Raw genomic sequence first — 69175 nt, forward strand, 5'->3', positions numbered from 1 at the left:
TTTCCAGATGTTGACCCGTCTTGTAACTCCTCTCTGTCTTCCAGATGTTGACCCGTCTTGTAACTTCTCTCTCTGTCTTCCAGATGTTGACCCGTCTTGTAACTCCTCTCTCTTTTCCAGATGTTGACCCGTCTTGTAACTCCTCTCTGTCTTCCAGATGTTGACCCGTCTTGTAACTTCTCTCTCTGTCTTCCAGATGTTGACCCGTCTTGTAACTCCTCTCTGTCTTCCAGATGTTGACCCGTCTTGTAACTCCTCTCTCTTTTCCAGATGTTGACCCGTCTTGTAACTCCTCTCTGTCTTCCAGATGTTGACCCGTCTTGTAACTTCTCTCTCTGTCTTCCAGATGTTGACCCGTCTTGTAACTCCTCTCTGTCTTCCAGATGTTGACCCGTCTTGTAACTCCTCTCTGTCTTCCAGATGTTGACCTGTCTTGTAACGACCTGACCCGGGTCCCAGAGTGCCTGTATTCGCTGGGCAGCCTGAAGAGACTCAACCTGAGCAGTAATCAGATTACTGAGTTGTCTCTCTGCATTGACCAGTGGACTCAGCTGGAGACCCTGAACCTGAGCCGTAACCAGCTCACCTCTGTGCCTGTAAGGACTCAGCGCTCAGTATAAGTCATCAGTTTGGTGAAACAGTCCTTTAAGCAGCTGGACTTTGTGTATGGAGTGATTCGTTAGTTAATGTTTTGTGTCCTCAACCAGTCGGCCATCTGTAAGCTGTCCAAGCTGAAGAAGCTCTACGTCAACTCCAACAAGCTGGACTTTGATGGCGTTCCGCCAGGCGTGGGAAAACTGTCCAGCCTCACAGAGTTCATGGCCGCTAACAACAACCTGGAGCTCATCCCTGAAGGGCTCTGCAGGTGAGCTAGAGTTGACAGGAATGTTTGTCCCTTCTTCAGTTTTATCTCCACTTTGTTTCAGAGACAGATTTCTATAGCTTGTTAGTTACAGCAGTGTTTTCAGACACCATCAGGTCAGTAATACAGTCTGAACATGTGGTTTTATGTCCAGATGTGGAAAGTTGAAGAAGCTGGTGCTGAATAAAAACCGCCTGGTGACGCTCCCTGAGGCCATCCACTTCCTGACAGATTTGGAGGTATAAACAGATAAACTCAGAGTCATGGTTCTTGGTTTGATAAGTCTGCTCTCTGAAACTCACTCAGACTGGTTCATGTCTCCCTCTGTAGATTCTGGATGTTCGTGAGAACCCCAACCTGGTGATGCCTCCTAAACCGGTGGACCGAGGAGCAGAGTGGTACAACATCGACTTCTCCCTGCAGAACCAGCTCCGTCTGGCGGGGGCCTCTCCTGCTACTGTGGCAGCTGCAGGAGGAGGTCTGAGACATAAAGACGTAACACCTAGTCGTGCTCTAAAGACGTCCTGGAGGATTCACGTGTTTGTTTGTGTTCAGGAGCCAGCCCCCGAGATCACCTGGCGAGGAAGATGAGGCTGAGGAGGAGGAAGGACTGTTCTCAGGATGATCAGGCAAAGCAGGTGCTGAAGGGCATGAGTGATGTTGCACAGGAGAAGAAGAACATGGAGGTTAGAAGAAGAAAATGGTGAATCTATACCTATCTATATAAGATATACAAGAAAATCCTCCTTTACATCGAGACATGTGCTAACTTTGCAGGAGAACGGAGACTTGAAATACGGGGATTTAAAAATCCGACGCTGGGACAAGAGTCTAGAGAAACCTCAGCTGGATTACTCTGAGTTCTTCATAGAAGACGTGGGGCAGGTAATGTGACTGTGAATTAAACTAATAACCAGGAGTAGAGGTGTGGGTGACCTCTAATAGATAAACATCAGGAGGGACAGAAACATGGAGGTAGAAAAACAAAGATGAACCAAGATGGAATCTATGTGGACAGAGACGATGGAGATGTTGGAGACATCTTGGACGTCTTCTAAGACTCTAGACATTCAGGACTGGAGGAGGAGATAGTACTTCTTCTTCTTCTTCTTCGCTTTATGTTTCCAGTAGATGTGGTGTTCCACAGCAGCAGAACCAATTCATCAATGACTGATGTTTTGGTTTAAACACATACACTGATCAGTCACAACATTATGACCACTGACAGGAGAAGTCAATAACATCTAAACCATCTTGTGACAGTTCAGTGTTCTGCTGGGAAACTTCTGGACCTGGCATTCATTGGTGTGGATGTTACTTAGACATGTAGCACCCACCTAGACCAGACCAGGCACCCCCACCTAGACCAGACCAGACACCCCACCTAGACCAGACCAGACACCCCACCTAGACCAGACCAGGCACCCCCCCACCCCATAGCAATGACACTCCTTGATGGCAGCAGCCATCCCCAGCAGGATGCAGCCTGACACAGACACACACACAAAAACACATTGTTGGACCTGGCCTCCAAATTCACTAGATCCCAAACTGATCAAGTATCTGTGGGATGATCCACAGAGGCCCCTCCCCCCCCCACTAACAACAGGACACCCTCAGAAGGCCCATGTCCATTCTCTGATGAGTCACCACAAGGGAGACCTACACAATATTAGGAAGGTGGTCATAATGTTGTGGCTGATTAGTGTATAGCTGATACAATCATTTGATTCAGTGATTGATCAGGTTGGGACATATTGTCCATGGACACGTGGCCAGGAAGCAGCTTTAATCTCTGCCCTTCCTTCAGGTTCCTGGCGTAACCGTGTGGCAGATTGAGAACTTTGTCCCGACTCAGGTGGATGAAACGTTCCATGGAAAGTTCTATGAGGCTGACTGCTACATCATCCTCAAGGTAAAGCTGGATAAATGGCAGAGGTCAAACTGCTAGAGGAGCCTCTGTATGTTTTAACAGACATTTTCTTTTCCTCTCCAGACCTTCCTGGACGACAACGAAGCCTTAAACTGGCATATCTATTACTGGATTGGTCAGGAGGCCACACTCGACAAGAAGGCCGGCTCCGCCATCCACGCCGTCAACCTGAGGAACTTCCTGGGAGCCGAGTGCAGGACGATCCGGGAGGAGATGGGAGACGAGAGCGAGGAGTTCAGCGCTGTACGTAACGACATGATTAATGCCTGTGATGCTGAGTGTAGCACGAGGAAGGTGAATGTTGGTCTAAATATATGTGTGCAGGTGTTTAACAATGAGATCGCCTACATCGAGGGAGGAACAGCCAGTGGCTTTTACACTGTGGAAGACACAAACTATGCTGCCAGGTAGTTCTGTGTATTCATTCTATTACAATAAAAATATTTTGTTATTGAAGCTGTAATTCATTAGTCTGTGTTGATCAGGTTGTACAGAGTCTACGGGAAGAAGAACATCAAGCTGGAGTCTGTACCTTTGAAGGCCTCCTCCCTGGACCCACGGTGATCCTCATTATTAGATTCCTCCTGAGTCCTGAAGCTCAGACCTCAGTGTCCTCAACGTCCTGTGTTTGTCTTCCTGACAGCTACGTCTTCCTGCTGGACACAGGGCTGGAGATCTTCATCTGGAGAGGAGCTAACGCTACTCTGAGTGGCACCACGAAGGCCAGGTAAGAATCCATGAAAGCATCGAGCTGCTCGTTGAGTTCTTCAGGGAAGTGATACACGGCTGCATCGTGTGTGTTGTTGCAGGTTATTTTCTGAAAAGATCAATAAGAATGAACGTAAAGGGAAGGCAGAGATTGTGACGCTCATGCAGAACCAGGAGCCGCCATCTTTCTGGGAGGTGCTGGGAGGACAACCAGAGGAGATCAAGAAGCACGTCCCTGATGACTTCTCTCCTGTCAGACCCAAACTCTACAAAGTAAACACAGCTCAACGGTCTCAGCTTTAAGGGCGTGTCAGGAACCAAAGAGTCACTTAGCAGGAACTACTGGGTTTTACAACCTGGACCTTATTTCTGGCATAAAATACGATTGTTTACTCACCCATATAACTTTGGTGTCATTTGGAGTCGTTCGTCAGATATTTAGATCCATGTGTATCCATATAGTGGGAGTGACTGGGGCACCGCAACGCAGCCTCTAAATAACATTATCTGCTGCGAGACGCGTTCATTTCACCAATATTTAGTTATGATGCTCTAGTGCTATAATCTGTTGAGTCCAGAGTTACCTGTTATCTATTCTATATCTGCTCTCTGACCAGCTGTTCCTCTCTCTGCCTCCTCATCCTCCTTTCAACGAGCTCTTCATCCGTATACTCTGCCTCAGAACGGTAACGACGTCCATCATTAACAAAGTCGTCGTCCACAACCTCAGAATCGGAAAAAGTTTCAGTCATGTTGCAAAAAACTAGCAGCAGCAAATTACAGGTAAACAAGCGCTCAGAGATGACATCATCATCCAGGTCAGAGGTCAGTAGGTCAATCTACAGACCCCGGATGATGACAACAGGTAACTCTGGACTCGATGGGGAACAGCACCAGAGTATCATAACTAAATATTGGTGAAATGAACGCGTCTCACAGCAGATAATGTTATTTAGAGGCTGTGTTACGGTCACTCCCACTATATGGATACACATGGATCTAAGAATCTGATGAACGACTCCAAATGACACAAAGTTATATGGGTGAGGAAATGATCGTATTTTTTGCCTGAAATAAGGTCCAGGTTGTAAAAAACCAGTAGTTCCCTTTTAACACAAAGTCCACTTTGTCTGTCCTCTAGGTGGGTCTGGGCCTCGGCTACCTGGAGCTGCCACAGATTAACTACAAGCTCTCGGTGGAGCACAAAGACCACAAAGTCAAACTGGACACGCTGCCAGAGCTCAGACTGGTGCGTTGGTATCCAGATGTTCACAGAGTTGTTCACAGGTAGAAACAGAGGTGGAGTGTGTCCTTCATACCTTCCTCCTGTCCTCAGATCCAGTCTCTGCTCGACACCAAGTGTGTTTACATCCTTGACTGCTGGTCTGATGTCTTCATCTGGATCGGGAGGAAGTCTCCTCGTCTGGTCCGAGCCGCTGCCCTGAAACTGGGTCAGGAGATCTGCTCCATGCTGCACCGGCCCAAACATGCCACGGTCACCCGGAACCTGGAGGGCACTGAGTGTCAGGTGACCCCTGGACACACACTCATAAAATACTTTGACTGACGCTTCAGTGTTAATGTGCTTCATCAACAGTTTAAAAGTCTCCTCTTCCTCAACATCCTCCTCTTCCTCCCCATCCTCAGGTGTTTAAGTCCAAGTTCAAGAACTGGGATGACGTGTTGAAGGTGGACTACACCAGAGCAGCTGAGACTGTTCAACAGAAAGACAACCTGCAGGGGAAGGTTAGTGAACGATTAGTTGTTAGCTGCTAGCTGTTAGCACAGCGTGTTGACGTTTTACTTTGTCTCAGGTGAAGAAGGACGCGGAGCAGAAAGACCAGATGAAAGCCGACCTCACCGCTCTCTTCCTGGCCAGACAGCCGGCCATGCCGCTCTCTGAGGTAACTGCCCACATTCACCTGAGAACAACTCAAACTGTCCTCACTCGTCACTAATCAGTGTCCGTCTCTGTCCAGGCTGAACAGCTGATGGACGAGTGGAACGAGGACCTGGACGGTATGGAGGGATTCGTGTTGGAGGGAAAGAAGTTTGCTCGTCTGCCTGAGGAGGAGTTTGGACACTTCTTCACCCAGGACTGCTACGTCTTCCTCTGCAGGTAGAGGTGTGCCTGTGGACGCTAATGCTAACTCTGGACCATCTGTCAACTCATTCATGTGTTCACTCTTTGAGGTACTGGGTTCCTGTGGAGTACGACGAGGAGGAGAAGGAGAAGGAGAAGGAGAAGAAGGAGGGTGGCAGAGGTGAAGCCGCAGGAGACGAGGAGGAGGACAGGCAGCCAGAGGAGGACTTCCAGTGTGTGGTGTACTTCTGGCAGGGCAGGCAGGCGTCCAACATGGGCTGGCTCACCTTCACCTTCTCCCTGCAGAAGAAGTTTGAGAGTCTGTTCCCTGGAAAGCTGAAGGTATGAGGATCCGACCCCGACCCTGGACCGGATCTTAACTCTCTGCTCACCTGACTCCTCCTCCACCTGTCCCCTGTCTTCTGTGTTCAGGTGGTCCGGATGACGCAGCAACAGGAGAACCTCAAGTTCCTGTCTCACTTCAAAAGGAAGCTGATCATTCACAAAGGGAAGAGGAAGCAGAAGACGGACTCTGCTCAGCCGTCTCTCTACCACATACGCACCAACGGCAGCGCTCTGTGCACCAGGTCTGTCCTCTGTCCTCCTCTTTCTGTCCTTTGTCTTCCACTGTGTCCTCCATATGTTTGACATTCTTTCCACTGTCCATCTCTGTCAGGACCATCCAGATTGGGACAGACTCCAGTAACCTCAACTCAGAGTTCTGCTTCATCCTGAAGGTTTGAGCTTCTAATAATCGTTTAGATCTGTGACTGAGGACGTCCGACGTCTCTGGATCAGTGACTGAGGACATCAGACTAATCAACATGTGTCTTCTGCAGGTTCCCTTTGAGAGCACAGACAATCAGGGCATCGTTTATACCTGGGTGGGCCGAGCGGCCGATCCGGACGAAGCCAAACTGGCCGAGGACATCATGAACAGCATGTTTGACGACACGTACAGCAAACAGGTGAGACTCTTGAGCTGCTGTCACTTCCTGTTCACTTCCTGTTTTATTCCGGTTCACCTGATCCGTCAGAACGTTTTCAGCCTGAGGGACACATGTAAAGACCTGAAGGACGTTTCCAGAATCATTTCATGTAATGATGTCCTCATCAATCAACTGTTATCCTAGGTGATCAATGAGGGGGAGGAGCCAGAGAACTTCTTCTGGGTTGGGATTGGTTCTCAGAAACAGTACGATGAAGATGCAGAATATATGAAACATGCTCGTCTCTTCAGGTCAGTGCTCATCATCATCATCATCATGAGATATACAGCTCAGTCTAAAGACGTCAAGTGTTGTCAGTTCATCGCCTGTTTCTTCCTCTGTGGTGTCAGATGCTCCAATGAGAAGGGTTATTTCTCTGTGTCAGAGAAGTGCTCAGACTTCTGTCAGGACGACCTGGCTGATGACGACATCATGCTGCTGGATAACGGCAGAGAGGTGACCTGAGTTCATCATGACATCTCAACCTGTTGGTCTCGTTCTGCTGCTTCACCTTCTTCTTCTTCTTCTTCTTCTTCAGGTGTACATGTGGGTGGGCACTCAGACCAGCCAGGTGGAGATCAAGCTGAGTCTGAAGGCCTGTCAGGTGAGTGAAGCTCTGTGGTGTCTGTGTCTGTGTCTGTGTCTGTGTTTGTGACGTGTCTTCGTTTCTCTGCAGGTTTACATCCAACACATGCGCTCGAAGGAGGCCGAGCAGCCGAGGAAGCTGCGACTGGTCAGGAAGGGCAACGAGCCTCACTGCTTCACCCGCTGCTTCCACGCCTGGGGGGAGTTCAAGACCCCCCCCTCGTAGGATTCCCATCCACCCGATTCACTGCCATGCTTAATTCTGCTGCGTGTGATTGACTGGAGACTCTGCCACCATGATGCTCAGCAGCTGTTTGACCTGCAGCCAGTCTGCATGTGGCTGATAGAGGGAGTAAATGAGTGTAGTGCTCCTCTCCACAGGAGGCGCTCAATCAGCTGATTATTGGAACAAAGAAAACATCACTGTAAATGTTTCTCTGAGGAATGTTGCTTTATACACAGTATATATATATCTCTATATTTTCATGGTGTGTGTGTGTATGTGTGTGTGTGTGTGTGTGTTGGGCTTTTTCAAAGTCTCATTGTTTCTGCTCTTGAACATTTTCTCTGATCCAGGATCAGTCTGAATGATCAGGATCGGTCTGAATGATGAGTCTGAATGATCAGGATCAGTCTGAGTGATCAGGATCAGGATCAGTCTGAATGATCAGGATCAGGATCAGTCTGAGTGATCAGGATCAGGATCAGTCTGAATGATCAGGATCAGTCTGAATGATGAGTCTGAATGATCAGGATCAGTCTGAGTGATCAGGATCAGGATCAGTCTGAATGATCAGGATCAGGATCAGTCTGAAGGATCAGGATCAGTCTGAATGATGAGTCTGAATGATCAGGATCAGGATCAGTCTGAATGATCAGGATCAGTCTGAATGATCAGGATCAGTCTGAATGATCAGGGTTAGTCTGAATGATCAGGATCAGGATCAGGGTTAGTCTGAATCAGAGGTCAGAGTTAATGTTCCAGATGTGAGACAGATGCTGAAATGTTTAATGCTGCGTTTAACGTGTCAAAAGGTTTCTTTTCTGCTTCTTTCCAAATTTAAAGTCTGATTGTGTTTGGTATTTAAAATCCAACTGGTTTCAGTTTAATCGTATCTATCGCTGACCTTCAGCTTCCTGAATACCTGCTGCAGTGCTTCTTGTGATTATGTGACCTGTGTCGTCTGTAGGCATTGGTCCGAGACGTCTACGCCGAGAATCTTTGACTCTATTTTGAACTGTACGTTCTGCACACGCTCCTGAAGCCACATGCAGACGCTTTATTTATGTATTTTATATAAAAATAAAATTTCACATCACAGCTTGTTTACGGTCTTTATCATCAGCTGTTGATCCTGTACAGGGTCCCAAGAGGCTACACTGATCAATTAGAACCTAGAACCCCCCGATCACCTCTTAGTATCAGCTGCTGGTACCGTCCAGGACAAAGAGAGGGCTCCACTTGTGTTGGCATAATGTCTACAGTTGTGGCTGAGTGGCCTGAGGTGCTGAATTAAGGCTCCAGTCTTTTTAGGGTGTGGGTTTGAATCTCACCGCTGCCAGTAAGATTGAAAAAATAATATATAACAAACACCATTTTACAACCAATGAAGGAGTGGAGCTGATGAGGACCAAAAGTTAAAAACAAATATATTGGTATCTGAATCCGGGGTGGTCAACGCTTCCTGGATGGACGGTCACATGGACAGGACCATGGGTTCAGAAGTAAAATATTGTTCCAGTAAATAACGAGTGAGAACACAACGAACGGTGCCGGTGTCTGTTGGTGGATTCCTTATTAAAACCTGAGGCTGAGAATCTGCTGTAAAATTATTACCTTCTATAAAAACAATCAGATTCATTAGGGCACAATCAGAATCTCACCTGAAAACATTCATCAGCTCAGTAGAAACATGTCTAAATATTACGTGATTAAACATGACAATCGTTGTAGAGAAATAAGATTATTGGTTTTAAAACAAAAAGATGATCTACATACTTGTAGTGTCTCAAGATGTTTGATGTCAGAATGAAAAGAAGGGATGGTTTATGTTAGCTGTTTTATATGTGGTGCTAAAAACTGTTTTTACAATTCTCTCACAGGTTGTTTTGAGTTTCTGGTTAAAGGTTAAGAGAGATAATGCTCCAGTTTCTCCAAGATGTAGACCCCTCTGCACCTGTTTCCTGGGTTTAATGAGTCCAATCAGCCACACCTGTGGAGGGGAGAATAAATGTTTGAAAGAGGCTGAAGGAGATGCGCCGTGTCTCACCTTTTCTTTTTTTAAAAAAAAAGAAATAAATCCACTTTATTGTAACATTAATGGAATATTTTGAATTGAAGTTCACAGTTTTATTCTTAAATAAGTGGAAGTGACCGTAATGTTCAGTCTTGGTGATTCTTTAGTCTCCCTGGTTAGTAACTCAGCCTTCCTTCAGTTCACTCATTTGTTGTTTTGGGAGTAATCCTGGGTGGAGAAATGTTTCTCTGGCGGGGGAAAGCTTGTCTGGACCTCAGCCATGTGGTTGGGGTTTATTGATTTTCAGCTTTTAAAGCCGGAAGATACACAGCCTGGCCAAGTCTCCATGTGGATTTAACTAATAAACAGGTAGGAGCCTCCTATTGGATAATTACTGCATGGGTGATTATCTTTCAGCTGACAACAAGTTATTTAAGCCCAACTGATGCAATGAGTAGCTTCTCATTTCTTCAACAACCATGTCTAAAGACACATCCTGTGGTCGTCTGTTTGAGAAGGGTCAAATCATTGGCATGCATCAAGCAGAGAAAACATCTAAGGAGATTGTAGAAACTACTAAAACTGGGTTAAGAACTGTCCAAGGCATTATTAAAAACTGGAAGGATAGTGGAGAAGCATCAGGGTAAGAAGAGAGGCAGATGAAGTGATGCACCCATCATGCCTAGTGTCTACTGTACAAGCCTGTGGGGGCAGTGCTATGATCTGGGGTTGCTGCAGTTGCTCAGGTCTAGGTTCAGCAACATTATGAGGTCAGCTGACTACCTGAATATACTGAATGACCAGGTTATTCCATCAATGGATCATATTCCAAGATGACAATGCCAGGATTCATGGGGCTCAGATTGTGAAAGAGTGGTTCAGGGAGCATTAGACATCATGTTCACACATGGATTGGCCACCACAGAGTCCAGACCTGAACCCCATTGAGAATCTTTGGGATGTGCTGGAGAAGGCTTTGTGCAGTGGTCAGACTCTCCATCATCAATACAAGATCTTGGTGGAGAATGAATGAAACACTGGATGGAAATAAATCTGGAGACATTGGAGACGATTATAGAAACAATGATACAGAGAATGTGCTGTAATCAAAGACAAAGGAGGTCCAACCAGATAGTAGAGGGGCGGGGGCCCTTTTTTTTGGTGTTGACTTTTTTTGGCTAGGCAGTGTATTTAGGTTTATGTTAGGCAGGTACCAGGGAGACTGCTGTGATTGTAAAGTGGTGGGTGCTGGGACAGGGTGTTTGGACTCCTTAGGATTTGTTGGGTTCTTCATGTGACTGGTGTTGTGGCATTAGGTGGATCTCTTGATGTCATTAGGTGGGTGAAGGTGCTGGGACATTAGTTGATCATTATGGGGGAGACTTTCCTCCCCTGTTATGTGGCTTGTGTTATCGGCACTGAATTTGAGGATGTGACCATTTTATTAAGGTTTCTCCTCTGGTGGTGGTCCTTTTGGTTTGTGGCTACTGATGGAGTCAGGTTGATTTATTTTTAAATTTATATTAAAGTGTTGTCTAGCCATTATGTGACTTTGGATTGAGAGTGGGCACTCAGTCCAGCTTTGGAAGAATATAATCATGAAATCCTTGTTAGTCATTGAACTAGTTATTAGAATCTCAGAGTAGTACAGACTGTAGTCTCTCATCTGGTGGACTGATGATGATGATGATGATGATAATAATACCTGCTCCTCATGCATGCTAACAGTGACCCTTAGAGGATGCCACAGAGGACTGGATTTGGTTGCTGTGATGTTGGGTCACTGAAGACAGAAAACCAGACTGACACCAGAGGCCCATCAACTCTTAAAGATTGATGTACTCATTTCAAAAAGCTTTGTTTGCTCATGTTTTTTATTTTAGCCAATAAATAAAGTTTCTGTTTGCCTTAGAAAATGATTCCATCTTTTAGTCTGGATGTTAACAGACGGTGAAACTGGACGGTCACATAACAAAACACAACCAAGGACATGAATAAAAAAGATAAAAAATAAAGCTCTCAGTACAAACACTGGTAAACAGGTAAAGGAGGAGAACAGGTTAATGCCTTCACCACAGACCTGTTGTGATCTGATGACACACAGTTAAACAACACAAACTAAAAGGCATTGACTGGGTTTACATCTTATGACACTGAACAAAACAACATCAAAAATCACAACGGTCACAACTCATCCCAAATAATACAACATTTATCAAATATACGGTGTCGTGGACTCATAACGTCCCCCACTGTCATTTCAGTAAAAAGCACGTCCTTCTACAAAAATACTTTTTGCTTTGTAAACGTCTGCAACCAAAGGCACTAGCGTCTCTTCCCACTGTCCCCTTTAAATCAGCTCAGATGAAATGAATCCTGACTCTTTAAATTCTGACTGTAGCTTTGTCTAGAACAGTTTAAATCTGTGAAACGACGCAGCAGCAGCCTTTATACTCAAACACTTTGTTGGCTTCAGGTTCATCATATTTAAACAGGAAACAGCAGCACTGATGCAGTCTCCAGGGTTACACCATGCAGTTCAGTAATGAGAACACAAAGGATCAAATGCTGATGGCAACAAGAAAAAAGAAGCTCCCTTTAAGAACCCAGAGGCACAAATCAAAGGAATGCTGAAAGTCCAGTTTTATGTCTATGACGAGTTGAGACAGATCCAGTCTGCTGTGCTTCTCTAAGCGAGTCATGGTTTAAACTTGTCAAATAGAACAGTACAAATGTTGTCTGAATAAATTCTGTCAATAAAACTTTAAGGACTTCTCCACATTCCAGGTCTAAAGACGCTGATTTCCTCATCTGTGTGTTTGAGGTATAAAAACTCAAGCTGTTCCAGCTGTTGACAGCTGTCATTAATATTTTCATCATAAACATCTCTTCCATGCTGTACATAAACACTGCACAATGTAAAATAAATTAGCTGGCAGCTAGCACACTAATACAACTACATTTAAAACTAGTGACAAATTGTGTTAGAACAACAACAACGATGGTTTCATGCTTCCTTTCTGTGTCACATCAGAGATCTTCAGTTAGACACTAGTGGCCGACGTCAGAGTCCTGGAGTTGAGGTCTACGCTGAACATCCTCATCTTTGTCTCGTGTGCTTCCTGCTTTCTTTGTGACTTGATAAAGGAAATCAGTGATGGCTTCTTCTCGTCAGTGTGCTTCCATTCATTTAAAAGTCCGTTATAAAATACTTTCAGTTCATAGACGAGTCTGGAGAACACATGAGGGATGTGTCACTCATTGAAGATCGACTCTGGTCTCTCGTAGCCAAAAAGTCTGAAATCAGGTTCATATAGTTTGAACAATTCCCTCCGTGCTTCAACAGGAACTGTGCTGAACCAATCGGACACCCAGGTGCTGGCTGTAAGGTTCCTGTGGGAGGTGGGAAACTCCACCACATTGTCCACTCGCAGCTGTCGTAGCAGGTGCTCAGCATCCTCCTCCGCTGTCTCCAAGTGGCCGACAAAGTCGTACTGAATTTGGCATGGATGACAGAGTCGATAGACTTGTCTCCAGTGCTCATTAAAGGGCATGTCCTTCTCTGTCTGAGGGTCCAGAAGGTACTGGATGAAGTGGGAGAAGGAGGGATGGATCCCCACCCTGAACGCCTCATCCACAGAGGCGGGAGGTGTCGGCTGGTTGGCGTATCGACGCAGCATGACCTGTGCAAAGCGCCGGTAGAAGTCCTCATTACGCAGCTCAAATTTATTCCGGTAGGCGGAGATGAGACGCACAAAAGGGTCACGCACAAAAAGGAACTTGGTGTACTTCTTCAGCTTCACCTTCAAAAATGAATTAAAAAACGGTTAACATTTAAAATGCGTTGAAGCGACTGAAGTAAAGGATTCATCACCAGACAGAAACATTTAACAAATACTCATTAAAACATGCAGAGTACAGTAAAGTGTGATACTTGCACAGACCTTCATAAGGTGCCTTGCAAACTTCCCATAACGCTTCCAGAACTTATTGAAGGTAAAGTGCATGCTGCTGTTGTGGACCAGGTCCCTGGGGATGGACAGGGGGTCTCTCTGGGGGGCACCATCCTGCAGCAGACTCTCACTGAGAACGATCATAAGGCGCTTCCAGTTACTGCACGCTACCTGAGGAAGTAGGACAGTGAATATTGTCACCATGAACTGTACAGAAAAGAATGACACCCCCACCAGACACGTCCCATCCGTGGTAAATGGCTCCATGACTACCAGAGACCTGCCTGTCCCCATGGCGACGTCCAAAAGTCTACACACAGTATTCACATACCTTGGGAACATAGCAGTAGATGATCCCATGTCTGTCGTCTACGATGAGGTGATCCAGTTCCTTGTTGGGAATGTCGTCAAATGAACGGTTTTTACCGGGAAACACCACGCTGTCATTGCTGCACATGTCCTGCAGTAAACGCCTCCTCAGCTCCTTTCATGAGGACAATGAATCATTAGCTCCACACATCATACAGCTCTTTAATGTATTCATAGCACTGAAAACATTCATTCATTCCTCAACGTCTGCTCTGTTCTGACTGAGGTCTCGTACTCGGACAGATGTTAAATATCCTTTACAGGATTTAAAGCTCAAATCTGTCAAAGAGGTTTAAACATTATTTGAATCAGAGTTACGGCTGCTGTCTACCCCTTCTACCCCTTCTACCCCTTCAACCACCAATACCCCTTCTACCCCTTCTACCACCAATACCCCTTCTACCCCTTCTACCACCAATACCCCTTCTACCCCTTCTACCCCTTCAACCACCAATACCCCTTCTACCCCTTCTACCCCTTCTACCACCAATACCCCTTCTACCCCTTCTACCACCAATACCCCTTCTACCCCTTCAACCCCTTCTACCACCGATACCCCTTCTACCCCTTCTACCACCAATACCCCTTCTACCCCTTCTACCCCTTCAACCCCTTCTACCAACGATACCCCTTCTACCCCTTCTACCACCAGTACCCCTTCTACCCCTTCAACCACCAATACCCCTTCTACCCCTTCTACCACCAATACCCCTTCTACCCCTTCTACCACCAATACCCCTTCTACCCCTTCAACCCCTTCTACCACCGATACCCCTTCTACCCCTTCTACCACCAATACCCCTTCTACCCCTTCTACCCCTTCAACCCCTTCTACCACCGATACCCCTTCTACCCCTTCTACCACCAATACCCCTTCTACCCCTTCTACCCCTTCAACCCCTTCTACCAACGATACCCCTTCTACCCCTTCTACCACCAGTACCCCTTCTACCCCTTCTACCCCTTCTACCCCTTCTACCACCAATACCCCTTCTACCCCTTCTACCACCGATACCCCTTCTACCCCTTCTACGCCTTCTACCACCAGTACCCCTTCTACCCCTTCTACCACCAGTACCCCTTCTACCCCTTCTACCCCTTCTACCACCGATACCCCTTCTAACACTGATATCTGTTCTACATGTGACAACAGTTGCAGGACTTGTGGAACATGTCTCTGTTCTGTTGAAGTATCTTTTAAACAAGTGAAGCACCATCACCATCATTCATGCCACTGTTCTCTTCCTTCCATTAAATATTTCTACTCATAATTATAATATTTATAGTGACCTGTCTCTCCCGGAGCTCTGCTGCCACCGGTGTCAGGTGGATCTTCCACTCCCTCCGTGGTATGTACCGTTCTTCAGCTTTCTCTGATTGGTTGCTAGAATCGGGTGGAGCGGGGTCGGTGGGGTCACCAGTTCCTGGTTCTAAGAACTGGTTAACAAAGGCATCGATATCGGACAAGAAAGACGGGCTTTGGGAGGTCTGAGGTTTCTGCTGGGGAGGGGGATGAGGGACTTTGGGGCCAGGAGAGACGGGAGTGTGGAAGTAGAGATGAGAGGCACCAACGTCGTCCCAGTAGATGATGATCAGAAGAATCATGAAGACGGAGCCGAGGACGATAAAGACACGGAACATCCTGGACGTTCCCATGGTGTGGGTCGCTACGCTAACGGATCACAGGCCGTCTACAGACAGCACCATGGCATCTGGGTCTCTTTATGTGGACACCACGGCAACGCACTCTAGGTATGGGTTGGTACTACAGGGTCACCATGGCAACAGAGTCAAGGTCCAGCAGCTCTGTCTCACCATGGTGACGGAAAAGGGGATGAAGTTTATCATGATGCTGAACTCTTAGCAGCAGCTCCTGAAGACAAAGGAACAGCATCATCACATAGTCAGAGAGGAAACAAAGAAGATTTAGGAAAAAAACAAAACAGAAAACAGATGAAACTGAGAAAGATTCTTGTGAATAAACCGTGACCCTGGTTGTGTCTGACCCTGACTAACCCTGATCCTGATCCTGATCCTGATCCTCTACGTTTCTGGACATGAAATGACGTCCTCCTCACAAACTCTCATCGATTGAAGCTGATGTAGGTTCGGGGTTGATTCGTCGTTGTTCTTCATCCAGACTCAGAGTTAAACCATCAACAATCTTCCTCCTCCTCTTCGTCTCTGCTCAACTTTGACCCGATGTCTGTCACACAGTCACCAAACACCCAAGTCTGACCTCTGACCCTGACCCTAAAAAAAGTTAGTTCCTGGTTTTACATCCAATCTTAATCCATTAAGATCCACCATTAAATGAACAAAATAATATAATAACATAATAATAATAATATAACAACGTTAATATTATCAATAATGTCACATTAGACCAATCAATACGATCCATCAGAGAAGCTGTCAATCACTTCTACTGCTCGATCGACTAAACAGCTGATAAGTCTCAGAGGAGCGGAGGGAACGAGCTGTTCTTCACCGGGAAGAGACGGACACAGAACCGCCGAGCTCCTAACCGACATCCGAGCTCCTAACCGACATCCTACCGAGCTCCTACCGAGCCTCCACCCGCTGTGGCCGCATCAGCGTACATGTGAAGCGTTGTCGTCGCAGAGAGAGTCGACATGTTTGTCCAGATTTCCTCCACAGCCCAAAGAAACAAGGAAACAAACACCTTCTCACCTCATTTTGTGCCAAACGCTTCCAGTGCCGCGTCAGCTGAGATTCTTCCTTGGAGATGGAGTGAGATCACGCGGATCATCGCGAGATTTCAGAGATGGGGGTTCTGCAACGTGAGCTCATAAATAAATAAATAAATAAATAAACCAGTGTTTTTGGGTCAAGTCCAGCTCAGCTTGCTCTGCTCTGGGATGATTTATGGACATATCTTCTTCCTCCTCCTATTCCTATTGCTCCTCCTCCTCCCTTTCTTTCTATTCCTCCTCTTCCTCCTCCCTTTCTTTCTATTCCTCCTCTTCCTCCTCCCTTTCTTTCTATTCCTCCTCTTCATCCTCCCTTTCTTTCTATTCCTCCTCTTCGTCCTCCCTTTCTTTCTATTCCTCCTCTTTCTTTCTATTCCTCCTCCTCCTCCTCCCTTTCTTTCTATTCCTCCTCTTCATCCTCCCTTTCTTTCTATTCCTCCTCTTCGTCCTCCTCTGCAGCAGCGAGCTGATAATAACCTGAAAGTCTGATGTCCTCTTCACCTGAGAAACACCAACACCTGACTCCTGATGTTCAGGCTGTTCACAGTTCAGCCACTAGAGGGCAGTATGATGCAGCCCATTTTATTCTTCATGCTTTCATTTAGGTCATCTTTCTTATTCAAAGTCACAGGTTTTGTTAATGTATAGTCTGTTTATTTAAATCTTTAATATTTGATCATAAATACAAAGGTTTCATGTACAGGGTTGGTTATTGTGTTTTCATTCTCTACAAGAGGTCCTGCTCCACCCAGATCGTCTTCTTTTGCTCCTCCAGGATCCGGTCTTTGATGACTTTGATGAGGTCCTCCGTCCCTGCCCAGGCCTCCGGCTCCAGGGTGGCATAGAGACAGGGGATGCCCTCCAGCTCCTTCTCTTTAGCCCGACACAACCTGACAAACTCCTCCTCCGACTCCACACGCAGAGGCAACTTCCTGTGTGGACAGGAAACAGGAAGGAAGCCGCACTGAGGCGATGAATGTGGTAAAGTCATGAAGCTAGTATGACTGTCAAGATCCTGTAGACGCTCTGCAACCAGTTCTCAGAGAGATTACTGAGTGGATGACTAAGGTACAATCCACATTGACAACCACAACTCAGACTAGATGCACTGAACATGTTTTTGACTCTCACCTTTCATCTGTAAAGGTTCTTGTTCTTGGAGCTCATATAAATAATGACTCACTGGGTGAATCTGTGACAGAGGAAGAGGATTTCTACGCCTACCGTAACTTCTTGACGTTTTTGTCACAGATCTTGATGTAGATGATGATCGGGTAGATTTCTCTCCTCAGAAGATCTTTGACACAGCTCAGCTCAGCTTCCAGCAGACAGTGTTTACCCTGAGGAACAGGCAGATTTTATATTCTTAAAAATAATTTGAATAAATAATCCAACCATTCCTTTACACTTACAAACTATTTTTGGAGGAATACAGGTGGACCCATGTCATGTAAAATATGATATAAAAACCGACCTTGGAAGCGACAGCCTCTATGTTTTCTCTGGTGATGCAGTCAAAGGTGGCTTGTTTTTCTTTGTAGTGAATGAAGGGCTCCACATTCTGCTTCAGATGAAACTCTTCTTTGGACAACGTGTCTACACATCAAAATGAAACGGAAAAAAAACTTTCTGTCAATGATCATAATATAAAAGTTACACAAGTAAAACTGTGCTCTATTGTTAAAGATTGACAAGGAACAGAAACTGTGAGGTTTTGACTCCAGGGAGACATCACACAGTCTATTAAGATACCAGATGTTCAAGTCGCCTCGCTCTGCTGCTGGTTTGTCTTTGATGAGTTCATTCTCTACGGATTCATAGTCTTAACAACAATCTGACATTTAACCAAAGAGGAGTTGACTCACGTTATGGTAAGCCCGCTGATTTAAAGGTCCCGCCTGTAGGATCTACATTCTCACTGTGAAAACCAGTTTGGTTTGTCTATTCTGGGCGACAGTTGAAACTTGGCAGAGCTGCCGCTAACAAAACACACTGACTGTTGGTAGTCTCAACTGGACTTCATTTAATCTTCACCTCTGTAGGATAAAACCCCGCCTTACAGGTGGTTACGTCACAGCGGAAACTAAGCTCCATTTCTCCTGCTAGATTGATGAGTCCTTCGTCCTCTGTGTCATTTTCATCATCATCAGTTTATCAGGTTGGACATCTTCCATCCTGTCTCTCTGGTTACATTCCTTTACATCGACATGACAGTGCAGTACAATACCTGACCTGAATCCTAACAGTAGCTTCCTGTTCTCTCCGTTATCCTCCTCTTCTATCTTTCATTCATGTGAACCCAGTGAACACAGCAGGATAATGCCAGGTGGAAGTTCCTTGTGAAAACATTGGGAGCCTCCTCATACACCGACCTGGTTTACAGATGTTGAAGTCCATGGCTCCCCCCATGTTGAGTATTTTCTGGATGATGGTTTTGGATAAGGCGGTAGGAGTGAACAGGACTGGTCTTCTTCTCGAGGTTCGCTGAGGTGTGACGGGACTGTAGGGAACCAGGCTCAAACTCCTGCTCAGTTCACTGTCTGGGTCAGAGGCGTCTGTTTACAGAGAGGACGGGTTATTAACCAGGCCACACAGTCTGGCTCCTCATACTAATTATACTAAAGTATACACGCTCATTATTAAAACCCTTATTTCTGTCATCACTTTCATGCTCTTTTACACCTTTTATTTTTACTCTTATGGCTATTCACTGGCTGACACTATTATTATTGTTATTCAGTGAACTGCTTTCATCTTAACTCACATCCACTCCTTCAGCTCTTTCCAAGACTCTAATTCTTCCTTTCAGCTTCTTGCCATTGTCTCTCTCGGCTGTTGGGGGTGGATGTGTTGGTGTTTGTCTACCTGTGGGCGTGGCTATCTCACCTGGACTTCACTTAATCATCACCTCTGCAGTATATGAAGCCCCCCCCCCCCCCCCCCAGTGGGCTAGTCCCAATGGTCCTCCTGTGTGTCCACCTTTAAGACCTGATCACCCTGATCTGCTCTGTCAGCCGGCTACCGTAAACCTTTTGAACTTTCCTCTGAGTCTGTGTCAAACTTAACACTCAGGTCTTTACTTTTCTATGATCTACTGCTTTCAGTGATGTTCAGTATGTTTTTTTTTCTGTTTCCATCACTTTGTACTCACCTTCTGGCCTCAGCATTTCCAGGCCTTGTCGTGGAAGTGTTGAGCTGCTTGAGTTGATGATCCTCACGCGTTCATTGCTGTTCATTCTCTTGTATTTGATATCCACCCTGCTGACAAACTACAATTCAAATCAGACAAAAGAGAATCATGTCACTGAAGTGATTTTAATACAGCTTTTAAATTGAGCATCAAATAAATGATGTGATAGATGGTTGATAATGTTGTCTGTGAGCTCCAGCACTGAGCAGACAGATTTTATTACCTGGAGTATCTGAGTGAGGAAGATGCTGGCCCTAGACAAGCGTGGACTGGCTTTAGGATCAGGAGATGGACTTGCTTCTTCTGGCTGCAAGTTGTTCTAGACAGACAAGTATACACAAGTTAAACTGGTGAATCACTGACTTTTCTGAAATATACAGGCAGGTGGGATAGGTTACAGAAGATAAACGAACGAATGAATGAATGAATGAATTAGAGGGCATGGTGGTAGAGTTCAGGAGAAAAGTGTTCTTTCCACCGCCTAACGAAATCCCCAGTCCGGGTCAGCAGTTCTCCTCCCAGACTCAACACAATCTGGGCTAAGCCCCGCCTTCCCTTCCTGAGTCGCCGTACGGTTTGCCAAAACTTCTTAGAGGCCAACCGAAAGTCCTTCTCCATAGCCTCTCAGAACACCTCCCACACCTGAGTTTTTGCTTCTGAGACCGCACAAACTTCAGCCCTTCTGGCCTCCTGGTACCTGCCTGCTGCTTCCGGAGTCCCCTGGGCCAACCCCGACTGAAAGGCCTTCTTCTTCAGCTTGATGGCTTCCCCCACCACTGGTGTCCAGCAGCGGGTTCAAAGCTTGCTGCTATGGCAGGCACCAACAACCTTCTGGTCACAGCTCCCACCAGCCACTTCTGCAATGGAGGATATGAACATGGCCCACTTGGATTCCATGTCCCCAGCCTCTCCCAGGATGCATGAGAAGCTCTTCCAGAGGTGGGAATTGAAGCTCTTGCGACCAGGGGCCTCCACTGGTCGTTCCCAGTTCACCCTCACTACACGTTTGGGTTTGTTAGGTCTGACCACCAGTCTTCCCCGCCACCTAATCCAGCTCACTACCAGGTGGTGATCAGCTGACAGCTCTGCACCTCTCTTAACCTGAGTGTCCGAGACATACTGACGCAGATCTGATGACACGACCACAAAGTCTACTCTTAAAAGTTGTGAATCCATCCCAACAATCATTCATTAGTGACCTCGGAAACTTTCAAACTAGCCTCAAGCTTTGGTTTAAGTAACGATAACAGTGCCACCACCAATGATTTGTGTTGTCATATTGATCATCTGAAGTTATCATCTCATACTAATATATTTAATCAGTTTTGCTTTATGTTGTGTATTTGCTAAAAGACAGATTCAAAACGTTTCTTACCCGGTTGTTGCGGAGGTATTCACTTTCATCTTTCCCTCCTCTGCACACTAACTTCTGAATCTTTACCAGGAGCAGCTGCTGGGCTCTGTATTTGAACAAACACACATATGTTTATTAAATTACACGCATGTTTTAGACACAGTAACAAATGTAATCTCATTTCTTCATGAAGGTTGTGGATCTCTGATATGAAAATGTGCCCAGAATGTGTTTTCCACAGTGTTAGTGGGGAGATTTGTCTGTATGTAGGAGAGAACAGTAGACCAGTTAACCAGTTATTTCATTTAAACAGGACATGGAAACACAGGGTTAAGATTACTTGAAGCTTTCATCTGCTGCGTCAGTGATTTTAGTTTAAAACAAACTCGCCGTACCTTGAGTTGCTGGGTATAGTGCCACGCTCCACCAGGTCAGAACCAGTGTAGGGGTCCACTCGGGCGCACATCCACTCACAGCGGCCCTGGTGCCTGGTGTCCAGCACATGCACCACCTCATCACAGCGCACCGTCAAGGAGCAGCTGTCTGATTGTCCGGAGATGTTGAGATTGACCCGTATGTAGAATGAGTCGCCAGACGCTACTGTCCCATCCTCCAGGTCTCTCTGGAGACGTCGGTAAGCTGGAGGGCAATATGAATTCATGTATACAGTATATAACAGTATATCCATGTTAAACTAACAGTCCAGTCAGGCAACACTTACAGTCGTGGTTGGCTCGATAGTGTAGCCTGACCAGTCCAGAACAGTGCTGCAACGTCCAGTGGGCTTCTTCCTGAGTACTGGTATCTAATGAAATACTTTGGGTTTCCCCACGAATGGAGCCCTCCAGCTGGTCAGACAGTCACAGAAACAGATGATTAAAAGAAAATTATAGCTCTTTTGCAAATAGTCCCTCAAATTAAGTGATTAAGTGCTAACAAAGACTAAAAAACTAAGAGGCATCTAAAAATAAAAATGATCATTGAGGTGAAAATGCATATTTTATCTGTATCTGTTTCATATTCTTCGAGAAGTATCGATGCATGTTGGTACAGCCACTGGTTGTAACTCTTACAGCAGACAGTGAATGAATACTTACCAACAGCAGGTGGTGGCCTTCTCGTAGCCCCGCTTTCTCTGCAATGGAGCCCGGCTGGACAGACGAGATGAAAATCCCGCTCTCGTTTCCTCCAACCAGAGTGACATCCTTCAGCAGATTGTCACCAAGCAACGACAGCTCCTGCACCGGCTTTAAGGAGGAGCTGATTCTGGAGAAGGAGGACAGAGACGGACGGAACGGCCTGCACAGAGAAATACACAAATTCACTCTCACACAAATGTTAAGTAATCTGAAGCTGTAGTTATTCTTGTGTGCGTGGTGACAGAAGTGGCTGGACTCTACCTCTCCAGAGAGAGTTTCCTAAAGATATTGTTGACTTGATCTAGGTCATAAGTATCCATCCCTTCTGACTGATGGGACGAGGAAGAGGAGTGTACGGATGGAGGACCACGTTGCACTTCATCCTCTAAGGGAAGATATATTATGTATATTTTTAACAGTGAAATAGTGATTCATAACACTGGCAGATACAAGACAAATACTAAAAATACTATCATTATTATTATTATTTGGCAATGCATAAATGTACATTACCAAACTCTGTTTCCATGTTGTCACTGTCAAAGTCCGAGAGGCTAAAATAGACAAAATGCCAAATTATTTAGACTTCAGTCAGAAAATTAAATAGAAAGTGTCTCAGATTCCTAAACAGATAACTTTGGTGGGACTTGACTTCAATTAGTTACCTGCGGGGCTGGAAGTCATGTTCCTTCTCCCTCTCTCTGCGGTAAAGTGATGCTTTCTCTGGAGGCTCAGGGAGGGTGGACAGGATGCTGTCGTTACGGTAACGCAGCTGGAGATTTTAAAAATGAACACAACCGAAGATGTTGTCACAGACTCGGCAAGCAAAATACTGCAGATATGATTAGTCTGCTCTAAGATGACTAGAAGCATGGAAACAGCCCTTTAAATAATCTTTTACCATACACAGAGCAGAGTAGTAGTTTGACTTATAAAAAATCCGTCTCACCATATTTGGTCTGTTGGACTGCTCTACACCTGAGAACAGCTGGGACGAGGGGGTTGGAGACAAGGGCAGCACTGGAACAGAAGAGGGATGATATGTGGGAGACATTGGGAAGCTGGGAGATGGAGGGAGTGAGTAACTGCTGCCATTGGTGTTTGGAATCTGAATGTGCAGGAATTCTCCATTGACTGGACCTGAAGCTGGAACATGAAGAGAAATGTGGTAAAACACAAAGGGAAGTTACAGCAGAATAAAATGTGGAAAACATGACAGTGTTACCTGCGAGAGGACTGCACTCTGAGTTGACCTGAAGGTCTCTGAGTAGGCCGACTGGAGACTTAGCTCGGTTCTAAAGTATAAAACATATCAGTTGAGGACATTAACTTATGTTCAGCAACTATACAACACAGGACCAAATTTTAACTCTAACTACAATAGCCAGTCATATTATTTAGTTATTTTACCATATTGGCTGTATTTGCCTTTTACTATATATTTTATGTATTTGTATGAAAAAATATACAATTAATTCCATATCTGTTTTTAAACTGTCACACTATTATTTTTGTTGTTGTTCAACATTAGAGTAAAAGTTAGAGCTGTAGTAGTTAATAAATGTGGACCCTGGCTGTTCCCTCATATCTATAAAGTGAGTAGTGGTCTGCAAACCCCTGCTTTCAGGTTGGGTCTGCGTCTGAGTCGAGGCTCGTCACATGAGAACTTGTCCTCAGGTGACTCATCACTGGACCATTCTGATTGACCCTGCACAGGTTTAAACTCCTCCCCCTGAGAGACGATTGTTGCTGGAATGTCCCTCGGTAGACTCTATAAAAAAAGAGGACATAAATTTATCAAATATTCAAAATCAGGCATTAGAGCAAACAAAACCAGTGGTGGCCGAATGTTTAAGAGACACAACATGAGTAACGGTGTCCACTGCGTCTCACCTGGTCCAGGACGATGTCTTTGGACATTCGTCGTAGGCGAGACTCCAGGGTGACGAGCTTGGCTTCTTTGCGAACAATCTCAATGTGGAGTTCATCACTCTTCTCCTCCAGCTCTCTGATCTGCTTGCGATATTTGTCTTTGTCAATGAGACTCTGGGAGAACTGGTGCTGGGCCTCGTCTCTGGCTCGAAACGCCTGGAATGAAGTCAAAATGTGAAGGATTATCAAACACAACGGAAAACACATCTCTATCTGTCTCTGTGGTTACCTGGTCCCTCTCCTTCTCCACCTCCTCCAGCTGTATGGTGATGGTGTCCATGCGGTTGCGATACATCTCACAGTCCTTCTGCAGTGTGGAGCACTTCAACTCCAGGTCCTCCTTCTCCTCCAAGTACTGCACACACAACAGACCAAACACTGGTAGAGTTATTTCCAGTTCACCAGACAAAGACAAGAGAAACACAGAGAAGGTAAGAGGACAGACCAGTTTGTAGAAGGAAGCCAGAGATGGAATCCCATGGGCTTATGTTTCTAGGGTGTGTTGTAGAAAACCTTTGTTGTTCCCAGCCCCACTCTGATTCACATTAACACACCCTCACAAATATACACCCACAAGACCATGTTGTTGTACTTGGTTGTGTGCATGTTTATTTTAGTGTGTGTACTTGTAACCTTGTCTCGTAGTTCCTCTGCTTGTCGGACTTCTTCATGCAGGTTGTAGAGGCGGTTGACCAGATCCTGTCTGTCTTCTAGAGCTTCCTGTCTGTCATGCTCTAAAATGTCAAGGATGGCCTTATCTGAATCAGGTAAAGGACCCGGCTGCACAACGGAAACAGAACACACTGTTAGGAAAGTGAAATGGATGATATCTATCTATCGATCTATCTATCTATCTATCTATCTATCTATCTATTGATCTATTGATCTGTTCATACTTGTATGATAGACTGTAGCTCCTGTAGTTTGATCTTGAGCATCTCGTTCTCTCTCTCCAGCTCAAAGATCTGTTCTCTCTTTGGTCGATTCTCGATGTCATTCTTCAGTTTCAGACTCTGCCTTCTCTCCATCTTACACTCCTCTTCCACTTTGTTCAGTCTGTGTTTCAGCTGATCAATCTAGACGACAGAGAGGACACAGGATCAGAGACCAATCAGCTGTGGAGCAGGAATGATCCAGATAAAGGTTCATACCTCCAGCTGCAGGTCTCGACTCCTCATTACAGCCATGTTCTTTTCCTCACTCAAGGTGGCGTACCTCATGGCCAGTTTGTAGTTTTCATCCTTTACTCTCAGCAGCTCATCACTGTAAGAGTTTCTCTCTTCTCTCAGCTTATTGTATCCTTGGAAATCGAGCACAATTCAAAGATTAAAACTTTATTGTTTGCTGTACTATATATATTTTTGGACACTAAATCAACTGAAGTTATTTCCTGAAGTTCAGACTTGGCTCAAAATTGAATGTTTTCACACTCGACCTGGAGAAAAGATGGAGGAAGTACAACCACCAACAGCTAAAATAATAATAGCATCAGTATCAACATAGATAACTGTGACTGGGCCCATAGTATTATTAATAACATTTACGTCCTAACTGCACTAACTTCCTTGTTTGTGCTGCTGAACAGTGTTCTCACATTATTTTTAGCATTGGTTTTATGCATTGAATGTGTTTGATGTGTTGGCTGCATGGTCACATGACATGACAACAAAGACCACAGCGTCCTACTTTCATTTGTGGGCTTTGGCAGACAATGTGATAGTAACATATCCTTATTAAACTCAATTGTGGGGCACCAAGCGAAGTACAGAAATACCAGTTTCAGGGCATGGTGGAAGGCTATTTACCACCTATCGCTAGTTTTGAAGCATTTACTTGTGAATAAAAGTCAGAGGAGAGACATGGATAGAGGGAAATGTCTAAAATAATAAGATGCATCTTTACTTTGTTGGAAGGCCTGAAGCTCCTGGTTGGCCAGCTGTAACTTCTTTTGCTCGACTTCCAGTGTGCAGTTCTTCTTGCTGAGCTCAACCTGCTGGAGGGTCTTGACTTTGGACTGCTGCTGTAGCTTCACTACTTCGTTCATCAGAAACTGGGTCAGACCTTCATGACCCTCCTCCACTGCAGTGAAGAAATAGATTTTATTATGTGCTGCGTAACACTGCATCTTCTCTGTATAATGTCATAGGATTGTACTTTAGGTTAATTTGTACAAATCTTCATCTGTCATCACATAGTTTGTTGAAAACTCTTAAACAGAATAAAACATTAAATGTGTTGGATTTCTTGCCACCAATAGGCTACTACTACGTGAATGTTGATGCATGTACACATGTTCCTCTCACCTACGATGGTGGAGAATCGTCGCGTTGGTTCCTTCCCTGTGACCAGTTTGTACAACTCAGGGTAGTAAAACTCCAGACTTTCCAGAAACACTACATACCCTCGCTCTCCTTTAGTGTGGAGGATGTCGAGTAGGCGGCCTGGCAGAGGGTTGATTAACACACTTTAAGGTTGACACACAAAAGGCAAAGCTCCTGCTGTTCATGGGTTGTGTTGAGCATCACATTTTAACAGATAATCAAACCAATCATTGGTTTATGACCTGCAGCATGGACTCTACAGATCAACACACACAGACACATCTTTCTACTGCAAGATATCTTTCTACTTACTTGTGCGGTTTGCTTTTGAGACCAACAGCATGGAGTTGAGAATCTCATCCTCATCCTGTTCATCCAGGGCTTTGCACTGACGAAGGTACGGAGTGAGCTTTGCTGGGTAGATGTTGCGACACAAGTCGTAGCGTTTGCACTCTACCTTCTCCCATAGCGCGTCCACATCCTCAGAGGTCCCATTCTCCATCTTTATACCCTGAGATCAGCCAAACAAACGAGGGTTATTAGCAATGCAGTGCGATTTATTAATACACGTGTTTGTCTCTCACTGTGACAAAGCTTCTTACTCACATGGCACATGTCATTTTTTATATGTAACAACCTCCTGATATTATATGAAAGACTTCTTCTGTGTAACAGTCAGGCGTTGGTACAAAATGGTGAATGAAAAAGAGGAACAAGGAGGATGTTTATTTTGGGTTCAGACACTCCCCATGATAAACTTGTCTTAGTTCACTGTCAGCTGTCAGTAAAACTACATATTACATTTTCAAATATACTTTGGTCTACACTGAAATATTTAATGGACTGCCATCAAATTTAGGACACATCCACGCTGTCAGAGACATTAATGACTGACTGAGCGTTCTCACAACTTTGCCTCTATTATCACAAGTATACCGACTTTTAACATTTTCCGGACAATTCATAAAACAATATTTGATCCACATGTGTTTACTGTGTTTCGCTTGATGAAGCTATGATCTGTTTACGTTAATGTGCAACAATACATTATTATTATTTAACTCCCACTACATGCTATAAAATGTTTCTGACTTATGCTAAGCTAACATACTGGATGTAGCCTGCATTATATGTTTCACATTGAGACCAACAGTAATAGTTGCTCTCTGGAAATAACAAATGACTGTCTGCATTAAGAAGTGAAGTAAACATACAGCAGCACTCTCTTCTGACACACTGTCCTTTTTTAAACTTCTGTTCTGATATTAACAAACATATACAAAATACCTGCTGATCAAAACCAACTGTTTCTGTTTCAAATAAAAAACATGTAAATTGATAAAAGTAGCACCATAATGATGATGTAACCACCAGCCTGACCTTCTACTCAGCTCCCTGAATTAATTCATAAAATAACTAAACTCTTTTGCCAGACTTTGTCAGAAAAGAGTAGAGGGCTCCAGAGGTAAGATCTCCAAGTCATTCATTGATCTTCAGTCATTCATTCGTTGTCATACAACCGTACAATCCCTATAAGTCTAAGTAAAATAATGATGCAACCAGCTGGTCCATTTAATCTGAAATGTTATTGCAGCAACTTTAAACTCCTTTGTCTTTCAGGAGCTGCCTGCAGACCCTTGTCCCATGAGATTGGGCATGGTTGGGGCCCCCTAGAGGATGTGGATCCCTCAGGCCCTCCTCATGAAATCTGTAAGTCTCTTTCTAATTGTATGGTCAGAGACATTCCCGCCAGGGGCCTGTTAGAAGTCATGTTGCTGAAGGTCATGCTGTTAGTGGACATACTGTTGGAGGTCATGTTGCTGGAGATCATGTTGTTGGAAGTCATGCTGTTGGAGATCATGTTGTTGGAGATCATGTTGTTGGAGATCATGTTGTTGGAACTCATGCTGTTGGAGATCATGTTGTTGGAGATCATGTTGTTGGAGATCCTGCTGTTGGAGGTCATGTTGTTGGAGATCATGTTGTTGGAGATCCTGCTGTTGGAGGTCATGTTGGTGTAGATCATACTGTCGGAAGTCATGTTGTTGGAGATCATGTTGGTGGAGCTCATGTTGTTGGAGATCATGTTGGTGTAGATCATACTGTCGGAAGTCATGTTGTTGGAGATCATGTTGGTGGAGCTCATGTTGTTGGAGGTCATGTTGGTGTAGATCATACTGTCGGAAGTCATGTTGTTGGAGATCCTGCTGTTGAAGGTCATGTTGTTGGAGATCATGTTGTTGGAGATCCTGCTGTTGGAGGTCATGTTGGTGTAGGTCATACTGTCGGAAGTCATGTTGTTGGAGATCCTGCTGTTGGAGGTCATGTTGGTGTAGATCATACTGTCGGAAGTCATGTTGTTGGAGATCCTGCTGTTGGAGGTCATGTTGTTGGAGATCATGTTGTTGGAGATCCTGCTGTTGGAGGTCATGTTGGTGTAGATCATACTGTCGGAAGTCATGTTGTTGGAGATCATGTTGGTGGAGCTCATGTTGTTGGAGATCAAGCTGTTGAAGGTCATGTTGTTGGAGATCATGTTGTTGGAGATCATGTTGTTGGAGATCCTGCTGTTGGAGGTCATGTTGGTGTAGGTCATACTGTCGGAAGTCATGTTGTTGGAGATCCTGCTGTTGGAGGTCATGTTGGTGTAGATCATACTGTCGGAAGTCATGTTGTTGGAGATCCTGCTGTTGGAGGTCATGTTGTTGGAGATCATGTTGTTGGAGATCCTGCTGTTGGAGGTCATGTTGGTGTAGATCATACTGTCGGAAGTCATGTTGTTGGAGATCATGTTGGTGGAGCTCATGTTGTTGGAGATCAAGCTGTTGGAAGTCATGCTTTGGAGATCATGTTGTTGGAGATCATGTTGGTGGAGATCATGCTTTGGAGATCATGTTGTTGGAAGTCATGTTGTTGGAGATCATGTTGTTGGAAGTCATGTTGTTGGAGATCATGTTGGTGGAGATCATACTGTTGGAGATCATGTTGGTGGAGATCATGTTGGTGGAGATCATGTTTCTGATTGTATGGTCAGAGACCATCCCACCAGGGGCCTGCTGTAAAATTCCTCTCCTGGGAACACAAACACACACACACCCGCACACCTACACACACACACACACTCACACACACACACACATTTGCATGCTGTCTGGTTGGTGGGTGTTATCTTACAATCCTGCTTTGTGATGTGCAGCCAACAGTTAGGCAAATCAAGGAGGTCTGATGTAAACACACAATCACCCTCACACTTCATCCTCTCATCTGAACTGACTCAGACTCAGAGTACAGAAATGAAGTGGTCAAACTCTGGGCGAATACATTTCACAGCTGAACTTCAGCCCGTCTCGGGAATTATTTATTTACTTATGTATTATTATTATTATTATTATTATTAGTAGTAGTAGTAGTAATCAATGCTACAATTCAAACCCAGCAGAAACGTCAGCTTGAAGCTATTATTTGTATTTAGAGCATGAACTGTCACAGTCATTTCCACTACAGATGATAAAACCACACACACACACACACAGCGTCAGTTCAGTAGCCACATGCATGTTTCCTCTTCTCTCTTCTCTTATTTTGGAGTTCATTACCGAGAAAGCTCTTCCTTGCTTCCTCCTTTTCAGACCAGATGTGAGTAGCAGCTCTCTTCCTCTTTTTTTCTTTTAGTCTTCTCAGTCATCCTCTCTTCCTCTCTTATTTATGCGCCTGTGGTCAGGGGAGGTGATTGTCCTTTGCAGATCTGTGTCTATGTGTCTTTAAACTAAACCTTCATTTTCCTTTTTCCACTAATTTCAAACAGACAAAGACAGCAACTGTATTCTGAACCTTCTTGCTAATTCTGATTTTCCTTATTAATTTGACCCTGCTCCGCACAGTTTACCACCACCTTGTTGCACCCTCAGGCCTCTTACACATCTAATTATTTCGGATAGAAAACAAATACACATATTACTGTCCTACAAATGTTTGTGTTATGTCTTTAGTTTCACCAAATGTTTGAGTTGTTATATGTGATGCGGCATATTCATTGAGGAGAGGATAGCCTACAACCGACATACAAGACTCTTCCCTAACCCTTTCACTTGTTAAACACATAGTGTTCAGTATGATCACAACTAAAATGGTCGGACTCCATGTTTAAAACATAACACAACTCTGTCAGTGCCACATGCCAAGTGAATTTAACTGGGAGGTTTTAGAGATTTTTTACGTTTTTTTAATTATGTCCTACTTCCTTCTGTAAGCACCAAGAGTTAGGGTTAACTCTACCGAAGCCTTTATCATCTAAAATCATCTGAATGACGTCACCTTCTATCAGTGCATCAGTCTATGTTATTATTTAAGACTGTGTAACCGGGATGGTCCTTGTTCTGAGCCCCGGCCCTTTCAAAGAGTTAAAGCTGTTGCGGCAAGTTCAGAGTTTTAAACACTTTATGGTTTGTAACCTTTTTGTCAGGAGACATCTACCACAAAGTTGCATGTAGAATTACTGACTGTCAGTATGTTGATGTGTGAAATACCGACAATTATAAATATAGTGTGGTTAAGAAGTATTTGCGTCCTTTAGAATTTTCTACATTTCGTCATGAAAATTATTCAAAACATCTGAGGATGACAAGCCCTGAAAGTGGGCAAAGAAAACCCAGTCAAACTCATGAAACACATAATACACACAAACACACAATATTATATTAGTGTGTTGTTTGTTTAGTCATCAAAAAGAGCCAATATTACATATCAGAGAGGTGCTCCTCTAGGATTAAATCAGAGTCCATGTGTTCAGAAGTGTTTCCATCAATGTAATGAGACTCAGGTGTGGTTCAGTTCCTGGTTTAGTTTAAATAAATCAGGGATTTGTCTCAGTCTGATCTTCACATGTTTGTGGAAGTGTATGATGGCAATGGGGGAACTTCTAAGCAGCTAAAGGCCTCTCTCTCATTGGCTAATGTTAATGTTGATGAATCCACTGAACAACCATGGTGTGATGGACAAAGACACTGCTCTCCAAAAAGAACATTTCTAAACATCATGTGGACAAGACAGAAGACTATTGGGACAATGTTTAGTGGACAGATGAGACCAAAGTAGAATAGTTTGGTTTAAATGAGATGAAACAACACTGCATCATTCCAGCATCAGAACCTCATCCCTCCATCAAACATGGGGGTGCTAATGTCCTGGTTTGGGCCTGTTCTGCTGCATCTGGACCAGGACGGCTTGTCCTCATTGATGGACCAATGAATTGTGAATTCTACCAGTGAACTCTAAAAGAAAATGTCAGGACATCTGTCCATGAGCTGAATGTGAAGAGAAACTGGGTCATGCAGCAAGACAACGAGCCCAAGAACACAAGTGGTTCTACAAAAGAACGGTTAAAGAAGAACAAGATGAATGTTTAGTATAACATTTCAGGCTTCTCTTTGTCTACTTTCAGGACCTGTGAAAAGCCACTGATGTTTCAAATGATTCTGATGATGTGGAAAATTCTGAGGGGTGCAATACTTTTAAGCGGCAATGTCTGTGTTGACCATGACCATATGTATGAGATCAGTAAGTGATGCAGTAATATGATTGGCTGAGGTCAACAGAGCACCAGGAAAGTTGAGTTGTCCACACAGAAACATCAAGTTTGAACTCTGTAGAAACCGAGGAAATAAAGTCACGGTGGATGGAGGTTCTCTGAAGGTTTTTATATAAAGTCTGGTGATCTCTGCAAAGAACCATCTTATATTTATAATATTACACACAGAATAAAACTCTGACTTACAGAGGCTGAATTAGTTTACAACAGGAACAAAATCTATTTTTTTTTCTAGCTGCATATGCTGCTGCCATTCATCACATAATGACATTTAATGAATGAAGAAGCAGATGAATACATGAATCAAGCCACTGTGTTCTCACTGAGTCCATTGTTTCCTGCACCTGCTGAGGAATCCTGGTCATCCTGAGAATCCCTGAGACTCTGATGACAGACTTTCAGCTCCAATAACCCTCCAGTACCAGCAGCTCTAAGGTCTCTAACCAGCAGCTCTTAACTACTAACAATTAATACCATGAACTACCTATACGATAAAGCTACCTATATGATAACCTTGGTCTGTCCAAGCTAATAACTAACCATCTAAACTAATAACTAACCATCAAAACTAATAACTAACCATCTAAACTAATAACGAATCATTTAAACTAATAACTAATCATTTAAACTAATAACTAATCATCTAAACTAACAACTAACCATCTAAACTAATAACTGATCATTTAAACTAATAACTTAAAAATGTAATTTCCACTCATGTTCCTAGAGCTTCCTAGAGTTTCTGCTCTGATGCTTATTCATATGGTACTAGATCTGCAATAGCAGGACGAGTTTTACTACCATACGGTAGAACGAATGCAATGAAGAAAACAGCCTTTTATAGATCCATGTCTTTATGGAATTCACTCCCTTTGCAAATTCGTGTTGTAACTGGAAAGAAAGAATTCAATAGGCTAATTAAATCCTATTTTTATACCTGTTAATTATGAACTCTGGACTCTGACTTGGCACTCACTGTATTGCATTTTGTGTTTTTATCTGTAATCTGATGTCACTGCTATTCTTACTGTATTTGAATGTACAATATGTGATTGATAATTTATCATTTGTATGTTCTGATTTTTAATTGGACCCCAGGAAGACTAGTCTGCCGCTTCTGCGTCAACTAATGGGGATCCGCAACTAAACAATAAACAATAAACTGTTCATCTAAACTAATAACTGATCATTTAAACTAATAACTAATCATCTAAACTAACAACTAACCATCTAAACTAACAACTGTTCATCTAAACTAATAACTGATCATTTAAACTAATAACTAATCATCTAAACTAATAACTAATCATCTAAACTAATAACTGATCATTTAAACTAATAACTGATCATCTAAACTAATAACTGATCATTTAAACTAATAACTAATCATCTAAACAAATAACTGATCATCTAAACTAATAACTAATCATTTAAACTAATAACTGTTCATCTAAACTAATAAATGTATATCTAAACTAATAACTAATCATCTAAACTAATAACTGTTCATCTAAACTAATAACTGTTCATCTAAACTAATAACTAATAATCTAAACTAATAACTGTTCATCTAAACTAATAACTAATCATCTAAACTAATAACTGTTCATCTAAACTAATAACTGATCATCTAAACTAATAACTAATAATCTAAACTAATAACTGTTCATCTAAACTAATAACTAATCATCTAAACTAATAACTGTTCATCTAAACTAATAACTAATCATCTAAACTAATAACTGTTCATCTAAACTAATAAGTGATCATTTCAACTAATAACTGATCATTTAAACTGATCATTTAAACTAATAACTGATCATCTAAACTAATAACTGTTCATCCAAACTAATAACTGTTCATCTAAACTAATAACTAATCATTTAAACTAATAACTGTTCATCTAAACTAATAACTAATCATCTAAACTAATAACTGTTCATCTAAACTAATAAGTGATCATTTCAACTAATAACTGATCATTTAAACTGATCATTTAAACTAATAACTAATCATTTAAATTAATAACTGATCATTTAAACTAATAACTGATCATTTAAACGAACTAATAACTAATCATCTAAACTAATAACTAATCATCTAAACTAATAACTGTTCATCTAAACTAATAACTAATCATCTAAACTAATAACTGTTCATCTAAACTAATAACTAATCATCTAAACTAATAACTGTTCATTTAAATTAATAACTGATCATTTAAACTGATAACTGATCATCTAAACTAATAACTGATCATTTAAACTAATAACTGATCATTTAAACGAACTAATAACCAACCAACCATCTAAACCAAGTAATGATCAGGTTTGTAATTAGACTCGTATGATCTTCCTGTGTGACTCTGTGGCTGTTTCCTCGTCACAGTTGATCGTTTCTAAAGACACATGGTTCATGTTCATGTTCTTACCGGAGATGAGATCAAGACAGAGTCGACGGGAATCAAACTCGGTCTGAGCGAAACAAACTCTGATGATTTCCTGTTCCTCGTTTACTTTCAATCGATGATTAAAGTGACACAATCCCCGAAAACACGGATCATCTCCATCCGAAGAAAGACGAGATTTAAAGAAAGGAAGGAAAGAAACGAGAGAGCGCAACGACGACGGCCACGGAGCTGTGGCCCGACACTGACAGAAAGATAGACTGGGGGGGGGGGGGGGGGTGAGGGAGGGTGAGAGAGACGGTGAGAGAGAGAAAGAAAGAGAGAGACAAACAGAGGAAGAGAGAGAGATGTTGCGGAGGCGGTGTGAGTTCAGATGGAAATAATGTTTGAGACTCTCAGAGTTTGTTAAAGTCAGTCTGGGGAAACTTTATTCTCTCAGCTCCAACATTTCTGCAGTTTGGTTCTTTTATTGATTTCTGTCTAAGTCCTCCATGTCTGGTTTTATTTCCCTCTAACTCCTTCATGTCTGGTTTTATTTCCCTCTAACTCCTTCATGTCTCTGCAGAATGACTAAAATACTCAGACACTCAGTCCATCTAGAAGATTAAAGTTCACTGTTTCTATTTTAAATTATATGTGCTATTTGATTCTTTGGTTTATTTCTAATATTTCTATTTAGAAGATTAATTAAAACCAGGACAAATGGTATTTACATGTTTGTATGAAGAAACTGAAAACACAGAAAGAGGAAGTAGACGTCAAACAGAAATGATTTGTTTCTCTGATATTAACGAGTCATCAGAATAAAAACATGTTGAAGGCTGAACATGTGTGAGGACACGGTGACAATATGGGATTATTTTATTTCATAGACTGAATGTTTTATTTATTTTTCTATGTAAATTCAACTGGACCAACCGGAAGTTGCCTCCTGCAGCGAAAGCGGAACTAAAGTCCGGTCATGTGATTTCAGTCAGGACCTGATTACTGAGCGCACTGTTTACTTTCCAGTGAGGACAGATGTAGCAGAGAAAGCTGCTTTAAAATGTTCTCTCACGGTTCAGAGAGTTTGATTAAACAAGCGAGGTAAGACGACGCGGAGGACAGCTGTCTGTCCCTCCTTTTATTTTAGTTTCAGTTGACCCGCTAACCAAGCTAACCAAGCTAACGAGGCTAACCAAGCTAACGAGGCTAACGAAGCTAGCGAGGCTAGGGAGGCTGAAGCTAGCGAGGCTAACGAAGCTAGCGAGGCTAACGAAGCTAGCGAGGCTAGGGAGGCTGAAGCTAGCGAGGCTAACGAAGCTAGCGAGGCTAACGAAGCTAGCGAGGCTAGGGGGGCTGAAGCTAGCGAGGCTAACGAAGCTAGCGAGGCTAACGAAGCTAGCGAGGCTAGGGGGGCTGAAGCTAGCGAGGCTAGGGAGGCTGAAGCTAGCGAGGCTAGGGAGGCTGAAGCTAGCGAGGCTAACGAAGCTAGCGAGGCTAGGGGGGCTGAAGCTAGCGAGGCTAACCAAGCTAGCGAGGCTAACGGAGCTAGCGAGGCTAGGGAGGCTGAAGCTAGCGAGGCTAACGAAGCTAGCGAGGCTAGGGGGGCTGACGCTAGCGAGGCTAACCAAGCTAGCGAGGCTAACGAAGCTAGCGAGGCTAGGGAGGCTGAAGCTAGCGAGGCTAACGAAGCTAGCGAGGCTAACGAAGCTAGCGAGGCTAGGGGGGCTGAAGCTAGCGAGGCTAGGGAGGCTGAAGCTAGCGAGGCTAGGGAGGCTGAAGCTAGCGAGGCTAACGAAGCTTGCGAGGCTAGGGAGGCTGAAGCTAGCGAGGCTAGGGAGGCTGAAGCTAGCGAGGCTAACGAAGCTAGCGAGGCTAGGGGGGCTGAAGCTAGCGAGGCTAGGGGTTCTGAAGCTAGCGAGGCTAGGGAGGCTGAAGCTAGCGAGGCTAACGAAGCTAGCGAGGCTAGGGGGGCTGAAGCTAGCGAGGCTAGGGGTTCTGAAGCTAGCGAGGCTAGGGAGGCTGAAGCTAGCGAGGCTAGGGGGGCTGAAGCTAGCGAGGCTAACGAAGCTAGCGAGGCTAGGGAGGCTGAAGCTAGCGAGGCTAGGGGTTCTGAAGCTAGCGAGGCTAGGGGGGCTGAAGCTAGCGAGGCTAGGGAGGCTGAAGCTAGCGAGGCTAACGAAGCTAGCGAGGCTAGGGGGGCTGAAGCTAGCGAGGCTAGGGGTTCTGAAGCTAGCGAGGCTAGGGAGGCTGAAGCTAGCGAGGCTAGGGGGGCTGAAGCTAGCGAGGCTAACGAAGCTAGCGAGGCTAGGGGGGCTGAAGCTAGCGAGGCTAGGGGTTCTGAAGCTAGCGAGGCTAGGGAGGCTGAAGCTAGCGAGGCTAGGGGGCCTGAAGCTAGCGAGGCTAACGAAGCTAGCGAGGCTAGGGGTTCTGAAGCTAGCGAGGCTAGGGAGGCTGAAGCTAGCGAGGCTAGGGGTTCTGAAGCTAGCGAGGCTAGGGAGGCTGAAGCTAGCGAGGCTAGGGAGGCTGAAGCTAGCGAGGCTAGGGGGGCTGAAGCTAGTTAGCCTGTAAAAACTTCATCATGTTCAGACTTTAACTTTTCTGTTCTTTATAAAATGTGATTATTGTTCATTGGAGACATTTGATAACGGTATATTAACAGGATAAGGTAAAACAGCAGAGCTGTGATAGAACCCTTAGAGAACCAGATGAATGAATGAACAGTGAAACTGATGTTTACACAGATTAAACCAGGTGTGTTTTCTCCAGAGAAATCCAGGAAGCTGAGCTGCTCAAGTTTTACTCCCGAGTCGTGAAGCAGCTTCAGGTGAAAGAGTTGAGTCATGAGACGGTGGATTCTCTGCAGAGGCTGCACCTCATCCTTTCTGCCACCAACTTCACCAGATTGTACGTATTTTATTAGGGATGCACCGAATATTTGGACAACGAAAGACTTTTATCACCGAAACGGGATGCACGGGCATGTCTGCCATGTGGACGTATTTAAATTTATAAAGTATTATATAAATATATAAAGACCCACTGATTTGCAAGAGGCTGCATCTGCAAAGTCAGGTTTCATTTATCACCTGAAATCCAAACATCTGAGCAAGGACGTTTCCCAGTGACGGTGCCGGTGACCGTTACGTCGGTCAGGATCGACCGGTCGATCACGTGCCATTGGAAAAAAATAAATAAATAAATAGTCTAATCATTTATCTGCTCAACCTCCAAAACAAACATCAAGACAAATGTTCATCTTTTCATTTTGTTTTTCACTTTTTCTTGCGTCATACCAGTTCAGCAGCACAGCTTCAGTTAATTCTACCGTCGTTCTTACAGGGACAGCTCTGTTTCTCTAAAGATGCAGTAATAAAATAAAAACTAACGTCTCACTGGATCGATGCTGCAACAGCTTCTGCTCCATTATTATTTAATGTAAACACGAGTGGAGTCAAGTTAAACATTTTATTTTGAATTTTGTTTTATTTTATATTGTGCTTTGTTGGAACGTGCTAAATACATATTTTCATAATTTTGAATGCAATGGTACGAATAATTGTCATAATAATTTCTTTCGGTGTTTCGGGCTTTCGGCCAAGAATTTCCATTTCGTTGCATTCCCTGTACTTTATTATTATTATTATTATTATTATTATCATCATGTTGATATCACTGCTACTCAGCAGGTTGACTGCTTGAGACATACCTTTAACTATTTCCAGTAAACTGTCTTGACAGCAGTCTGTCCATCGAGACATTCTTCTCTGTGTCACGTTTTATAATAATCACATCTTCCTGCTTTGACCTCACATTTCAAACCAAGGCTGCCGTCAGATCTTCAGAAGAAGCTCTTGCTGCTGCTCCTTTCTCCTTCAGAGCAGCTTCAGGTGCTGAGCTCCGCTGTCCTCCGAGAGACGCTGCCCCCCTCTGGTCAGGACCTGAACTACAACCAGGAGACCTTCAGTCCCCTCAACACCCACTCTGCTGCTCTTCTGCTCTCACAGGTCTTTAAGACGGACATTAATACGTCCATCAGCTGGTCCTTCTGGTCATGCTCCTGCTGTCTCATCTTCCTCTACCTGTCCTCTGGTGTCTCATCGTCCCTGGCTAACCCTGTCCTCCCTGACTAACCCTGTCCTCCCTGACTAACCCTAACCCTGTCCTCCCTGACTAACCCTGTCCTCCCTGGCTAACCCTGTCCTCCCTGGCTAACACTGTCCTCCCTGGCTAACCCTGTCCTCCCTGGCTAACCCTAACCCTGTCCTCCCTGGCTAACCCTAACACTGTCCTCCCTGGCTAACCCTGTCCTCCCTGGCTAACCCTAACCCTGTCCTCCCTGGCTAACCCTGTCCTCCCTGGCTAACCCTAACCCTGTCCTCCCTGACTAATCCTGTCCTCCCTGGCTAACCCTGTCATCCCTGACTAACCCTAACCCTGTCCTCCCTGGCTAACCCTGTCCTCCCTGACTAATCCTGTCCTCCCTGGCTAACCCTGTCCTCCCTGGCTAACCCTAACCCTGTCCTCCCTGACTAATCCTGTCCTCCCTGACTAACCCTGTCCTCCCTGGCTATCCCTGTCCTCCCTGGCTAACCCTAACCCTGTCCTCCCTGAATAATCCTGTCCTCCCTGACTAACCCTGTCCTCCCTGGCTAACCCTGTCCTCCCTGACTAACCCTGTCCTCCCTGGCTAACCCTGTCCTCCCTGAATAATCCTGTCCTCCCTGACTAACCCTGTCCTCCCTGGCTAACCCTGTCCTCCCTGACTAACCCTAATCCTGTCCTCCCTGACTAACCCTGTCCTCCCTGAATAATCCTGTCCTCCCTGACTAACCCTGTCCTCCCTGGCTAACCCTAACCCTGTCCTCCCTGAATAATCCTGTCCTCCCTGACTAACCCTGTCCTCCCTGGCTATCCCTGTCCTCCCTGGCTAACCCTAACCCTGTCCTCCCTGAATAATCCTGTCCTCCCTGACTAACCCTGTCCTCCCTGACTAACCCTGTCCTCCCTGACTAACCCTGTCCTCCCTGGCTAACCCTAACCCTGTCCTCCCTGACTAACCCTGTCCTCCCTGGCTAACCCTAACCCTGTCCTCCCTGAATAATCCTGTCCTCCCTGACTAACCCTGTCCTCCCTGGCTAACCCTAACCCTGTCCTCCCTGAATAATCCTGTCCTCCCTGACTAACCCTGTCCTCCCTGGCTAACCCTAACCCTGTCCTCCCTGACTAACCCTGTCCTCCCTGAATAATCCTGTCCTCCCTGACTAACCCTGTCCTCCCTGACTAACCCTGTCCTCCCTGGCTAACCCTAATCCTGTCCTCCCTGGCTAACCCTGTCCTCCCTGGCTAACCCTAACCCTGTCCTCCCTGACTAACCCTGTCCTCCCTGGCTAACCCTAACCCTGTCCTCCCTGAATAATCCTGTCCTCCCTGACTAACCCTGTCCTCCCTGGCTAACCCTAACCCACGTTTCTCATCGTTTTAACTGATCAGGCTGGATCCAGGGCGGAGCTGTCGTCTCTCTGCACTCAGCTCCTTCACAGTCTGGAGAGCCGACCATCTGAAGGACCAGATTCCACGGTGATGCACACGCTGCCGTCTCTCAACAGCATCCTGTCTCACAGCCCAGACGTCCTCACTGAAGGTAACTAAAATACTGATCAGCAGGGTCATGTTCCTCAAGCAACGTTTACACCATTCTCCCCACCTGACTGGCTACAGATCACAGGACCCTCCTGAGTAAAAAGCTTGTTGATTGGCTACGCTATGCGAGCATCGTTCAGGGAGGCGGGGCTTCTTCAGGGGGCTTCTTCACTGGGCCCAGATCCCGTCAGGTGAGAGGTCTACATTTAATCTACAGCTTGTGACAGCTTTGTTTGAAGCTTCACTCATTATTTGTTTTAAATCAGCCGGTTCCTATAGCGGAGCTGGACGGGACGGTGTCTGGGGATTTCTTCACGGTCCTCTGCGTGGGACAGGGCTTCACTGAGGACCAATGGATGAACGTCTATTCCTTCTCCATGCTGCGCCACTGGCTTCTCACTTACCACTCTGTTTCCAGTGGCAACACCACAGCAGATACTGGTACGGCCTTACACGTCTCAACTTAATAATTGTAAAAACTGTCTTCATCGGGCCCCTTATTACTTCTTTAATCTTGTCTAAAACAAAAACAAGTTTTTTTTTGTTGTAGCTTTGAGCTTTGACCTGATGACTGGGAATATTCTTTAAACTTCAACTAGCTGATTCGCAGCATCAGAAAATAGAACCTAGAAATCTGTCTTTATAACAGAGTAAACAACAAATAAGTGATTGTTGGTCTTTTGAGGGTCCTCCACCTCAAAGTATAATACCCTCATCTCCGATGACCTGCTCTGTGTTTCATCATCTCCAGCAAACATGCTTCAGTTCAGCCTCTCCCTGTCCCACTCTTTGTCTAATGGTAAGACTCGAGGGTTTGTGGATCTTCGCTGCATGCGCTTCAATCTAAGAAGCAATAAACGAAATGAACTGATCAATCTGATCTATCTTCTAACCTCCACTATCACCAGTGTTTATGATGTTTGAAGCACTGTAGAGTGTAGACTGCTCCACATGGACCACACAGAATACTAACCACACTGTATAGCAGCCAGCCATAACATTATGACCAGTTCTCTGGTTCTGGATTCGTCATTTCACCCTCAGAGTTGATGTTAGAAGTAGGACAGATGTTCCAGTGGATGACTGGGTCAGAACCAGAGACAGTGGTCCAAAGAAGGAAGAGAACCAGGGACAGGCTCATGGACCAAAGATCACTGAGTCTGACCCGTGTGGTTCTGCTGGTTCTGATAGAAAGGAGTCAGAACCAGATCTCAGGGTGTCCACGCTAACCTCTGATGAAGCTCAGAACTGGACAATGGAGCTGGAGGAAGGTGGTTCTGGTCTGATGGATCCAACCTGGTGACCACATGGTAGCAAGATGCATTATGGGAAGAAGAGGCGGGGGAGGCAGTGTGGGTCCTTCCATTCATGTGGATGTGACTGTTAGCATTTAGCTCAGCATCCAACAAACCAACTGAAACAAAGACAACTGGATCTGTTGGGTTCCTTGAAGACGTTTGTCCACTTGTCCACTCGTCCTCACTGAGACATAATCTGACATCAATCTACAAACATCTGTCCCCAAGAAGTTTCTCTTCTAGAAACACAACAAGTCCATTTGTCTTTGTCTCAGCTTTGACCTGGATGAACCTCCACAGACAGATTACCCAGAAGTCATTGCTGCAGACCATGTCCACCCTTTTCCCTGATGGCCTCTCTCAGCAGGATGATGCTCCCTGGTTCAGGAATGGTTTGAGGAACAACCATTTCAAGGTGTTGACTTGTCCTCAGTCCAGTCCAACATGTGTGGGACGTCCTGGACAAACTAGTCTGATCCATGGAGGCTCCACCTCTCAACCTGCAGCTCCCCTTCAGAGGACTAGAGGAGTCAGGATGTGGTCATAATGTTATGGCTGAGGTAGCTGCATGTTGCATGCTGTGTGTAAACTGTGTGGAAGATGTGATTGATTCTCTCCTGATGTTAATATTCAGTTACTTACTTCTCATGTGAAACATCATCATCAGACAGAACCTCATCTGAAGTTAAAAGCAAACTAATCTTAAAGCTTTAAATTTAAAGTGCTTCAAGTTTTCATTCACGCCGGTATAATTTACACATTTGATTTCCTCTGTGATTGATTATGATGCTGCACAAAAACGTTTTTTAAATATGTGATGGAAAATTTAAATTTAAAATAATTGTAATATTCTGATTACAAAACCATTCTAATCAATAAAGATGATTAAACGTCTTGTGAAGTGAAGAGATGACTCCTGTCCTCACATTTAGCTCTGATCATCGTTGCATTGAGACACTTTGTCTTTTTCTGAATGTCCGTCTTTCAGATGACCGCTCCGAGGTGGACGGGTCCGTGGTCTCCATGGTTTCAGCCACTTCCTCCTCCAGCCGGCTGCTGCCTCCAAAGGAGCGTCTGAGAGAGAAAGCTTTTCAGTACTGCCAGCGAATCATTGAACAGAGCGATCGAAGTGAGTGTGTTCCTCCTGCTCTGTTAGGCTCTGTGTGTTTGTACCTTATACTTTCCTTTAAGTGAGGACCATGTGTTCTTCTCTCTCCTTCAGAGGCCCACAAGAGGACAGATGCAGATCTGCAGAAAGCGGTGATGCTGCTGACACACTGTACTGGACATTCATGCTCACTGTTAGTCTTCTCAGGTCTCTGTGGATGAGCTCAAATGAAGCTAAACAAACTGAACTTGACTAATATGAAGGAAAACATACTCTGAATAACTGACACGAGCAATGACAACAGTGAATTTGAGCTTTATAGACGTCCTGCAGAATTATCAACAAACACAAGAGCTGAGTAATTAAATGTAGAAAAACAAACGTGTTCAGTTGAAATAAAACTGAAGAATGAGACTGAAGGATGATTGTTGCAGACACGCAGCTCATCTCCTCATGAATCTGTATTTAATGCTGCTGTCCTCTGTCCTGTCTTAGTGTCTGGTGGAGGCAGTGTCCATCCTGGACTGTGTGTGTGTTGAGGACGTCTCGCTGGTTTACCGAACGTTCCCGTTCATTAAAGCTCTTTTTGGTCGTCTCAGCTCAGAGCTGTCGTTCTCCAGAGTCCTGCTGCCTGTAGCACAGTTCTACCTCAATCATGGTGGGTGTACACATCAGCATGTCCTCACAGTATGGAGGACAAGCCACTGAATACTGTGAAAGAGTTCTAACTTGACGTATGAATCTTTCTTGTATGAACGTGTTCTTGAACGTCTTCAGGTGAGATGGCAGCCGTGGACTGTGAGAGTGTGTGGAAGCTGGTGTTTGGCCGTTTCCCTGCCGAGTTGTTCAACGATCCCTTTCTGGCACATGAGCTCCTTCGCTTCCTTCGACTGAACCTCGACAGCATCCAGCTTCGAGTTCCACAGTTTACACGCTTTTTTCCAAACCTGTTGAAGGTGAAAACTAGTGCAGTCTTTTCACTATGAACTCCACTGACAGGTGGCACTGACTCAGTGTCTCTTTGTGGACAGTTTTTAGCATGGGACAGTCCAGCAGTGGTGGAGGACTTTGTGGATCTGCTGCCCTCTCTGGTTACAGCTGGAACTGCCGTGGAGCTTCTCCACACTCTGCTAGACCTGCCCTGCCTCTCTGCCACGCTGGTCTTACAGCTCAGGTTCACTCACATCAAGGAATCAGAATCAGTTCCCACACAGCTTTGACTGAAATCCCAATGTTTACCTGTGTGTGTTCCTGTGTGTATTCCTGTGTGTGTTGCAGGTCTGTGTCTTTACCAATCTCTGAGCCGGGCGGCCGTGGTCTTCTGTCACTGGATGCTTTTAGAAATCCATCTTTTCGAGGTCTTTTCCTCTTCCTGCTTCGCGGGGAGTCAGGCTCAGGTACTGGCTCTGCGTTCTGTGAATCACTGTGAGACGACAGTTATGACGGTGTTATCAGTCTGGTCCATCTGTCATTGGACCTGAAGGAAGCAGCTGGTGAAATGTGGAATTTATTCTGGGAACACTTTGGAGATAATCATTGTAATTTTGTGTCTCTTTTTTAGGCGACACAATTGACCGACTGAGCACGCTCCATGAGTTGCTAGCTGAGGCTGCTGATTGGCCCAGAGTGGTCCAGTGTGCCCAGACTGTCCCTGTGCTGTTGCACATTTTTTTCAGTGCAGTGGTTTTGGTGATGAAACTTTCTTTACAAATGCTTGACAAGTGAAGCAGCTGAATGTTGATAGAGATGTGCAGTGAAGTGACATGCTACGTCTGTTTTGTAGGTGGCTGATGAGAAGCTTTTAGCTCATCTGATTCTCGTCATGCTGGAGAGAAGCAGCCTCCTCCTCAACATCCCCACATACGTTTCAGAGATCCGTCGGTATGAGTCCAGTAGAACCTGGTTGGTGGCTCCGTTTCAGGTCTGATCACTCACTTGCTCGGTCACTGTTTCTGCAGAGTATTCAGCTTCTACCTGCTGAGGTTGTGTAAGCTCCACCCTTCTCTGGTCGTGGACCAGTCTCAAGAGCTGCTGGATTTTGCTGGAACCACAGCCAATGTCTACAGCAAAGAAGAAATCTACACTCATGTGGTAATGAAACTGTGTGTGTCGGTGAAGAGGATGATAATGTATTAATATGTATTTTGGATCAAACTGTTGATTGACTCTGGAACAATACTGAACTCGTCTGCTCTCAGGTATGGGTTCTGGGAGAGTACCTCTCGGTGACATCTGACTCTCGCTGCTCCGTGAGGCTCATTACTTCCTGCTTTGAAACATTGGAGGCGGTGCTCTTTGAAATCACTTCATCTGCCCCTCCTCCTGGAGCAGTTTGCCCCACCCCCAAAGTCATCACCACCTTAATGAGCACTTTAGCGAAGCTGGCATCACGATCACATGACCTTATCCCACGGTAGCGGACTTTTTAATTGACCTGTTCGTACAGGTATCTGTGGTCTGTTGTGACTCGCTGTTTGTGTCTCTTCAGGGTGTCTCTCTTCCTGTCCAAGCTAAGAACTGTAACCAGAGGTGGGTCAGTTGCCTGGTGTTGTGATGAGGAAGACCTCGTTGCCATAGTAACTCGAGGGGAGGAGTTATGGTCCCTGCTGAAGGCGCCCGGCGTGGCTCAGAGCGTCCTGACTCCGCCTCCTCACGTCACCGCTCCGCAGTGGCACAGAGACGCCAACTTGGCCACGGCGCTTCAGCTACGAGCCCTGACCAGCCTCACACAGTCACCGTAACGTTTGCACTTTATTTAGTAAATAAAGGAGATTACTCAAGCATTAATGATATTCAGAAATAGTGCTCTTTATTTGTGATTTCACAGAAATATCATTTTACAAAATAGATCATCTTATTTAAAAAGTATGGAAATGGTCAGTTCCTGAGGAAATTCAGTTTTCTTGGTTCAAACAGAAACAGTTTAACTACCAGAGGTTAGGAAAGTATAAAAATAAAAATCTACATGTAAAACATATACTAGTGTTAATCCAGAGTGCAACAGACTGAACCCAAAAAAAGATAATAAATGTTTTTGACATTTAACAATCGACCCAATCATCAGCGTCTGTGATAATCAGAGATTGGACATTTCAACTTTTAAATCATGAGAATGGAATTTTAGGCAGATTTATACTAAACAATCAAAAATGTTTTATCTGGATGACATTTGTATGAAGCAACATGTGATCTTCAGTCTTTATACAGATGCTCATTGAGTCTCAATCTCCCTAAAAGATTATTGTTTTATGAAACTACAGAGAATTTAAACCAGAAATAATCGGAGGAACATACAGGATATAGTCACAAAACAGCTTAAAAGAATGCTTTCACTGTGTATTCTCTTTTCTTTTAGTGATTTTATTTTCATATTTTATAGCTGTGAAAAATGGACAAAGTAAATGAAATCTGTGTAATTGTGACGCTTAGTTTACAGCATGAATGTAGCTGTTAGCACCAGAAGAAATGTTTTGACACAGTTGTGGTTCATTATTATTTTTAGTGGCTTAGTTCAAGATGTTGAGTCGTGGAGAATATTTGTCAGTAACAGACGCTTAAAGGAATATTTGATTATTTGGGAAAATGCTTTCTGTCACTTTCCTGCTAAGGTGAGACAATTAACGGCACTCTAATGCCACAACATTACGACTGTGGCAGAGGTTTCACTAGATTAGCACAGAAGTAGTGATACGCCGCTGTAAGTCTTCATGCCAAGCTAACCCTAACACCTGCTGACTGTGATGAAGGTGAAACACCAAACGTAAAGGGAGGATGCTTTCAAAAATAATGCCATGCTTTATACGGTATCTTCATATTAGCACCAGTTCTTTTTCAAAAAAAAGTCTCCAGTCGTACTCGGTAACCCTGTACAAATGTTTTCAGATACTTGGTTGGTTTCAGCGTTTTAAAGACCCTGCTCCAGCTCTGTGGAGGTCAGATCATCTGCTGCTACATGTTCCTCTTGTGGAGGAAGATCATTTCTTATGATTCCAGCTGTATCTTTGGGCTCATGGTTGAATATGTGAAGGATCTGATGCCTCTGTGATGCTATGGTGTAAGGGCAACAGTTAACCTTGCATTGCATGGGTTTAATTACCCTAATCAGCCACACTTGAGGAGGTGTGGACTAAAGCTCAACACATCACCTGTCGCCTATTTGCCTTTTTTAAAAATTAAATTTATTAAAAAAAAATGTATGTATTTATCATGATGCATTTTTCCCACTTTACTTTGCATCCCACAAGCTGGATTGCAACCTTTTGATGTGCCTAAAAGGTTTTGCACAAGACTTTATTTAACGTACCTTTGGGTCTATAGATGTTTGGACACAAGATACACCATTTATCCAAAGATACTCAGTTATATAATGACTATGGGGTTAGAATGCACTCTCTGCTTCAATTTGAGGGTATTCACATCTAAACAGGAGGGAAGGTGGAGGAACTACAGCTATTTTATTTGTCAACTGAGCAGGTAAAAGTTGGGAGTTGTTTCCAAGTTTGGTATTTGCACTGGAAACTTCTACTTTGTCTATAAATGTTCCTCCACGTTTCTTCCAGTTGGGATATGAATATCCTCAAACTGAATCTGAGAGTTTGCACTTTAAGAACTTCATTATAGAACTAATTTGAATGTTTTCATTAACAGCTAAAATAAAAAAATAAATGCGTCAGTGTCCAAAGTGGCACTGTCAGCAAGATATAAGTGTATTTTTAACACTTTTTAACGTTAAATTATTACTTTAACTAAACATTTGGCATCAAAACATCTCATCTATGGACAAATCATGAGGGGATAAACCTGAAAGAAGATTCATAATTAAGGTCTCATCTCCATGTGACAGTCACACCAGTGTCACTTTAGGTAATAATACACAGCCTGGCCAAAAGAAAAGCGTCACCACCTGGATTTAACTAAGCAAACAGGTAGGAGCCTCCTATTGGATAATTACTGCATGGGTGATTATCTTTCAGCTGACAAGTTATTTAAGCCCAACTGAAGCAATGAGTAGCTTCTCATTCCTTCAACAACCATGTCTAAAGACACATCCTGTGGTCGTCTGTTTGAGAAGGGTCAAATCATTGGCATGCATCAAGCAGAGAAAACATCTAAGGAGATTGTAGAAACTACTAAAACTGGGTTAAGAACTGTCCAAGGCATTATTAAAAACTGGAAGGATCGTGGAGAAGCATCATCTTCCAGGAAGAAATGTGGTCGGTAAAAAATCCTGATTGATGGTGATCGGTGATCAGATCAAAGAAAAGCAACAGTAGAACTCAGGGCTTTGTTTAATAATCAAAGACAAAGGAGGTCCAACCAAATATTAGAGTGTGGGACCTTTTTGTTTGTTTGTTTTTTGGCCAGGCAGTGTACAAACATATTTTTGTTAATTTGGTCAGTGAGGCTGGATGCTACATAAGTAACATACTGATGGAGGAGGATTACATCTGATCTTCAGCATATTCTCTGCATGTGTTGCCTCATGAGTCAAAGTCTTGACTGAAATACACTTTTGTCACCGAGTCACTTAGTGTATAAACATCACCCTCACCTTGAAGTCTGCAGTAGTGGCTCAGGTAAATACAGATACCTCCAGATAGCATAATAATGAACAGCAGCTCCAACTGCAACAAAGAGATGCCAGATGGCGTGGGCAAACGGTACAAGGCCATCGCTCTTAAAGAAGACTACGCCCACCACATAGAAGACACCTCCCACAGCCAGTTCATGCACACCTGCACGCTCCACCTGAAACATATGACAAAAACCTGTGACTGAAGAAAGATTGAAGATCTTTGATTTCCACTTAGGGATCAGTTGAGTTTTGTGATGTGATAAGAACCGATCAGATAACAAATCTGGTCCAGCATTCTGCTAGAGCATTTTTAACAAAGCTAATTTCAGGATGTGTGGAAATGTTTGGAACTTACGGACTCTATCAAAGTTTTTTTTTGTGTATTAGCCACAGGTTTATTATACAGAATACTGTATATTCTGTATAGGTTTCATGTGTTTGTCAACCACTGTATTAAAACAGCAAATATGAATTAATCTACAATATGAAAATATTCCCTAACATCATTTACACTTTTCACTCCTGTCCCCAGAGAAGGGAAAATGCTGGACAAATGTTGAATCAACTGTAGAATCAGAAGTCGTTTCAGTTTATTTTCTGGATCAGATATGTCAGAATTAAATTTCAACCTTTTCAAAAGTTGCCAAGACATTTCACTCATGATGACTGTCTGGGGACAGCCTCAGTCAGAGGGTTTGTATTTTAGCGAGAGGAACATGTTTCATAGCATTCATTGAATAGTTGATTTCTACAGGGAACGTAAGACAATCATGTCCAAAGAAAAAGTGTAAAAATGTCTCTCTGAAAGTTAAATTCTGTGCCATACTCAAATGGAAACCATTAGAATATCTCCCCCACTGAATAAATTTGTTGCAGTGGAGAGAGGAAATCAATGTTAAACTTATGCACAGTAAAAGAGCCAACATTATAAATCGGTTGTTGAACCATTAGTGGTTTGTGCTTACTGTAGACAGAATGACCAAAGCAGGAACAGCCCCCATAGCCACATATCCCAGCAACTCTACCAGTTTGTACCTGCAAGTAGAAAACTGGGGTATGAAAAGATTATACTTTCATTTTTCCATGTAACTCTGCTTCAAATGGAAGTCCAATGCTGTAAACACTCGGGAGCATTTGGTTTCTGGTAAATGATGTCAGACATGAGTAGACAAAGCAGAGAGACACAAAGAGAGATGGTGTTACCTCTCATGGTAAAAGAAGACATACATGGATCCTATACAAGCCATGACCCAGATCAGCCAACGCATGTGGCACGCCCAGGGCCCCAGCTCTCTCAGCATCAACCTGAGGAACACACATCACAAATGCACCAGTACAGTACATCCAGTGTTATCTTGTTAGCCAGCTTGGTTGTCCATCAGACCGAATAAGTTTTGTTGGCTGCAATCCCATGACACACCAGGGAGAGTAGGAGGCCGCGATGAAGAAGTAGATGGCCATTCTGTCGCACATATGTAAACGCTGCTCCACTTTCCTACACAAAGAAATGAAACATGAGTAAACTCTTTCTACTGTGAAGAAAATTCATCCGTTCATCCTCCATGATAAGAACTTTCAAACACAGAAAAGATTTCCACTTTTTGTGGATCATGCCACGAAAGAAAATAAAATCCAGTATAGATATGTTTTGTCCCAATAGGAGCACATGTCAAGTCAAGTTCATTTACATTCATGAAACTGAATATCAAAATTTCCATCCTTGCCCAGAAAGGTCGTCATGTGCTCCAATGTTTTCTGAGGATTAGAGTTGAAGATGATGTGAAACATTTTTGTTTCCACACCACATCCACGCTCCGTCCATTAACAAACTGTATGTGTGAAACTTACTGGAGCAGCAAATAAACACATGTCTGCCAAATCCCTACCAACATCGTCTGGTAGACTAAAACACACACCGGAGGTGGCTGATTTTCCAGGCAGCAGTGTGGAAGAGCGTCGAGGTGACGAAAAGGCCAGTGAGACCGCTGCCATAGAGCCAGGCAGCAACACGGTGCCATTGGTCAACAGACAGGAAGTAGAGCACAGACCCACCCACCAGACTGGGCAGGATCCACAGCTGGGCAAGATCAGAAAGTCACAAATTATTATTATTTTTATTATTTCTCACGGCACACGAGTGAGTTTGTAAACCTGTTAATGATGCGCTTTTAGTAAACTTCCACTGCTGATGTATTTAGATCCACACTCCTTCACTTCCGTTCTTAAAGCTTTTATTTCTGAATGTTGTCATTTTACTTGGTCAGCTGGCTTTTCCAGACTATATACTATTTCTGCATATGTCTTTGAGTCTTCTGAAACAGTTTCTTAAAAGTGGTAATAATCCTCATTCTGTATGTTGACCTTTGGAGAGAATTAGATGTATTTCACTCCCAGCTCTGTACAGGAAGCACTAACCAATCAACATTTACATCTCATGCTCCTCTTTTAACGGGGTAATGACTACGTCTTCGCCGAATAAAATAACAACATGATGGTACAAGAAACAGCATCTAACTCCCTGTGTTCTTTGAGGCGAGCCAGGCTAAACCTGCTACTTCTCAAAATATCAAAGTGCTCCTTTAATTATTTCTGTATCTATCAAAAGATGAGGATGATGTTTATTGGATACAAAATGGTCACTAATGTGGAGGAGCAGGAATGAATGTCATAGAACTGTCTGGTTGGAGGCTTTACAGGCATTATGCTCATGTTTTCTTCTGTCTGTTTCATTCACTCTCTCTGAGGCAGAAGCACACAGGGATTACAGCAGATTAGAGAAAACTGCAGCCTGACACAGATTACAAACCACTGGCTCTATCACAGACAGAATTCCCCCATCATTCCTCACTATGCTCTCCATCTTTCAGAGCCTTGTCCTTACTAAGCATTTGTGATGGACAGAATGTGTACGTTTCTTCTGCATCTGTCTTTATAGTGGTTTGTCTTACCCCATGTGTGGCACAGTTTGCAGCATGTTCATATTCTGTGGGCTGGTATCTCCTGCTGTCTGGAACCCTGCAGTTCATAAACCTAGGACAGGGGTGAGAAAGTGTGGTAAAGAAAACGATCTGGATGCCTTAATGTCACTTACTACGTGTTTGCAAAGGGCCACATGGCTTAAATTTCATCATCCCACCAAGTCTGCAATTAGTAGTTAATATGTTAACAGAGTAGTGAAGCCATGAATGTCAGTATTCTGTGCGTGGTCGTTCTGTGAGGATTTACAGGTCTCTAATCCACATCACGTTGTCTGAAATGTTGGCGTGCTTCACCGTTACTGGGGCCACTGTCTGTGTCGCTGTGGTCACAAGAAGATACTGCTGAGCTTTAAGCATTAACTATATTAGCTTTGTATATGTTTATATGGGAGTTGTGTAGTAAGTGCCTCAATCTGGGAAACACACACACACACACACACACAAATCACATCTGGAGATGTTACAAAACCTTTTATTCGTCAACACGGTCTCATGTGAATGTAGGTCTGTGTGCAGGGCCACAGGTGAGTCTTATGGTTGAGCTGAGTTATTTGATTACACATTTAGGCCAAGCCCTCTTCATCATGGACTGCTGTTTGTTGTACCGGTTCAGTCAAGCAGAAGAACAAGACACTTTGTCCCCCTCTATCAAACTCATGATCATTAAACTCACAAAAAATCACAACACTGTGACCATAGACTTGACAAAAATAATGAATTGTAGTGCGTGGGTTCTCTCCAGGTTCTCCAGCTTCCTCCCACCATCCAAAGACATGCTCATTAGGTTAACTGATGATTGTCTGTCTCTCTGTGTTAGCCCTGTGATAGACTGGAGACCTGTCCAGGGTGGACCCCCTCTCTAGACCAATGACAGCTGGGATAGGCTCCAGCAGACCCCCGCGACCCTTAACAGGAATAAGCGGGTACAGAAGATGAATGAATTAATTTTAGTGACTTTATTCCCTTCACGTGCTGTGTTTTATAGGAGTGATTGGTCGACATGAGTAAATAAATAACCAGAGTTTCTAGTCTGTGGTTTATATATTGTTTTCATAAGTTTGAGCCAGTAACCTGTTTGTCTGCGTCACTCCAAGGATGCAGACTCAGAGCAGATCCAGTTTATTCTGAACAGAATAAAAAAACAACAAACTTCTAAATTAAAATAAGACAAATTATCAAATTAATTATACATATTTTGATAATGCATTTCTTGGGTTTAACCTCAACACAACTTTCTCTTGATTTCCCACTCACACATTTTCTCTGAGTATTCTTCTGTTTCAGTTCTGTTCAGTGGGTAGGGGACATTAGTCGTCTCTGTCTGGACTTCACTCTTTGATTTATAATAACCATGTAAAACCCAGAATGACTACAGCTCTAAAAACCAATAAAAGAAGGACAGGAGTCAGATAACATTAGAACATTATCTGAGCAGTCCTGTTGTTGAACTGCATCTCTGTGAGGACCTGAATGTGGGACTCTGATGTCCTCTAATTAGTTATGACAGAAGTCTTTGTGTAAAGAACTGAAAGGGAGGGAGGATGAGAGAGGACATTATTGTTTCATCTGCACATTTCTCCCTCTCTCCCTCTTTCAATCATGTTCCTGACTGCATTCATGAGCATGTTGAACTCATGTTTTCAGCTCACAAAGAAAATGTTTTTATTCCTAAAATCCTCTTACAGCACATTCCAGACATTTAGAGGTTGGATCTGAGAGGCTCAGGAACCTTTGGTCACAGAACTGAGTTCATGGCTGTTTGTGGATTTTCCTGCTTCAGCAAAGATCAAGTTAATCTCCTCTGAGACTCAAACTCATGATTGTCGCCATCTCCCGTTCACACACGCGCGCGCACACGCGCGCACACTGCTGTTCAACTGTGAACACGTGAAAACGCCGACAGGTAAACAGATGAGCAGATGAACAGATAAAGAAACGGCATCGAACTAAACAAACTGAGAATGAAACTGACCCCGTGTCACAGTGAGATGATGTCAAACAGTTTCTTTCTTTCTCTCCAACTCTTTCCTGATCGTCTCTGTGCCAGCGCGTCAGCGCGTCAGTGCGCATGAATGGATCCCAGTTATTAGCGGCCAAACTTCTTTTTATTTGGATAGATTTTTAAGACAAATGTACTAATGATTTAATTACCTTCCAACTTTAGTCTTCTTAAAGTCCATCTCGTGCGTATGCGGCGTAGGCGTGCGTCTCAGAGCCGTTTTTTTCAACAGAAAAGCAGCGTCTTCCTACGGATTCTCCATTCCGGATGTCCCACTGACGTGGGTCTAAACACAAACACATAAGTCCTACAGAGTCAGTCCGCTACGTAACAACTAATGTACGCTGTCTGGTCAAACAACGAGACATCTTCTCATCAATACCACACGGCAGCGCGCAGTCTAGAAACTCTGCAGAGTTCCGAGCGTCAGATGTTTTAGCAGGATGTTCCGTAAACGGAGCTTGTAACCCCTCCCCTCCCCTCCTCTGTACCCTGCCCTCCTTCGTACTCTGCCCCTTCTCCTCCTCCCCTCCCCTCCCCTCCCCTCCCCTCCTCTGTACTCTGCCCCTTCTCCTCCTCCCCTCCACTCCCCTTCCACCCCCCTTCCCTCCCTTCTCTCCTTTCATTACATGTTCACAAGAATAAAATCGGTAAATTTAAGTATTCTCTAAGATTATAAAATCATAATTTCATCTCGTCACAAATAATAATAATAAAACCCTTAAACTGGGAGTTTGACAGTTGTGCACTTAGCATGTACACTTCATTAGGACATCAGTCAGGAGAACTATGGAGTCAGAGCTGCTCAGCACTGAATATTCCACAGAGGACAGTTTATATTGAACCCGTTCACACCTGAAAAACAAGGATGTCAATAAAAGAAATAAAAAATGATTGAGGTGGAGCCATTGTCACGATGATGTCACCTGCTGGTGAAGAACTCAAACTTCCTTTTGAAGTTTTCTTGTGAGACTGTTGGTTCACAGGATTTCCTCTTCCATCTTCTTTCTGAAAAACTCCCCCATTAACTGATGTTGGTCGTTCCAGCCACCAGAGTTACTTACACCTAGTCTCCTGCCTGTCACACACATTTCACCTGCTCCCAGTTCCATAATTAACTCACGTTTCCTCTCTGCTAATTAGCTCCCACAGTTTATAGTTTACACCTGCAGCTTCCCACCAGTTGTTTGCCAGAGTGAATGTATTCACTTCATGTATTCACGTCGTATCTTTCCAGTATTTTCCAACTCTGCTTGTGTTTTGTTTATTTTTCCACTTTTTTCCCGGATGTTGACCTTTGCCTTCTCCCGATGTTTGTTTGACTTTGTGTTTGAGGAAGAGAGAGTGACAGAGAGTTGACCGGTAGGCTAATCCCAGCCTGGTTTATTGTGTTAAATATTTCTGTAAATTATTTACAAGTAACAAAATAAATTTGTCACCACTTGACTATGTGACCTGCCAGACCTGACATTTTCCATCAAGCTTACATGGATCAGCTTACCAAGAGTCTTCAAGTCTTCAAACCATTTTGGATTTCCTGACAAACGATGTCCATATGAAAAATAAGAGTGTCAGTTGAGGACATTATTTACTTTAGTCTTGGTCTGGAGCAGTATACTATCCTTCCACCTCTTTCTTGCAAGGGATGACCATAATTATGTGATTACACTACATTTTTTGTTGTTTTCAAGCAATGTCAAAGCTATTTTATTGAACTTTTGTTGACCAATATCATTCTACAACAGAGGAAACAGACTTCAACTCACTCACAGCTGCATGAGATGGCAGTAGCTGTGTTATGAATGTGAGTCTTGTGTGTGTCCCGGTGAACATTCAGGGCTTGGACATCGAGGTTGTGGAGGAATACAAGTACCTGGGTGTTCATCTCAACAATAAACTGGACTGGACACACAACACAAACGCCCTGTACAAGAAGGGCCAAAGTCGTCTCCACCTGCTGAGACGACTGAGGTCCTTTGGAGTGTGCAGGTCACTGCTCAGGACTTTCTATGACTCTGTGGTGGCTTCTGCCATCCTGTATGCAGTGGTCTGCTGGAGCAGTGGGAGCTCAGAGAGGGACAGGAAGAGACTGAACAAACTGGTCAGATGGGCCGGCTCTGTCCTGGACTGCTCTCTGGACTCCATGGAGGAGGTGGGTGAGAGGAGGATGTTAGCCAAGCTGACATCAATCATGGACAACCCCTCTCACCCACTGCATCAGACTGTTTCAGACCTAAGCAGTTCCTTCAGCAGCAGACTGCTGCATCCACGCTGCAAGAAGGAACGCTACCACAGGTCATTCATTCCAGCTGCCATCAGGCTGTACAACACCAGCCTGAGTCAACAATAACTGTCATTTTGCACAAATAAATCTGCCTTTTTACACAAACCACTACCTCACCAACTTATAGTTTTTCCTAAAGTTTTAGCAGTCTATTTATTTGTACATTTTTTATTCCACCACCACAGTGTATATACAGAATGTCTTTATATTTCTTTATATATTTTCGAAGCGTTGTTATTTTTTTTGTATATATTTTTCAAATCAGTACTTGTGTTTTTTTTATTCCCCTGGTAATTTTCCCCTGTCAAAGTCAAAGTCGTCACTGTTTTGTATATATTTTTGACAAATTCCGTGCTACTGTGACAAGTTAATTTCCCATACGTGGGATCAATAAACATGTCTTATCTTATCTATCTGGTACTGTGCTCTGTCCCTGCCTGCAGGGGTTGCTGTTTTTCAGTTTTGTGTCCGGCCAACAGGAAGCTGTAATGACCTGGGGCCTCATGTACAAAAACTTGCGTGGATTTGCATGGAGTACGCTCAAATCCAGAAAACGTAGTTCGCACAGAAACATCCAGATGTATGTGTTACCGCTGGGATCAAGGCCGGCAACGAAGAGGGAGGCCACACACAGAGATAACCATCAAAATAATGTATCAATCAAATTAAAATTATGATACTAAGAAAATTAATGTGATGTGTAAATCAGAAAAGTCAGTAATGTCAGCTGTGACTGGATGGGTGTAAATACGATGTGATGCATGTTGTAGGGTACAACAAACAAAGGAACAGGCGGAAGAGGATGCAGTAGGCCTGGCTGAGAGAGAGACACACAGAGAAGGGCCATCTTTTATGCCCTTGTAGAGATCAAGCCCACATGGGAAGGTACATGCAGCAGACCCTCCCAGCTCCACCTGAAAGCCATCATCAAACAAAGGAAGAGAGTGGGAGGGATCGTCACACCCCCTCCTTTAAGGTTTTGCTGACTTCGATACTGTAACGTACTGGTGCAAGTGCTAGTTTTCTGATTTTTTTTAATTCTGTGCAAGTTACCTTGTAGCCTTAATGGACTTTCAAACGTGAATGTCTTGGCTATTACAGTTGTAAGAAACAGTTGGCTGAAAACGCCAAGCGTTGGCTGTCACTAAGGACGAAGGAGGAAAAGAGAAGCAACTGAAGTTCAATGTAAATCTGGATTAACATCACCTGTAAAGACTATGTGCTCCTATGGGCCCCAACGGTAAAAACTGCTTGCTAGTTTTATTTTTTGAACATATCTTATTTCCTTATCTTATATAATTTTGGTAATTTCCCCTGTGTGTTACTCTGATTTAATTGGGTATTAATTCTGGTAATTCAATTTTCAGTTGAAGTATTTGAACGTAAAGTAGTTAAACTTTACAGCATTTAAATTTTAAGGAACTTCATAGTTGTTGTTTTTTTGGTATTTAAAGAAATTAACATTTCTGTATTTTATTCACTGTTGAGAGGTAAAGAATAAGAAAAACCTTTATTAGTCCCGCAATGGGGAAACTGGGGAAATAAACCGATATTTGCTTTATATTGTGGTTGTTTGTGTGGTTGACCTAAATATAGATATTTATTGGAGATAGCAAAAAAGGAAATTTTTGTTGTCTTCACAGAATATTTTGTGTTGAAGAGATTCCAAACAAAAAACACCAGCAAATATATATATATTTTTTTAATTATACTGTTCCCTTGAAGTCTGGATTTATATATTTACTAAGTTTACTCAAGGGTATTATTTATTGATTTGAGATTATGATTTACTGATATTTTAAACCTGATAAACTATTTGACGTGGGCATTTAGCCAGTTCATCATCACCAGCTAAAACTCAGGATTCTGTTCAGTAAATAGTTGAAATAGTAACCTGCTAAATTTTAAGCACCCCTTAGTTGATGGCAGAGGATTACACAGCTACACAGCAAAATCCGCATGCCCAAATCAACACCATCAGAGTCAACACTTTTAAAGTGTCTATATGGGTCCACACCACAGAGTGTTAATTTGACTCTTTTTGAAGTGTTGGTATGTTAACACTCCCAAAGTGTTATTATTGACTCTTCTTCGAGTTAAAATTTAACACTTCTCAACACTAACCAGTGCTAGTTTCTCTCAACACTAGTGTATAGTGTTAGATATCAACTTTCTCATAGTGTCAGTTGCTAACTACTACAGGTGTTTACTCCATATTTACACTGTATGGTGTAAATATTGTTTTCAGTTACATATTATATGTAAAATAAACTATGATGAAATAAAGAGGCCATGTTAAGCTTAAAACATTTATTTTAAAATGCATGGAACAAGACATTAAACACCAATTCACATGAAACTTTCCAGATACTTTGTTCACAAACATCAGTGAAAATGAGAGAGAATTAGTCCTACAGCAGGTGTTGAACTGTCTCCAGTCTCCACGCGAGATTGTCCTCAGGGTCATGGTAGAGTTCCTGGTTAAAATAACGCATACAAACACAAACAAACTCAAAAAAGTTGAATCAAAAGAGAAATATAGTCAAATAACTAGTACAGAGTCTTTGGACGAATGTGAACCACCAAACAGACAGCGAGTGGTGCCACAGTAGTACCGGGACACAGCAGCCTGCAGCGGGGCAGCTAACTTTACCACTCACTGTCTTGTTGGTCTCTATCAACTTTACCGGTATATTATTGGGGAAGACAGAAAGCTCTCAAATAATGTATCTTCATTTTCCTGTAGGACACTTGGAACTCTTGCTCTTCGTTAGCGTATAACGGCACCGACTCGCTAACTTAACATGGTTTGGCTAGGGTCAAACTTAATGCTAACTGACAACCGCCATAGCAAAACTGCTTAAGCATTTTAACACCACCGCAGTTATACAGTCTTTGTCTACTTGGTCAGCTGTAACAACTGAAATAGCCTACTTATGTTAACCTTGTAATTGTGCATGAATTAGCATTTACTGACTTTAGCATACGTGTAAACTCGAACATTAGCATTAGCTTGTTGTTCGGACACAGCCCTGTACGGGGCATGATGTCGCATGCGAGATTAACAGTCAATATTTACATCAAACATAACATTATACACAAAGTGAAGCACATTTACTCACCAAACAACTTTTTCTCATCAGTGATAATCAGCCGGTAGTTGTCGGGATGACTGTCCAGGTGCGGGTATAATAAATGGGCGGAGTTTATAAATCAACACCTTAGGTGTTACATCCAGGTTCAGAGCTCGTCGTAGAAATGAAGAGAGTTAACTGTGTTGCACTGACACTTACAGAATTAATTCATTACTATTTACAACTATTTGTCCTCAGAGAGTTATATATAATACATTTAACTCTACAAAGAGTAGAATTAACTCTACACTTGCTAAAATTTCACCAACACCAGAATTTTAACTCCACAGCATTTGCTGTGTATTCAATAACTTCACAATACCCACAAAATACATTCTGTAAAACTAGGAATCTCAGTTATATTTAACCTGTGGAATGGTTGATACCACCTGCAGACTAACTCATGTCTAGCATTGAGGTCACGCCCCCTCAGGAACTTTGGTACCTAAGAAGCGCTTTAAGAGGGGAGAGAGACACAACAGAAACAGAGACCATGCAGGAAGTAAAAACACAAGTTAAACTACATGGTTATCGCTCAAGACATCTGCCACCGCATTCTCAATTCCCTTCACATGACCTATGTCTAAATCAAATGGCTGAAGGAAAAGACACCAATGCATAAGCTGTTGATTTGGGTTTTGGAGAAAGTGGAGAAAGGTCAGCGGATTATGATTCTGCTGTGTGTGTGTGTGTGTGTGTGTGTGTGTGTGTGTGTCTCCCCCTTCTTCTTGTGAGTATCTCTGGCCTGGAGTTGTGCGTTTCCTGTGGAGCTCCATACTACATCTGTTGTCGTGGTCTCATCAGCCTGCCCAGTCTTCATGGAATCCTGCAGTTATCCACTCCTACCTGAATGAACAATTCTCCAACTTGCCTATGATTCCTCTTACATTTTCAAACTGTCATGTAACATCATAAGTTTGTATCATAAGATTCCACATGTACGCTTTAGTCAGATATGTGTATCTATGACAGATGTATGTTTATCTTGCTGTTCTCTTCTCCCTTTCTTCTGTCTGTACCCGGCTGGCCTTAGGCAGATGGGTCCCTCCATATGAGCTGGGTTCTGCTCAAGGTTTCTTCCTGTTAAAAGGGAGTTTTTCCTGCCACCGTCGCCTTCAGGCTTGCTCTGGGGGTTTCAGGCCGGGTTTTTGTAAAGCGTCTTGAGACGATTTGTATTGTTATTGACGCTATATAAATAAAATTGAATTGAATTGAATTGAATTATGGTCTGTATACACCACTAAAGGTGTTACTCTACCCCCCACATAAACCTCAAAATGTTTCAATGCCCAGATGAGTTCTAGTGCCTCCTTTTTCAGTGTTTGAATAATTCAACTGGTGTGTGTTGAACTTTTTAGAAAAGAAACTCACCAGGCAGTCAACACCGTTTGTGTTGGCCTACCAGGGCCGGTTTTTGCTATGGGCAATATGGGCGACCGCCCAGGGTGCAATCTATGTGAGGGCGCAAGAGCGCCCTCAAAAAAAAACAAACTCAAAACAAAACTCGGCAGTTTTCTAGACTACCGCTTATTTCCATGTCAAGTTAGTGGAGTGGGCGCTGGGGCGCCCTCATTGTCACGTCAACTTGCTGCTGAGAGTCATACAGGTTGTGTGTGTGTCAGAAGAGACAAGGGGGAGGGGGGCGAGGGATAGGCTGAGCCGAGGCCACACAACACAAACTGCATCCAAATAAATTGTATTTCATTCCTAAAATTAACATAGACCCATATACCTACATGTAATTATAACTGGGTTGTGTGAAAAATGAAAAAAAAAAAAAATCTAAAAATATCCGGTTGATTGACGGGCGAACGGACGGTGTTGGCAAAAGGTAATGCAAAAGTTAATGATGTCGAGTCTTCATTTTCATCATGGATCAAAGTAAAAGACCAAAGAAGCAGCAGGTGCCCAGTTCAGAAAAAGAAGAAAAGAAGAAGAGGAGAAACGGGCAAAAGATAAAGGTATACAGATTTCTATGAGTGACGTGAGTGTAGGGTGTCCATTTCCACAACACCAAAAAGGAGGACACTTTGCGGCATTTAGTGAGGAAAGAAAAATCGCAACATACAACTCTACAGCTAGCACATGGGAACAGGGGGCGGCTTGTTTACACTTTCAACCAATGAGAAATCAGAGTGACACCGCTTTTAGCCAATCATTTTTAACCAATCTTTTTTTTTTAACCGAAAGTCTTACACCATTGGACGATATGCAGCGTTGCGTTCAGGTGCAACTCCAAAAAGGAGGACAAATAAGCGTCCGGCTTGAGGCTGCGCTTGACGCCGGACAAGGCATTTAAATTCCGGACTGTCCGGCCTAAATCCGGCCACCCTACGTGAGTGACAGTAGGCTATAGGCTATTTATTAGCCTCTTGCTTATATGTTGCTATTAGCCACAGAAAACGACTGTATTTGGTTTTTAGTTTTGCTGAACTAGCAACTATTAGAACTGAAGCATCATGTCATGCAACTATTTTCACCCATAGGCAACCTAGTCTAGTTTGTGTTTGCAACACAACAAGTGCAAATTCACACAGACGTCCTGACTATGGAATTTTTTTTATTGCTATACGCTATGTGCTAACTGAAATAACTTTTGTATTTCTTTGTATTTTGTAGGCTACATGTGATATAGCTTTTTAAATAATTTGTAGTGTGTTATGCTTAGTTTATAGGATGTTAACAAATGTTAATAAAATGTGCATTATGGTCATTTTAACTGGGTAAATGATGCATGTGTGATGTAAGTGTGATCTAAATTACATATTGTATCTTAATTGTAAATATAGGGACACTTCTGAAATATATTGGAGCTAGAGCACCCACTGGCCAAAATGAGGAGTCAGGGATGTCTTCCGGGTCGCTGCTCGTGTGGTCGACCGGTGGTCAGCTGAGCAGTTTTATTCTCTTGTTTTTATTGTTATTACTTGTTTTTTCTCGTCCTACACGGGTCTTCCACCATCCCTGTCTTGGACAAGTGTATGTCTGCCTGCTGTAACTTTTTCCACTGCTAACTTACCACGGAGTAGCGACTTTTATCCTGAATTCTGGTGGTTTACATCCACCCCAGAGCCAACGCAGCTACAGCGACTGAGCATATCACCAGCATGCTCAGTAAAATAGAACAGATATCACCGGACTCCCCCAAGTTCATCCTGGGAGACTTCAACCACTGCTCTCCAGACAAGTCTCTCAAAGGATTCCAGCAATATATAACATGCACCACTCGTCAGGGGAAGACTTTGGACAAATGTTATGGTTCTGTGCCAGATGCATACAGAGCTCTCCCCCTCCCCCCTCTCGGGTCTGCTGATCACCACACCATCCTGCTTGCTCCAGCATATACACCAGTCATCAGGAGGACGAAGAAGATTGTCAAGAACATCAAACAGTGGACAGTGGAAAGCATTCAAACTCTACAGGGATGCTTTGAAACTACACATTGGGACAGTCTTCTCTCCCCCTCCAACAACGACATCAACGAGCAAGTAGACACTGTTTCATCATACATCTCCTTCTGTGTTGACAACATCATCCCATCAAAAACGGTCACCAACAACAAACCCTGGATCACCAAAGAGCTCAAGCAGATCCTCAACAAAAAGAAGAGGGTTTTCTTCACGGGCTCTGAACTGGAAAAGAAGGAGGTCAACAAGGAGGTGAAGCGGGCCATTAAGGCTGCCCAGCTGAAATACACAAACAGAGTGGAACAGAAATTAATCGGAGGGAATCTATGCTCAGCTTGGCAGGGCCTCAAAACCATGGCCTCTGCTAACACTGCTGCTACCACCTCCAGAACCATCCAGGTGGAAGGCTGCAGCCCCACGTCCCTCCCTGACGACCTCAACTCCTTCTACACCAAATTCAAAACAGACAACACCATCCAGCTCGAGAGTGTAACATCTACACTCAACCCTGGCGGCTCTGCATTCACCTTTTACTCACAGGACGTGGTGAGAGCCCTCTGGGGAACCAGATAGAGCAGCTCACCTGGCTCTGACAACATCAGTGGCCGGGTCCTGAGGCACTACACTCAGCAACTAGGGGACGCGTTTCAGACCCTGTTCCAGAGCTCCATGGAGAGCAGCACCGTCCCTCATCTTTGGAAACACTCCACTGTCATCCCTATCCCCGAAAACAGTAAAACAAAAACTCTGAATGACCTTCGACCCGTAGCTCTCACCTCCCTAGTGATGATAGCCATGGCGAGGATCATAAAACACCACATCATCAGAGCAACGGACTCCCTGATTGACCCATTCAAGTTTGCATATCGCGCAGGCAAAGGCGTCGATGATGCAAAGACATTCATTATGGACAGCATCCACAAACACCTGGAGCACCCCGACTCTTCAGCCAGACTACTGTTTGCTGATTTCTCCTCGGCATTCAACACCCTGCAGCCCCACATCCTGGCCACAAAACCTTCCTCCCGCTTCCACCTAGACGACCAGTTAATTCTGTGGATCCTGGACTTTCTCACCAACAGGTCCCAGAGAGTACTGGTCAACAACACCTTCTTAGACCTCCGTTTCACCTCGACTGGCTCCCCCCAGGGCTGCGTGCTATCACCCCTGCTCTTCATCCTGTACACTGATGACTGCAGATACACACAGCCCAACTGCCACCTGGTCAAGTATGCTGACGACACAGTTCTCCTGTCTCTGCTGTCGGGACCCTCACATCACCACGGACCAGCTCTTCAGGAGTTCATAGAGTGGTGCGACAGCTCACGCCTGGAACTGAACGTCAGTAAAACCAAGGAGATGGTGGTGACTTACTCCAAGAAGCAGAGGGACCTGACTACAGCAGCCACCACCATCATCCATGGGAAGCCAGCGCAGCTGGTCGAGGAGTTCAGATATCTCTTTGACAACCTGCTGAGATTCTCCTCCAACACCGAAGAGACTCTCAGAAGGTGCCAGCAACGTCTCTACCTCCTGAGGAAACTCGGCTCCTTTGGAGTCAGCAGAGACATTCTACAGACTTTTTATTTCAGTTTTATTGAGAGCATCATCACCTTCTCAATAACCTGCTGGTTCCACTCCATCAGCCTCCACAACAGAAACCGATTGCAGAGCACTGTTTCAGTCTGCTCTAAGATCATCGGCCTGCCTGTAAGAACTCTATCACACATTCATGACCAACAGACACTCAACTTGGCAGTAAAAATCACCAAAGACTCCTCACACGTCCTCCACTCAGCGTTTCAGTGTCTCCCCTCTGGACGACGTCTCCGCTGCCCCGCCTGCAGAACTCAGAGGAGAAAAGCCACCTTTGTCCCCAAAGCCATCCTCCTCCTCAACTCCTCCCTACACACACTCTCTCTCGTTGACTTTTCTCCAGCTCACACACGGCCATAGTACAGTCAACCTCCCCCTGCCCCACACCCCCATACTCACATACCAGAGACTCTTGGTTGTTTTTATTTATTACCCATTTTATTTATTACCCATTCTACCTTGGCTATAACTTGTAAATACATATTCCCTGTTTACTGTTTACATTTGCACTTTAGTCACTTTACTTCTACAGTCTGTTTACATTCTCCATGGATATTTTGGATAGTCATAACATTTATGGCATGGTAACTTGTATATACTTTGTATTTTGTATCTTGTTCTGTTTCTGGGTTTTTTTTGCACCTTAAAATGTCTGTACTTGCACGTTAAGCTGCTCACCTGTGCCTTAAATTGTCCCCCCGGGACAAGTTTTCTGAATCTGAATCTGAAAAGATACTTTTTTTTGGAGGGGGGCAGCCAAGGGATGGTTCGCACAGGGCGTAAATCTATCCAGGACCGCCTCTGTCACCTACATGAGGACAGCACCAGCTCCCAACTTACTAGCATCCACATAGTGTGAATGGCTGGTCCATCTGTGGAGCTGCTAGAACATGGACAGAACACAATAATAACTTCACTGACTCAAAAAAAAGTTGTCACTGTTTTCTGTATATATATATTTTTTTGCCAAATTCCATGCTACTGTGACAAGGAAATTTCCCATACGTGGGATTAATAAACATGTCTTATCTTATCTTAAAAGCCTTTTGACAAGGAGGGGACCATTCAAATTTAACTTTTGCTGCCACTGTGGAGAAATGTTTACAAAATCCACAATAATAACCCACCGTAGCCAAGAAACGAGAGAGTTCTTTCTTAGTAGTCAGAACAGGAAATTGGTCAACTGCCAACTTTCTTGCTCTCTCTGGGCGCACCTGGCCTTGACCGACCACTTTGCCCAGGTAGGTGACAGATGCTTTGGCAAACTCACAGACGGCCAAACAGAGCCCAGATGTGTTGAAGATGATCTGCCCCAGAGTCACTATATACAACAACATCATCCAAGTACACTGCACAACCCAGCAGGGCAGACACCACCTTGTTCTTAAGGCACTGGAATGTGACAGAAGCATAACCCAAAATAAATCCTCTCTATCTCTGAACACACGCTCTCTTCATATTGCACCATTTACAATGTCATCTAATACTGCTAAAGCAGCTATTATTGTTAACGGTATTTTCTGCACCACTTTGTGCATGCTTTTATATCCACTCATAAAATAGCAGACGTGTGTGTGTTTATTGTTCATCAGTGTTAATTATTAGGGGTCCATGCAACAAAGTTGCAGGATTCCTATTGATTTTGTTGCAGTTTTTATTCTTCTTTGCCTTAATTTTCTGCTTAGCTAAAGGTGTCTGTCCCCAACTTTTGTGACCCTTGGTCTCTAGGGGGCGCTACAAAAACAACATTTCAATATCTCAAAAACTGCAATAGCTAACTTCATGACATTTGGCATACACAATCTGTAACATATTGTGTAGACGCCCATCAAGTTGCATGACATTACATCAACAGGGGGCGCTACAGGTGACACGGAAACATTTCATATGACTTTAAGGCCTATAACTTTTGAAGTATTCACCCAATCCTGATGAAACTTAGCTACCGCCATTATAATATGCTTGCGTACAATCATGCCAAGTTTCCTGAAATTCGGGCTTATATATATATATAAAACAAGCACCCCATTTTAACCAAACTGTTCTTTGATAAATAAGGCTCATGTCGCCAATCCAAACAGAAGAGTCTTACCTTAGCCCAGGGGTTCTCAGTTATTTTCTGTCATGCAAAAACATTCCCCTAGAGGACAGAAACATTTTCATTTTAATATTATTGAGAACCTGTTAATATTTATTTATCTGTGCAAACCACTGTATGAGTTGCTGGCACCAGCATTCTCCATACAATCACCTGATTATTAAAATAGATCAACATCTGCAACAACTTAAAACTATTTCAAAGGTCACTTTATTAACTCAGTTTGTAATATTTAAACAAGACTGCTCAGTCTGTGTGATTCTCACAAACAGGGACAAAAAGTGCAAATGATTCACTGGGATATCTTGTGACTTTTTTTGCGCCTTATGGTGTGGTGGGCAACTTCGTACGAAGCTAACAGTGCTTTTTTATTTACTGATGCTGAGCTCACAAAATGAGCGGCCTGTTGGCGATACCCTCCATCAACTCTGTACACCGGTGTTCCTGTGTACTTCTTCTACTGGGTTGAACAGGCAGCCTGTTGATTAGTTTGAGCTCTGCTGCCACCTAGTGACTGGAGGCTTGTTTATCGTTCTAGCATGAATTAAAAAAATTAATACTGAAAGTCCCCCTGCCTCTCACACCACCCTGATATCTCACCGCGTGCCCCACTATTTGAGAAGTACTGCCTTAGCCTTAGTTTGAAGTTTGTCTGTGGAGCTCAACTCATAAGAAGCAACACTTTAATGCTTCTTGTGTGCTTAGTGTTTTTGATATGGGAGAGCATCATTATGGAAATGTGAGCTCTTCTTACATAACACAATGCGAACGAAGTCCGTAACATGATATAAAGGATATTTGGAATAATAGGCATGCTAGCGAAAGTTAAGCTACATGAAAAATGACTTCCAAATTAATTCTGGTAAAGTTAGAAACATATTGCCACATTCAAACTTCTGGCATCAACTCACTAACGAAGCGAAGTTAAGAAACTGGTGATGACTGTTTCCTCTTGTGCTTGGTGGACAATGAGCTACAACCCATTTTTCATCAAAACGAGATGATTTCAGTGTGAGTGCCACCTTCTTCAAAGTGCAATGCAAAAGAAAGCTAGAGAAATATTAGAAATATTCAGTAACTCCACAAATATTCATTGTAGTATGGCACACAGACATCAAGAAGCTCCTGCTCTTGCTGCTTATGTAGGGACCTTAAAAATATGAGGATGTAACGAAGAGTAGAGTTTTGTTTCTGAGTAAATCAAGACTACATGTCCCAGAATCCTTTGCTTTATTGTTGTTTTTCCATTTCCTGCAGAAGAAGCCAATAGGCTCGTTCGAGATGTCTGCGCCTGTCTGAGGCTTAAGGTTGAATTATGCTTCCGCGTAGTGATCACGCGATGGTCACGCAATGGTCACGCAATGGCCACGCAGTTGCTTGGACGCAGTGTGAGACCGTGATGGTTCTGCGTGGGGTTTACGTGTCGAAATGCATGCCACACCGGTAGAGGGCGCTATGGTTTTTTGTGACCGACCGACCGACACTCTTGTGACTATCTCGCCTCGTTATTTACCTTCCGGCTTTTGCCGTAGTCACAGTGAACGATGGACACCGAGACAGAGAGACTGGCGTTGGAGCTCCAAATTATTCAAGCAGAGGAAGAAATACTTCTATTGCAAATTAGGGCACGACAAGGGAGACAATTATGTTTATGAGTGGAAACCGGAAAAGCGGTCTCCAGCGGATGTAGTTAGCGGACCAATCACAGCCAATGCCGCTGCGTTGCTGCTGCGTTGCTGCTGCGTTGCTGCTGCGTTGCTGCTGCGTTGCTGTTGCGTCGCCTCGACGCGCGTCGAGGATTTTTGGGAGGTGCGCGTCTGGCCCTTGCGTAGGACGCACGGGGGTCCGCAAGGACGCAATAGGTCCGTACGCACGGACGCGCTGTGTCAACGCGGAAGCATAATTTCGGCTTTAGGTGCATACGTCAACGTGCTCTTACGCCGACTGTAGGGGTGGAGCATAAAACGGCTGCAGACAAGTCGGACACGGTCAACTTCGTGTAAACAATGGCGGATCTCACGGTGTTTGCATTCGTTGTTGCCGACGAAATAGAAGCTTTGGAGTTACCGGAAATTATACCTGTGTTACAACAAGCATGCTGTATGCAAAGAATTGTGAATAGCAGCAAATCTACTGAATAAGGATTAAGTAGCATAGTGCTTTGGTCTCCAATCTTGGCGAAAATGAACTGCTGATTAGGCTACTTATTTGAATACCAAAGTCGTTTAGCACCTGTAACTCAACCATGAAACGAATTCACAGAAAGATATTGAGATGGAGATTAAATGCCATTTGTTTTCATTTTTGGACAGACAGGTGTGAAGAAGAACCCTAAAAATCTACTAACCGTTAACAAGATTTGAACTACGGACGGCCGATCGCCAGACTGACGTGTTACCCACTCTGGGGCGCCGAAAAGGGGGGGTAAAGGAGACGGATTCTAGGGGCCCATGATTGAGGGGGGCCCAGAGAGGCCCCTAATGATGATGAAATTATAATACAGAAAAAATAATGACACTAAGTTATTAACTAACATATAATCACAAATGTTTTATTTTCAATGTCCTGGTAACAATAACTTTATTTGTTTTGGCAACATCAACGCCTGCAGGGACCCCCCTCCCCCCCCTCTATTTATGTAAAATGGTTCAGTCCGACTGGATCAGCTGCAGGTAGCGCACCGGCGGTTTGTCACACAGCGCCACAGCGGGCAAGCCGCCAGTTACTGTTGCTGGTGGTGAGAGAGCGTTCAGTAAACTAAAAATGATAAAAAACTATTTGAGGCCCACACATGGGCGTCACACCCGTGGGGGATGGGGGTGTTGCAACACCCCCACTTTTTCAACAAGCTGATTTCATCCCCCCCCACTTTTTCCTAAGGTATTAAACCGTTTGTCCGCCCTGGCTGTGTATCAGCGTACTGAAATGGAGCGCACCTCAGTCCCCCAGACAGTTAGATTGATTGACAGCTATCCAGCCAATCACAGTCATTTGACCAAACCCACTGGTCCCGGCCGCCCGGCAAAGTAAAAACACGGCGCCGCAGCAGACAGCAAACAGAGCAGAGGTATGAAACGGTAATTTAACTAGTTAATAATGTAGAATTTTCTCTGTAAATAACGAAACTATTAAGCAAGCCAGGTGGCAAACAAAGTTAATGCAAAGTTTTGCAAGCATTATTCTTTTTGTTATGAATGCCAAAAAGGAAAGGCAGCAGAAGATTGACTTATTTTTCCACTCAAGTTGTCATGTAATTAGGTGACAGGAGGGAAACAGAAAGCTGTCAATCCATAAATGCACTAATTCAATTGTACAGTAGTACATATTCTTGCATTAATGCCATGTAGGTGTTCATTTACGTAACTTAAAGCTATTTGTTGGAGTACGGAAGCTATTGCTGCCACACTGTAGAAAAAAAAAGGCTCAATATTATGTAATTACATGAAAGTTTCTTGTTATAACATGCTATTTTCACGTTACAACATGAAAATATCATTATCATGAAATAACGTGATAATTTCATGTAATAACGTGATAATTTCACGAAATAACGTGATACTTATCTTGTTAAAACGTGAAAAATATCATGTTATAACAAGAAACTTTCATGTAATTACATAATATTGAGCCTTTTTTTTTCTACAGTGTGGCAGCAATACTCTTCCATAGTTGGAGCTTAAAACCTTTCAATGAAAAAATACTCATCCCTG

The 69175-nt window shown here is 43.7% G+C and overlaps 5 protein-coding genes across 9 annotated transcripts in view; 2 read left to right on the plus strand and 3 right to left on the minus strand.

Moving 5' to 3' along the window:
- The window catches only part of flii (FLII actin remodeling protein), a 21586-nt gene extending 13105 nt beyond the window's left edge, over positions 1-8481 (plus strand). The window contains exons 7-31 of the mRNA XM_084575222.1: positions 421-596; positions 708-865; positions 1017-1101; positions 1193-1340; positions 1418-1548; positions 1640-1747; positions 2673-2777; positions 2859-3038; positions 3120-3202; positions 3281-3355; positions 3439-3522; positions 3605-3776; positions 4645-4752; positions 4840-5031; positions 5151-5249; positions 5318-5407; positions 5483-5622; positions 5697-5928; positions 6019-6173; positions 6263-6323; positions 6426-6554; positions 6720-6826; positions 6926-7031; positions 7114-7179; positions 7252-8481. Of these exons, the coding sequence (XP_084431348.1) occupies positions 421-596; positions 708-865; positions 1017-1101; positions 1193-1340; positions 1418-1548; positions 1640-1747; positions 2673-2777; positions 2859-3038; positions 3120-3202; positions 3281-3355; positions 3439-3522; positions 3605-3776; positions 4645-4752; positions 4840-5031; positions 5151-5249; positions 5318-5407; positions 5483-5622; positions 5697-5928; positions 6019-6173; positions 6263-6323; positions 6426-6554; positions 6720-6826; positions 6926-7031; positions 7114-7179; positions 7252-7386 (3125 nt within the window). The 3' untranslated portion in view covers positions 7387-8481. The remainder of the gene's footprint in view (positions 1-420; positions 597-707; positions 866-1016; positions 1102-1192; positions 1341-1417; positions 1549-1639; positions 1748-2672; positions 2778-2858; positions 3039-3119; positions 3203-3280; positions 3356-3438; positions 3523-3604; positions 3777-4644; positions 4753-4839; positions 5032-5150; positions 5250-5317; positions 5408-5482; positions 5623-5696; positions 5929-6018; positions 6174-6262; positions 6324-6425; positions 6555-6719; positions 6827-6925; positions 7032-7113; positions 7180-7251) is intronic.
- A 2316-nt stretch (positions 8482-10797) lies between these two features.
- On the minus strand, positions 10798-16474 carry chst12a (carbohydrate (chondroitin 4) sulfotransferase 12a). 3 transcript variants are annotated; one of them, XM_084575220.1, is made up of 5 exons: positions 15736-16474; positions 15010-15592; positions 13682-13834; positions 13342-13521; positions 10798-13200 (listed from the first exon to the last, which is right to left on the minus strand). In XM_084575220.1, exons 2-5 carry the CDS (start codon positions 15373-15375, stop codon positions 12652-12654), a joined length of 1248 nt encoding a protein of 415 aa, XP_084431346.1. In that variant the 5' UTR covers positions 15376-15592; positions 15736-16474; the 3' UTR covers positions 10798-12651. The 3 variants fall into 3 exon arrangements, with proteins under 3 accessions (XP_084431346.1, XP_084431345.1, XP_084431344.1); XM_084575219.1 differs by having other exon boundaries at positions 16414-16462; XM_084575218.1 differs by having other exon boundaries at positions 15010-16474.
- Positions 16475-16783: 309 nt separating this feature from the next.
- Positions 16784-34591, minus strand: card11 (caspase recruitment domain family, member 11). Its single transcript, XM_084575221.1, has 25 exons — positions 34388-34591; positions 26682-26880; positions 26352-26489; positions 25951-26127; positions 25200-25348; positions 24945-25124; positions 24682-24828; positions 24278-24403; positions 24010-24204; positions 23732-23887; positions 23342-23411; positions 23066-23262; positions 22782-22888; positions 22630-22670; positions 22378-22501; positions 22075-22276; positions 21699-21825; positions 21373-21616; positions 20999-21083; positions 19847-19942; positions 19585-19702; positions 18806-18988; positions 17908-18029; positions 17658-17773; positions 16784-17365 (listed from the first exon to the last, which is right to left on the minus strand). Exons 2-25 carry the CDS (start codon positions 26869-26871, stop codon positions 17161-17163), a joined length of 3495 nt encoding a protein of 1164 aa, XP_084431347.1. The 5' UTR covers positions 26872-26880; positions 34388-34591; the 3' UTR covers positions 16784-17160.
- Positions 34592-35294: 703 nt separating this feature from the next.
- ap5z1 (adaptor related protein complex 5 subunit zeta 1) lies at positions 35295-47131 on the plus strand. 3 transcript variants are annotated; one of them, XM_084575225.1, is made up of 18 exons: positions 35295-35449; positions 37115-37252; positions 38172-38352; positions 39839-39989; positions 40067-40179; positions 40255-40429; positions 40740-40787; positions 42275-42415; positions 42509-42587; positions 42994-43052; positions 43172-43350; positions 43426-43568; positions 43673-43791; positions 43956-44083; positions 44178-44275; positions 44353-44485; positions 44593-44807; positions 44883-47131. In XM_084575225.1, exons 1-18 carry the CDS (start codon positions 35409-35411, stop codon positions 45133-45135), a joined length of 2394 nt encoding a protein of 797 aa, XP_084431351.1. In that variant the 5' UTR covers positions 35295-35408; the 3' UTR covers positions 45136-47131. The 3 variants fall into 3 exon arrangements, with proteins under 3 accessions (XP_084431351.1, XP_084431349.1, XP_084431350.1); XM_084575223.1 differs by having other exon boundaries at positions 35297-35449; positions 42509-42546; positions 42890-43052; XM_084575224.1 differs by lacking the exon at positions 40740-40787 and having other exon boundaries at positions 35298-35449; positions 42509-42546; positions 42890-43052; positions 44883-47115.
- Positions 47132-47870: 739 nt separating this feature from the next.
- On the minus strand, positions 47871-53130 carry LOC311509790 (monocyte to macrophage differentiation factor 2-like). Its single transcript, XM_084575226.1, has 7 exons — positions 53099-53130; positions 50918-50999; positions 49886-50046; positions 49390-49464; positions 49173-49274; positions 48935-49004; positions 47871-48142 (listed from the first exon to the last, which is right to left on the minus strand). The coding sequence occupies exons 1-7, from the start codon at positions 53125-53127 to the stop codon at positions 47942-47944; spliced, it is 720 nt and encodes a 239-aa protein (XP_084431352.1). The 5' UTR covers positions 53128-53130; the 3' UTR covers positions 47871-47941.
- Positions 53131-69175: the final 16045 nt, after the last annotated feature.

The sequence above is a fragment of the Chelon labrosus genome, assembly GCF_963514085.1.
Source record: "Chelon labrosus genome assembly, contig: SCAFFOLD_90, whole genome shotgun sequence".
In the NCBI taxonomy this organism is placed as follows: domain Eukaryota; kingdom Metazoa; phylum Chordata; class Actinopteri; order Mugiliformes; family Mugilidae; genus Chelon; species Chelon labrosus.

What these genes read in the sequence shown, in the direction of transcription:
- chst12a (XM_084575220.1), bottom strand. Translation starts at nt 15,375, where the DNA reads ATGGGAACGTCCAGGATGTTCCGTGTCTTTATCGTCCTCGGCTCCGTC. An exon ending in CAGAGCTCCGGGAGAGACAG is followed by an intron (nt 13,835 to 15,009) that starts GTCACTATAAAT and finishes TCCTCATGAAAG; the next exon opens with GAGCTGAGGAGGCGTTTACT. An exon ending in TCTACTGCTATGTTCCCAAG is followed by an intron (nt 13,522 to 13,681) that starts GTATGTGAATAC and finishes CTACTTCCTCAG; the next exon opens with GTAGCGTGCAGTAACTGGAA.
- card11 (XM_084575221.1), bottom strand. Translation starts at nt 26,871, where the DNA reads ATGGAGAATGGGACCTCTGAGGATGTGGACGCGCTATGGGAGAAGGTA. An exon ending in CAGAGGAACTACGAGACAAG is followed by an intron (nt 24,404 to 24,681) that starts GTTACAAGTACA and finishes TTGTGTGTGCAG; the next exon opens with TACTTGGAGGAGAAGGAGGA. An exon ending in AAGACATCGTCCTGGACCAG is followed by an intron (nt 23,888 to 24,009) that starts GTGAGACGCAGT and finishes CTTTTTTTATAG; the next exon opens with AGTCTACCGAGGGACATTCC.
- ap5z1 (XM_084575223.1), top strand. Translation starts at nt 35,409, where the DNA reads ATGTTCTCTCACGGTTCAGAGAGTTTGATTAAACAAGCGAG. An exon ending in TACGTTTCAGAGATCCGTCG is followed by an intron (nt 44,276 to 44,352) that starts GTATGAGTCCAG and finishes CTGTTTCTGCAG; the next exon opens with AGTATTCAGCTTCTACCTGC. An exon ending in TCACATGACCTTATCCCACG is followed by an intron (nt 44,808 to 44,882) that starts GTAGCGGACTTT and finishes GTGTCTCTTCAG; the next exon opens with GGTGTCTCTCTTCCTGTCCA.
- LOC311509790 (XM_084575226.1), bottom strand. Translation starts at nt 53,127, where the DNA reads ATGGACTTTAAGAAGACTAAAGTTGGAAG. An exon ending in AAGAAGACTAAAGTTGGAAG is followed by an intron (nt 51,000 to 53,098) that starts GTAATTAAATCA and finishes CCCCTGTCCTAG; the next exon opens with GTTTATGAACTGCAGGGTTC. An exon ending in GTCTTCTTTTACCATGAGAG is followed by an intron (nt 49,005 to 49,172) that starts GTAACACCATCT and finishes TTCTACTTGCAG; the next exon opens with GTACAAACTGGTAGAGTTGC.